The sequence below is a fragment of the Mirounga angustirostris genome, unplaced genomic scaffold (genome assembly GCF_029215605.1).
Source record: "Mirounga angustirostris isolate CCGP_5_RB_7025 unplaced genomic scaffold, mMirAng1.0.hap1 SCAF_2, whole genome shotgun sequence".
Lineage (NCBI taxonomy): Eukaryota > Metazoa > Chordata > Mammalia > Carnivora > Phocidae > Mirounga > Mirounga angustirostris.
Window position 1 is genome coordinate 101005904 of NW_026991710.1, and position 67580 is coordinate 101073483.

Sequence of the window (67580 nt, forward strand, 5' to 3'; positions counted from 1 at the left end):
AGACACCAAAATCTGGGTACTAACTGTACTCATTGCTACTGGAATGTCATAGCTTCTAGTACTTCTCAGTGACAGGGCTGAAGTAGATACAGAGATATATCCAACAAAATATGTGTAAGACAAATATACTAAAAACTACATTACTGGGAGAAATTTTAAAAGACTAGAATAAATGGATAAATCCACTATGTTCATGGATTATAAGACTCATCATTATTAAGTTGTCAATTATGAAAATGTCTTAGCATCTTACAAAGCTGCAAGTCTATATATTGGCTGGGATTGTGGTCACATCTGGGGCTCGAATGGGGAAATATCGACTTCTGCACTCACACAGGTTGTTAGCAGAATTTGGTTCCTTGTATTTGTAAGACTGAGGGATCCATTCTCTTGCTGACAGGAACTCCTTGTAGGCTGTCAGCTGGAGGGTACCCACAGCACTTAGAAACTGCCTGCATTTCTTCATCATGTGGGATTTCTCCCCGTGATACAACTCACACCCACACACAAACCCACATATTTAATTTTTAACCTCCAATTCCATTTCAACACCACAATGTACCTTCTAGTCTTCCCCCTTCAATAGTGAGGAAACTGGATCCCATTATAAGTGCAAATATATTAATTTTCTCAAGCCTGGAATACACTGGAAGGTTGCAAAGGGGACAGAATATACTGTATGGGATTTGAATGAAAAAAAAAGCAGGCCAGTCACTGATATGAGGAATTCTTAATCGCAGGACACAAACTGAGGGTTGCTGGAGTGGGGGGTGGGGTGGGAGGGATGGGGTGACTGGGTAATAGACACTGGGGAGGGTATGTGCTCTGGTAAGCGCTGTGAATTGTGCAAGACTGTTGAATCTCAGATCTGTACCTCTGAAACAAATAATGCAATATATGTTAAGAAAAAAAAAAAAAAGGAAGAAGAAGAAGGTAGCAGGAGGGGAAGAATGAAGGGGGGGAAATCGGAGGGGTAGACGAACCAGACGATGGACTCTGAAAAACAAACTGAGGGTTCTAGAGGGGAGAGGGGTGGGAGGATGGGTTAGCCTGGTGATGGGTATTGAGGAGGGCACATTCTGCATGGAGCACTGGGTGTTATGCACAAACGATGAATCATGGAACACTGCGTCTAAAACTAATGATGTAATGTATGGGGATTAACATAAGAATAAAAAAATTAAAAAAAAAAAAGCAGGTCAGGAAAGATTTCATGACTCCTGTAATTCACATTCCTTTTTTTGAGAATTTGATCATCATTGATTTATTTTTTTCTAGTTGTATGATCAAAACCTCAACAGTAGAGGTAGGTAGAAGTCAAATCATGCAGAACTTTGTAAGCCACATTAGAGAGTTTGGGTTTTATTCTACTACGATGGGAATTGGAGGCCTTTCTGTTAGGCCTCCATTGTGCATTTGTTTGTTGTAAATAGCATTAACAGCATTTTTAAAGTTATTTCCTGATAATGTTTATTATTTACTCAATCTTCAACTCATTCTAAAACAAGATTGGGGATGCTTAGGGCAATCCATACCAGTAAGTTAAAACATTAAAAAATCTATCAGATAGGGATAAAAAATAAAATGGAGCTGGGAAACAAGAGGTCAGGGTGAGGTCACCTTTAAGAACTTTAAAGTTACAGAGATTTGTTACAAATTTTATCTGAGATCTCTGGAGACTAGAACAGTTTGAAATAACTCATCCCCCAAACCACTGTGATATGCTCACTTCAAGTAACCAGCCTTCACAAGAACCCCCAATCTGCCATGTATACCACACAGAATTCAGACTCGCTAATGGCAGAATCCACGGATTGTTTTTCTTGTAGTAACTTTTCAGAAAACTCTCTGGTTTCTGATAATTTAACCCTTTCAGGTTAAGAGAAAAATGGACAGTTAGATAGTGCTTGTTTATTTAATCAAGGCAGCCAGCTGAAGCAAACAATTCAAGCCAAAAATTCACTTCATTTTTTGTAGGAAAGTATAGTTTTAAATTATAACTGACCCTCTGTTAGGAGAAAGGCATGGATTTCCACAGGGAAAAACTGAGCACTGAGGACAAAGTCTCGAGTTCACGAGCACTGTAATCACACATCAGGATCACAGAACTCGCATTTTAAAATCTGATATAATTTATTGCACATTATTTCACATTCTACTGCTTTGCTTACTTTTTGTTGGTTTGTGGTTACTTGCATACATCAGTGAAGTTTCAGAAAAACTATAATTATAGAAGGACAATTATTTAATGCAGGAAGGATAAACCATTGCATTGGCGGGTTGGAAGACATTTTTTAAAGTTCTTATATTATCAATTTAATTATGCATTTCTATGTAGTAATACTCATTCTATGAGTAATGTCTAACATTCTTGCCAAGAATAGTTTGAAAGGACTTTGTTAAAAGTATGTCAGCTAAATCACTATGGGTGTATCACTGCTAATGGTGTCGTTCACACGTTGTGAAACATACAACTCCATATTTCATTCTGCCCCCAAATTAGGTCATTGCAAAATACCGTTATTAAAACTGCAAATTGCGGGACAAGGAGATGGAGATGAGAACAAAGCAAAAGGAAGACACCCATTCCTTTTTGGAAAGCATGATTGGGATAGGACAAAATAGAGTAGGAAAGCTGAGCCCTTTGAAACGGATACTTTTTTGTGGGGTGTGTGTTAATTCCATTTAAATATAAATGACTAATAAAACTTGGGCTAACCAGTCTGCTCTGTACTATCCCCGGGTAGCGTCTATGCTCTCTAACCTAATTGTACAGAGGTTCCCTTGTCTTCTGACTTCATACACAAACCATGATGATTATTTCAGTTTTACCTTTTCCTTTTCCCAGAAAATCTTGTTGCAGTCATAAAAAGGGAATGTTTGATGCAAAGACGCCTAATTTATAATTATTTGTGGTTATTAACAACATAGTAATTACGGAAATGCCTTTGTTGGAAGTTACCCACCAGGAGCCGCAAATCCGTGGCACACACCCCCGGGCTGCCTGGGCTCGGAGGAAGGTCGATCCCTGCACCTTCCAGACCCCAGCCCTGGGGAGGAAAGCGAGGCCGGTCGGTCACTGTTCACTCAGACCTGAGAAAAGTCGCCAGGGTAGCCGCACCTCTTACTTTTGGTGGAAGGTTCCCCTAACTCCAGCTTTCAGGACTTGGGATGGGCGCACACATCGCGACTCTCCCTTTCGTACTGCGGGGCACTCTGCGAACACACCCCCAGTCACCTCTGCGCGCTCCCCGGAACCCGCTCAGCCCACAGCGCACCCCAGCGGCCGAGCGGCCTCCTTCCAGCGGCGGCCACGTAGCTGCCGGCGAGCTCGCCAGTTGCCTCCGCCGCCGCCTTGGAATCTGGGGCCCCGACGGCCGGCGAGACCCCGCCTCCGCCCGACCCCGGGGAGGCCGCGCGGCTGCTGCGCCTGCCCCAGCCGCCGCACCTGGGAGCGGTGATCACCAGGAGAGGTGGGGCGTGGCAAGAGGCTGGCCGGGCGCCGGAGCAGCTTCGCCAAAAGCCAGCCGGACCGGCGCAAGGCGGAGGGGGAGGGTCTCGGGGCAGAGGCCGGCTCCTCCGAGGGAGAGACCCCAGCTGGGGTGGAAAAGGGCACAAAGCAGCTGCACAGACGCTGGGCGCGGATCATGGAGCGGGCCAGCCCCGGCTCCGGGGAGTCGAAGCTGCAGCGGGACCAGGATTCCGTGGAAGCGTGGCTGGATGATCACTGGGACTTTACCTTCTCTTACTTTGTTAGGAAAGCCACCAGGTAAGAAGAGGGCCCCTGGAAGACCCACCCGGGGCGCTGAGAGTGACCTGGGGGCTCATCTCTCTCCCTTACTGAATTTTCCTCTTCCTTTACCATTAAACGACCTCGGTTCCCAGGCCCTTTGCTTTTGAAGTAGGTCTTTGGTCCTGCTAGGGTGTAGACACCTCGACTTTATGGCTAGTACAGTCGAAAAGCCCACGCGTGGGATTGGATCCAACTTGCTCAAAAAGTTCAATGCAAAAATGTACATGCGGACCCCCCCCCCCCCCACACACACACACACAGCCCGGCTGCCCCGGTATTCCCTGAGAGCAAGATTATTTACATACATCCGCGCTCACGGGCCTTCCCCCAGCCCTTCTTTAGCCTCCCAGTCCCCCTAAATCTCCTCAGCGAAACCAAAACAGTTTTGAGCCCCTTCCCTGCGGCTCCGGAAGCACCATTTCCAACTCGGTCCCAGCAGCTCCGCTCCTCCCCCGTCCCCCCTCGCCCTGGCCCTTGGCGGGGCGGGGAAGTCGGGGTAGGGGCGAGACCACGAGGAGCCCAAAGGCAGCAACATGCCGGAATCTTCCCAGAGTAAGCGCTGTCGCCTTTTGCCCCTTTCCAGTCCCTTGCTTGGCCCGGCGCTTCCTTTCACTCTCTCTTGCTCCCAAGGCGGCGCCGCTGGAAGGGCTCCGCAGAGGGGTTCGCGGCGCGCACACAAAGGGCGCTGGGGAGGCGCGGCGGGAGCCGACAGCGGGGCGCTGACGGGTCCCGCGCAGCCCCAGCCGACCCCAGAGGCCAGCTCTTCCCGGTCGAGAGCCAAGCGCCGGGGCGGCCGCTGCCGAGGGCGGGGCGGAGGGTGCCTGTCCTTTGGGAGGTGGCTGCCCGGGGGGCAGTTGGGGCGCGCGTGGGAAACGCTCCCGGAGAGTTGGGGAGGAATTGAGGTGGAAGCCGAGGAAGGAGGGGCCGGAGCGGAGAGTGGAGGCGGGCGGATGCCCTGAAGCCTGAGGAGTTGGTGGGAAGCCGCTGGCGCGGGCAAAGGCTTCTGCACGCGGACTCCGACTGCCTCCAGGACGCGCCTCTTTGGAGAAGAGTCCCGAACCCGCCGCCGCCGCCGCCGCCGCCGCCGCCTCCAGGCAGCGGCCGTCGGGCAGCTGGCGCGGGCTGCCTTGGCCGCCAGGAAAGCGCTCTCAAGGCGGTGATGGTGGAGCGGCCGGCCGAGGCCCGGCGCTGGGCTCCCCCCCGCCGGCGGTCGGCCTCCGCTCTGCCGGGCGCTCCCCGCCAGGGGGCGGCGCAGCGCGGAGCGAGCGGGCTGCGGCGGGCGGCGGCCCGGTGGCGGGGTCGGTAAGGGAGCAGGCGTCGAGTCACCGCCTCCCCTGGGCACGTCGTCGCCCCCCGGCGCCTCCCGGAGTCCAGAGTCTGCGGAGGCCGCGTGGTCTGCACGTGGACCTTCCTATGTTTGCTGTGTTGCCCTTTGGAGACAAAACAAGGTAGTCCCTTCAGCCTCCCCCCACTTGCCACTTTACCTTGGGGGCGCCCAGCGGGGGGCGGGGGGGCAGAGGGATGCTTCATTGAAAATGGACTGTCTGATATTTTTGTCTTCCTTTATTCTCTTACGGTGTATTCCTTTGGGATTTTAGAAGGGGCTCTTTTTAAGGCAGTTTCTCCTAAACGAGTTTGTGTCGATTTCATCCCTTTCGGGGGTTTTGGACCGAGGCGATAGCTTAGGGCAAATCTTATCTCTTCTGTTTAATTACTCCGCCCTCCTTTTAAAGTCCTCTTTCCCCGCTTTGGCTGTCTTCCTTCAAAATCTGAATCTGGAGCAACCAGAGGATAAACCCTGAAAAGAAAAGTGGTTTCTTTTCAAAGGACAGTTTCCTGCGAGTTCGGGGTGAGGCACGAAGGCCATCTAGATCTGGAACTATTGATTGTTGTGGGCCCCCAGTTTTCAAAGGTCACCTGCTACTCCGAGGCCATCTGTCCCTAGTTTCCTTTCACCCTTGCGCACTTCCACTTTTCTGCCCCCATTGAATGGGGAGCGGGCAGGAGAGCTGGGCTGATTTTTTTCAGTGTGTCAGGCTGTTCTTTGGAGATGTTCTGTAGGCAGATTATTAGTAGTTGAAAGAAAAAAGTGATTTGTCTTACAAGTCAACATCAGTGTCCTCTTCTTTTTTTCCTTCTCTCCCTTTAAAGACAGAAACTTAGGATAGTTTGGTGATCTTTTTAAGTAGTCATACATAAGAACACTTCACTCAGAGCCTGCCAAATCTTTGAAAGTAACATTTTATTGGAAGTTAAATGGAAGGGGTTACATTTAATTTTCTTTTCACATTACTTTTTCTCCCAAGTAGCACAGGATTACAGTCCTCATTTCTCAAAGTTACACTTTTCTGTGTAAAATTCAGATCATCTGAAACTCTGTATAAAGACTTTTTTAGTTACGGTTTTTATATTATAGTTGATGTTGACAATAGGCTGACCACTTTCTATGACATGTATGTGTATATATATTCTTATATATTTCTAAGAGTTTATGTTGAGTAAAACGTGGAAAACGAAAGTGTAAAATATTTAAGAGTAGTACAGGCCCTCCTTAAGTATAAAGTGCTGAAAGTTGTCAGTTTAAAGAATACGACCTAAGAGCTTGTGTGTAGTCAGAGGTTCCTGTTTGGGCTTATATTTGGTGGCATTAACTAGAGATTTAAGATTGAGAGATTAGACAGTAGTTGATTATAAAAATTCCAAACTTCTAAACCCAGTGTGATTCATATGGTTGTGGTAAAAACTTATTGCAGACATTTTAACTTTATAGCTAGGATTTTTTTTTTTTTTCTCTTTTAACTAGAAGCTGTTACTCTGCTTTTATCCTTTTTGTTACACTCTGTAAGTGTAAAATGAGTACTGTGTGTGATTCAGGACCCCATGAGACAGTTCTGTAGAAACATTTAACATGTTTTTAAATTTAAAATAAATTTGGATTCACTTAGATTGGCCATCTGTGCCGGTAAACAGGCATGTTGATGGAACTACTTCCATGCATGACATTCATGCATGCTTTTTTATCCTATTCCCAAACTGAATGATCTGTACTCAGTAGTAGTCACTGGACAGAATGAAGGTTTCTGGCATCCCTAAATTCTCATTTAAATACCCGTGAATTTTGGTTGACCTTGAAAGCAGTTCGGCTGCTATATTACATTGTTTCCTATAACTATCTTCAAATACAGAGCTAAGCACCTAGTTCAAAGCTACAAGCTTGGAGCATAGATGCTTTTTAGTAATCACAGCCTGTTGATGTGAATTTGAGTGTCAGTTAAACAATTCATAACATAATCTATTGGCATAAAAATTAACTGGAGACTAGTAAACTACAACATACGGAAACTCCCACCCTCACCATTCTAGACAACTTTGCAGTTCTACCCGCCTGAGATACTACTGTGTTAATTAAGGGCTCTAATCTTCATGCTTTTGCAAATGAAGGCTTCCGGGTGCTAATGCCACTTTAACAGCTGTTGTTATTCTTGACAGCATATTAAAATAATGTTACCTTTCATTAGTTACTAATCATTTCTGCCATTGTGGGTTATGTTTTAGATCATTTAGTATTGTAGGGGTAACGTGATTGACTTCTTATTGCTTTGTTTTGTACTAGGCAAAAGCTTGAGAATATTTGACATACAATGGAAATAGGAGTTACTAATGAGGACCAGTTTTTATGACCGCTTGGATCAAAGTCCAGAAACCGAAGTTTTACACTTCCATGTAACTTTCTATGAGAGACTTTTTACTTGACACTGCAAAACTGTGCTGAATTAGTTGACATTCTGGGTCCTGTGTTTGAGACTTTTTTCTTTTCTCTTTTCTTTCATATTTTTTTCTTATCTCTAAAAGCTGTAACATTTTTATTGGCAAGATATATTAAAATCAGATGATGGATATAAAATAAATATTGCCATCCACTTTTTAAAAACACTGTTTCTGTAATTACATAGGAATATAGTTTTCAATTTTCAAACAAATGATTTGTTAAGCATATTTTATTAAGCTGTCAGTAGTGTTGAAGATAATAAAACCCTGTGGTTATTGACTCAGTGTGACTTTAATATTATTTATAATATTTTTTATGATGGTAATTCTGATGCAGGAATGACCTTTTCTTTTTGTATTGTTTAGAAACAGGGTTCATATGGTCAGCTTTAAGCTGCTTTTTTAGTGCCCTGAAAGTACTCATGTGTATCAGATTCTTTCCTCCTAAAAGAAGCTGTAGGAGCCCTTATAATGATGTTTCCCATTGCCCTTCTATCGCTAGTGTTCTCAGGGTTTCAAATTCAGATCCATTTTAGAGTCTGCAATGCAAGGTCATGATTCCTAACAATGTGGTAGAATTAATGCAGTGGCAATTATTCATAGTTGCATATCTCAAAATAAATCTATTTGCTTAGCTAACAAAAACTTAAGTAGGCATATAGTACAATTCAGTAGCTTTTTTTCAGATCTGTGAAAATGGCTGATATTTTCATAAGATCATGTTTTCAACACCTCAAGGTGTACAATTTTTAGCATTTTGAATATGGTGTGCAACAAAATTTTCTTTTAAAGTAATTCCACCTAAATATTTAAATATTTAAAATATCTGAAACTGACCCTCCCCCCTCTCATGTGCTCTCTCTCATTCTCTCTCTCTCAAATAAATAAATTCTTTTTTTTTTTTTTTAAGATTTTTATCCATTTATTTGACAGAGAGAGACAATGAGAGAGGAAACACAAGCAGGGGGAGTGGGACAGGGAGAAGCAGGCCCCCCGCGGAGCAGGGAGCCCGATGCGGGGCTCGATCCCAAGACCCTGGGACCACGACCTGAGCTGAAGGCAGACGCCCAACGACTGAGCCACCCAGGCGCCCCAATAAATAAAATCTTAAAAAAAAAACCCAAACCAGGTTTTGGCGTCTTCTTCCCTCAGGCCGGTCTAGTAGACCACAACTACACACGCCCAGCCGGGACCCTGCGGAGCTTGACCACCCAGAACTGGGCGACCACGCCTACCCCCTGCGCCTGCGGACAGGCCAGCTCCGAAAAGCGCCCAGAGGACCTGCAGGCCCCGCCCCACGGGGCGGGGCCTAGAGGCTCATCGCGCCTGCGCGGAGGCCCGAGGGCGTGCTGCGCCGTTACTTTTGAAACGAGTGGCGGGGAACTGCTGTGGGCGTCTCTGCTGTCGCTCTCTGCCGGGGGAAGCGCACTCCTTCGTCTGTAGGACTGGCCATGGCGCTGCAGCTCTCCCGGGAGCAAGGCATCACCCTGCGCGGGAGCGCCGAAATCGTGGCCGAGTTCTTCTGTAAGTCGTCCTCGCGCAGGCCGGAGGGCGGGGTGAACTGAGGCCAGGCCGCCCGGTAGGCCCGGGGCTCAGCCGCGGAGGCGGGGGAAGCGGGAGGGGGTGGAGGGGAGGCCGCGAGGCCGCGAATTAAGCTCTCTCTGCCCCAGCCTCCTGCCCGGCGGGAGAATCTAGGAAGAAGCGGATGCAGACGCCGCCTCCGGGCTCCTTGCTAATGGTGGAGCTTGAGGCCTAGGTGCTGCTGAGGCCTGCGGCGCGATGTAGCCCCTCCACCTGCAGCGTTGCTTTCAACTACAGAGCCAGGCACTTTCCGCCCGCCCCCAGCCTCCGCGACTTCAGACGGAGTAGGACCGGGGTGGGGGCCACGTATATTTTTAACAACCCCTCGGCCCCTCTTTGATTCTGGTATTGGCGGTGATGGACTAGAGTTAGGAAACGCCATTCCGGACCAGGACAGTTGTGCCTTCTGATAGGATCTGGCAGGACTTGTGAGGAGAAAAGGAGGAAAAAGAGGGAAAGGTTTGCTGAGAGCATTGCAGAGAACAGTTAATCAGTTGCTAACTGAGATGCAAAAGCCTATTTTGACACCCTCTAACCACATAATCTGAATTGGGACTTGGATTACAGTGAGTTGTAGTACTACTTTGACAGTAGATTAATGCAGTTTGGCGTTTTTCTCTTTTTTTGCCACAGAAATGCAGGTATCGTGTTCTCTCTTAATTAGAAGCAAGGTTTTAAGAATGTTTAATGCCACTTTTTAGGAATACTTTTATTACAGCCCATCAGGGGCTGTAACTTTAACCTACGAATTGGTGTGGGAGGGAGACACAATTCAATCTGTGGCAAGCAGCAATAGTTCAGCTCTCCCCACCGCGGCGTGCACTCACGCACGCACGCACGCACGCATTCTCGCGCACTCCCGCACGCATTCTCGCGCAGGCACGCACGCATTCCCGCGCACGCACGCACGCATTCTCGCGCACGCACGCACGCATTCTCGCGCACGCACGCACTCACAAGGCGCGGCCCCGGGAAAGGGGACTAGAGTTTATGTGTCCTACCGTCAGCAGCTGGGAAGCTGTGTAGGCCCCTCTCTTCCTTCTCCAGGCCTTACAGGGGTCCTAGCCTGCTGCAAGGGGTAAGTTAAAGGGGTTTATGGAAGATCTTGCGGCACACTGGGCAACACTCCATCTGGTCAGCCATCAAAAGAGTTCTAAAGATCATTGAGTAAAAAATATATTCACTGGACATAGATTGGAAAAACAGCCAGTCTGCTTAGTCCCTGGGCCCAAGACATGGACAGTATTTGGAGGCAAGGGTACAACATAAGGAAATCATCAGAAGCACAGGCAAAGAATTATGTACCAGGATGTTCATAGAAGCATTATTTAAAGTTGCAGAACAACCAAAAAAAAAAACCTGGACTCAAACCAAATAGCCCAAAATATGGGATAGTTAAATAAGATGGACTATTAAACAGACATTAAATATTATGTTTTCAAAATATATTTAATTAAATGGAAAAATACCAGATACTGTAAAGTTAAAAAACATGCACAGCCGTATATATAGTATGTTTTAAATCAGTGTCAAAAGTGCTACGTTCAAAATGAGCCGAGACTTGTGAAAAATACTTAGGACAATATAAAATACTCTTCCATCATATTTTAGGCAATGAGAAAAGACAAGGCAGGAAAAGAACCGTACTGCTTGGGGAAGAGAGCAATTTGCTAACAAACATTAGAATTTCTTTTTCTCCAGCCAGGAAAATGATCTTCAAATTCTACAAATAGAATATGCAAAGAAAACGTAAATTTCAACACCAAATGGTGAAGAAAGCTAGTAGTCCATAGTTTAGATAAAGATAAAAATCCTGTGTTTGTGTACCATCACATCTATGACACTGGGCACATTGGCACATAATACCATCTCAGTTAAACTTGTGACAAACAACTAAGTATAAGAATGAATACAATGAATACACACTGAGAAGTATTCAAAATGGTGGTTATCAGTAGCTTAGAAGTGGGAGATATGCAAAGATAATTGATTAAAGGGTATAAACTTCCAGTTACAGGATTAGCAAGTTCAGGGGCACCTGAGTGGCTCAGTGGGTTAAGCATTTGCCTTTGGCTCAGGTCATGATCCCGGGGTCCCGGCATTGGGCTCCCTGCTCAGTGGGGAGCCTGCCAGGGAGCCTGCTTCTCCCTCTCTCCTCGCTCTTGCTCTCTCTCGCTATCTCTGTCTCTCTCAAATAAAAAAATAAAATTTTGAAAAAAACTAAGATTAACAAGTTCTGGGGCTCTAATGTATAACATGGTGATTACAGCTAATAATACTTTGTATTATATATGTTTATTTATATTTATATTATTATAGCTAATAATACACTTTAAAGTTGGTAAAAGAGTAACTCTTAAATGTTCTCACTACAAAAAAGAAATGGTAATTATGTGACAGGACAGAGGAGTTAGCCATAGGATTATGACTTAGTCATAATCATTTTGTAATACACAAGTTTATTAAATCAACACCCTGTATACCTTAAACTTACACAATGTTATATGTCAATTCCCTCTCAATAAAGTGGGGTAAAATTTTTTAAATATATATTTTTTAAAGTATCAAGGACTTCAAAAAAATTCAGTGATATATCGAGTTGCTCAAAAAATGTCCAGGTATGTCCTCAGTATTTGTAGATAAATTTCAAAACATCAACGAATCTCTTGAACGGTTTCAGAAGAGTGTGTAGAGATTTTCCAATAATTTATCCTGGAAATGAAAATTGATGTATTCGATACATTCAATCCTAAAGACCAAGGAGATGTTAGAGCAGATTGCCATACAGGTGATTGATCAGAAGGGATTGTCGTGCTTAATGTCAAAACAATTATATATCCTTTTATCCATATGTGACCCAACAGAACTCAGCCTCTGCTGGTAATTGTCTTTCATTATTTGGTTAAAAATTTTTTTTTTAACAAAAATAGGGAACCACTGGAGATTTTTGAACAGGGAAACACCTCTCATTGATAAAGATCAGTCAGTTCTGTACCTAATACACTGGAAATTGAAGAGACTGGAGGCCTAAAGATCAAGCATATGACAAACTAGAATATTCTAGGTAAAAGCAGTAATAGGGTAAGAAATACAAAGTAAAAGTCAAAAGGGTGTTAATAGTAGAGACATAAAGAGAAAAGCAGCAGTACAACTGACCTAGCTGGAAGATGGAAACAGAAAAAATCAGAGACTATGCCAAGATTTCAAAATTGGATGGCTAAGTGAATAGTTGTGCCATGACTAGAAAGAAGAAAGTCGTGTTTCCTAACTTAGAGTGAGGTGATGCTTAATTCGATTATTACTCATTATACGTTGGAACTCTCAAATAGCGCATTGAGATTATGGACCCGGCCCTCTGGAGAAAAGTATATGCAGTCCTGCGCCTACACCGTGACCGAACCCGGGAGGTGGGGGTGTGGGGGTGGGGGGGCGCCGAAGTTGTGCACATAGCCTGCTGGGCCAGGTGGAGCACGCCATCTGCTGTAACTGATATTCGCAAAAATGAGTCCCCGTGTTCTACGAAAAAGAAGTTCATTGAGTTTTGAGTGTAGTCCACGTCCACTAACTGCTTCCTCTTATTCCATTCTTTACTGTGTGCTGAAGACCCATCAACGAATAAAGCAGTCTCTTGAGATTGCCACGAAGCACAAAATTTTAGAGATTTTTTTCAGTATTCTCTATATAAGAATAACAGTGTGTTGTAGAAATATTTCTATCAGAAATAGTAAAAAAAAAAAAAATAGGCTTGTCATTTAAATGCATATTCTTCGGATATCTGGGAAGTGTACTGGCATGGAACAAACTTTTCTTGAGCAATGCTGGGAAAATGAGGTGTTGCTGTATTGGGTTAGTGATATTAAATCAGAGATTATATGTAGACAGTGAAGGGATTGAGAAGTAATTTTGGTTTCCTTTTCAGAACGGGGGGATCAGAGAGATTTTTTTTTTTAATAATAATCATCAAGTACGGTAATGGCAAACACTCTGAAAATATTAAGTGTTGCAAGCAATTTATTATGTCTATTACATTCTCAGAAAGACGATCAGTCAATATTGTAATCTTAAATATAAACTTGCAGAGTGCTAAATCCTCTTCCAAACTAAACTTCAAAACCCTCAACGATGATTGTCTATAATAAACAAGGCAGAGTAGTTTACTTATGGCCCAAAGTTAGACTTTGAAGTTCACTTTTAAAGAACGTATTTGATAGTAATTCTCCAAAAGAATGTTAATTATGAAAATGAAAGGATGGATTAAGTCCTGTAAAATTTTATTTTTCAAAGAAATGCTTCAATGCCTCCTTTGATATATGACTCATTTCACCACTTTAAAAGACATAGCAACAGTAAAAACTTCTTTAAAATTAGCAAATCAAAAATTCTAAAATCTCATGATCTGTGTTCACCTCAAAATCATAATACCATAATGATTGCAAGGATGACATTATTGTATGTACCACAAAGAAAGGAATAAAAACAAAGCTACACAAGTTATAACACGTGTTTTTTGTAGCTCAGAACTTTCACTACATACTTACTGAAAGAGCTTTATAATACCTACTGAGGTATAGGTTTTTATCTTATGCCCTGCTTGAATCTATATAAAAATGAAACTGTAAGAGGGGCACCTGGGTGGCTCAGTCAGTTAAGCATCCGGAGGACTCTTGGTTTGGGCTCAGGTCATGGTCTGGGGCTCATGGGATCCAGCCCCAGATTGAGCTCCAGGCTCAGGCAGGAGTCTGCTTGTCCCTCTCCCTACCCTTGCCCCTCCCCCTGCTCCCTGTTCACGTGCATGTGTGCTCGAGCTCTCTCAAATAAATAAATAAAATCTTAGAAAAACAATAAAGTATAAGCAAAACAAATCGGTTAGGGTATTCCTAAAGCTTACTCCCATCCCAAATCCAGTATTTCCAAACATGTTCAACTCAGAGTCATGGATGACCATGTTTCCCACACAATACTATCATCTATGCTATCAAGAGTGCTGGTCATACAGTATCATCTCTGCAATTTTATTCCAAGTTGCTGATATTCATACTGTAAGTTTTTATGCACGTGGACTAGCAATGACAAGGACATCAGAACCACAAGACACAACCTGTTTCCAGAAATGTGAAAATGTAAAAAGAAATGTAAATGTTAGAATCTTTGAAATATGATGTATCTTAAGAGCTAAGATATAGTAAAGAAATTTGATTTACAGCTCTAATTTCTGACCCCCTCCCCTCATGGAAGTAGAGTTGACACACGGTTCCATTAGTTTCAGGTGTACGACCCAGTGATTCAGTGACTCTACACCTGGTGCTGTGCTCACCATTCAGCTCTAATTTCTTACAGGCTCTTGGACTTTCTTCGCTGTTCACCAGAAACTGTAAATCTGACATTTGCAAAGTGTTAACCTACTCTAAAGGGTGAATTTGGAACTTTAAAAAGGAAAGCAGTGGCCTTTCTACTGCTTCAGTGATGTCAGCACCAACAAAGGAAGCAGCCCCGGCATCCTCACCAGCTAAGGCAAAACCATCTATTTGGACTTATGTCTTCGGACCTGTTAAATTTATGTAGAACTGAACTCATCCTATCCCCACATTCCCAAGATTTTTAAAACAAACAAACAAGCAAAGTCCTTGCTTCTCGGAGGTTATAAGTAAATCTAAGGGAAATGGTGTTTTCTGTTGGGGTTGTTTGTTTGTTTGTTTGTTTTGAGAAAGCATTGTCATCTTATTTCAAGTTATAGACTGACTTCTAGAAATGAGATTCAAATTTTTTGAGGCTATAAACACCGAGCCAAGCAATACTCTTGAAGTAAACATCCTAGAAGTCAGACTAGTATGATATATATGATTAAGGCATTGCTGTGCTCACTTTTGCAAGTTTATACTTAAACCAGAGAAAATCAGCTACAAGATGAATCTAAACAAATAGTATGCCGGAATATATTATGTACACTGAAATTTTAGTTTTTTAGCGTTCATAGCGGTAATGACTCAGATCAGCTTTGATATTTTTTTTTCAAACTTACCAAATATCCCAGAAAGTAAAAACACAGAAATAGCAAAATATTTTTTAGAATTTAAATGTAAAATGTTTTTAAATGCTAAATTCTGATCTGTTTGCCACTGGGAAAATCACATACTTTGCAACTAGATTCTGAGAAAGGGGGATTAGGAAAAAAAGTAAAGAGCGAACGATATGTTTTACTAGACATTTACTTCATGTATGTTTATTACTTCTTTAAGAAACATAAGTTTTATCAATCTTTAGTTAAAAGCATGAAAGAAAAGCAATCTAAAATGGGTCAACTGAAAAAATATATATAGCAACGAAACGCTAAAAATGAAATTACATTAGCATGTACCTGTATTTCAAATAGGAAAGTAGATTTAGCTTGAGATGATATTCAAAATCTGTAAGTGCTGGGCACAGACACCAATCAATGAGAATGGCACTGCTCTCAATGGCCGGAACAACCATATATATTATCAACTGGATACCAAGCCAGCAAGTCAGCCTGTGATGTGCTCCACCAATTGCTCAACATCCCAATATATGGGAGAAATAAATGCAAGATGTCTACTACTTTTTGTTTGTTTTACTTACTAGAAGATTTTTGCATTTTCTTGGATCAGTTAATGTGGGGGAAAATGTTTAGAAAACAATGTGCACATTTTCCATTGATAGGCAAGAGATGATAGAGATATGGTGGCCAGTTACTCGAATTACTAGAGATGACAGGACCATCCAACAGAGGGAGGGAATAAAAGGAATTCAGAAAAATGACAACAGAGAAGAAAGATGGCTAATGAGAAATTTCTAGTAGCCAACATGGCGAGAGGACTTTTAGGAACTACTGTCCTGATTTAATTTGCTTTTTAAATTCTTTCTGTGTTTAATCCTCCTGTATTAACCATGAAACCTATGCTACTTACATAAATACCCTTGTTGTAGTATAGCTTGGGGAAACTAAAAACCCAAGGCTGAGTCCTATACTTGAAAGAAAGAAAGAAAGAAAGAGAGAGAGAGAGAGAGAGAGAAGGAAAGAAAGAAAAGAAAGAGAAAGAAAGAAAGAAAGAAAGAAAGAAAGAAAGAAAGAAAGAAAGAAAGAAAAAGGAAAGAAGCAGAGTAGGAAAAGGACAGAACCTAAGGAAAATTACAAATAGGAATTGAGAAATATACAAGAGTAGTAATTTAGAGCAGGCTGGAAATCATCCCACCCTAACCAAGAATTAATAGAAATACCGAGTAAGGCAATAGGCCTCTCACAATACTTAAAATGGGAGTTCATCTATTACATTTGGACATAGAAAAAAACTGTAGGTAATATCAAAAAGCTGGAGTACATGGGACATCTTTGCTTCACTATATAACACTTTACCATATAATAATGGTTGTCATTAGTTTCTTACTTCCCATGTGTCAAAGAACCTAAAAAGCTATTTTAGAATAAGTAGATTTATGGCTTATTTTGTATTTATATCTTTGACTCAATGTTTTCTACTATGTTTCATCATTTCACAATATGAAATATTTCCATCAAAAAAAAAAACCAAAAAAACCCCCCAAAAAGCCCTCCTCTCTCATCCTAAAAATACACCCAAATCAATCAGTGTTATTCTCACTCAAATGCATAGATAGGCTGTCACGTACTTACGGACCGCTTGGATGGAAATACAAAAAAGGAACATTTTTAATGTCAGTTAAGAATAATCACTCGTATGGACCATAACTGACACTGAAACCAGTTTCTTCGTCAATGTTTGTGTAGGAGATGGCTTGGAAATGGACCAACTTTTTAAGGCCCACCTGTGTCAAATTGGTCTAGAGGTAAGGATCATGCGATGCAGATAACATGTTTATTTACTTCTTGGAATTCTATTCTACGTCTAAATACTTGACATAAAAAATCCTAGAATATTGCAATTTAGAATATTTGAGTGAAGTAAGCAAGTTAGACAAAACAAAAGGTTGAAGAACATTATGAATCCCCACATCAGATAAGATCCTTGATTTTTGTGAGGTGATATACTTGCCAGTAAAATAGCATTAGGTAGAACAAATAAAGAACAGAACAAATAAATGGAACAAAGTTGAAGAGTTGAAGAATCCTAAGTTTAACTCCAATCACTGCTGTTTCAGAGGACGAGCAATAAACTTCTCAAGAGAGAAAATAAAGTAGATTTTGGTTTCTATGTGGGTATTAACAACTTGGCATCCACGAAAAAGTGATATATACTCATAGGGAGGCACTTGATTTTCAACTAATCCTAAAACAATTCAATTTAGCAAAACTCTACTGGTAAAGGCCATTTTACAATTGATTTTTTGTGTGTTGATTTTGTGTCTTACAAACTTGCAAAATTCACTTATTAGTTTGAATAAGTTTTTGCAGATTCAATTGGATTTTCTACAGAGACAATCTTGCCATCTGTCAATAAAGATAGTTGTACTTCTTCCTTTCCAATCTGTAGGCCTTTGGATTTTGAGGGAGTACAATATTGAATATAAGTGGTGAAAGCATACAACCTTCACTTGTTCCTGGTCTTAGAGAGGAAAATACTCAGTCTTTCATCATGGAGTATAATTTTAAATAAGGTTTTTTATAATTCTTTAGCAGGCTCAGGAAGTTCTCTTTTAATCCTAGCTTTCTGAAAGATTTTAACAAGGAATGGATGTTGGATTTTGTCAAATGCTTTTTCTGCATATATTTGAGCTTATCATTGGGTATTAAATTGATAGATTTTTCAAATATTAAACTAACCTTGCATTCCTGGGTTTATCTTGGTCATGACATATTATCACTTCTGTATACTGCTGTAATTGATTTTTTTATTATGTTAATCACCATACATTACATCATTAGTTTTTGATGTAGTGTTCCATGATTCATTGTTTGCTGTAATTGATTTTTAAAAATTTTCTTTGATAGTTTATGTCTTTCAAGAAATTTGTCTATACCAATTAAGTTACCTTAATTATTAACATGAAATTATACATAATATTCCCCTATTATCTTTCTTTTTTTAGATCAAAATGACATATAACATTGTATTAGTTCTAAGTATACAACATAATGAAAAAAAAAATTAAAAAAAAAATAAATAAGTATACAACATAATGATTTGATATATGTATATATTGTAAAATGATCACCACAATAAGTTTAATTAACATTCATCACTGTACCTAGGTACAATTTTTCTCTTAGGATGAAAACTTTTAAGATTTACTCTCTTAGCAACTTTCAAATATACAGTATAATATTGTTAACTATAGTAACCGTCCTGTACATTACATCCCCAGGGCTTATTTATCTTATAACTGGAAGTTTAGATCTTTTGACCTCTTTCAACCATTTTTTCTATACCCCACCTGCACCCTCAACATCTGACAACCACCAATCTGTTCTATGTACTTATGGATTTCATTTTTTTATTTTTTTAATTCCCCATCTAAGTGAAATCATACAGTATATGTCTTTCTCTGTTGGACTTATTTCATTTAGCATAATGCCCTCATGGTCATCTATGTTGTTGCAGATGGCAAGATTTCATTCTTTTATATAGTTCAGTAATATTCCATTATATATATAGTGTGTGTGTGTAATATAATGAATGTAAAGTACATATATATACCACATCTTCTTTATTCACCCATCGATAGATACTTAGGAAATGTTCATGTCTTAGCTATTGTAAATAATGCTGCAATGAACATGGAGGTACATCAATCTTTTCAAGTTAGTGTTTCATTTCCTTTCAATATATACCCAGAAGTAGAATTGCTGGATCATAGAGTAGTTCTATTTTCAATATTTTGAAGAACTTCCACACTGTTTTCCAGAATGGCTGCACTAATTTATATTCCCACCAAGAGCGCATGAGGGTTCCCTTTCTCCACATCCTTGCTAGCACTTGTTATTTCATGTCCTTTTGATAACAGCCATTCTAACAAGTGTGAGGTCATTGTGGTTTTGGTTCACATCCCTCATTATTAATGATGTTGAACACCTTTGCATGTATCTGTTGGCCATTTGTATGTCTTCTTCCCTAATTATCTTTTTAAATATTTGTATAATCTGTGGTGATGGCACCTCTCTTTTTCCTGACACTTGCAATATGTGTCTCCTCTCTTTTTTTTCCTGACCAGTCTGACAAGACTGCCCCATAGCAGTTTGAAACCTCAATACCGCGACCAGACTGGCCTCTCCAGATCTAATGATCTATCACTGACAGCTGAATTTCCTCAACCTACAGCCTCCTTCATCACCAACCAAACCCAGGGCCCAGTGAGTGAGGAATAAGTCTGGGGTGTTCATGTAGCCAGATCCTGTTGGCCTAATCCATTAGACTGAGTGTCTGGCTCTATCTGCCTCTCTACATTCTGCCAAAATAACTGGCCTAGAATTCCAGCCCCCATGTTTACCCTATTTCATACCACCCCACACACAAACTGTAGAATTGGGATTCTGCCTTGAACCTCAAAAAATAACAAGAGGTCCCTAGTCTTTTGCCTCAATTATGATAAGCCCTTTTCTTTACCTGATTAGTATACTCTGAATTTGTCCACCAATGGCAGGGGATCTGGAGATTTGGAGACATGCACCCTGTTTTTCCTGACTTCCAAAATTGCTATTTATTATTCTTTATTGCTGTTCTCCAGCAGAAAGAATGATTCCTGTTACTATAATTTCCCATTTGTTACTTAGGCTTATGCCTTTCCATGGACCAAACTATATACATGGGAGTCAGCTTGCCAAGGCTGTTTCATCTACACTATTTCCTCCTTTTCCTTTCTGATGGAACATCACTCTCATCCCAGGATATCTCAAACTTAACGCCCATCCAAATTTAATATGACGATCATCCTGCCATTTAGGAATACTTTTTATTAACATCAATACCTACTGAATAAAGTCCAAACAACTTGCTCCAAATTGAAGTTTCTCAGCAATCTGGTCTCAAGTTTCCTTTTTCAGTTATCTATTACTATCCAACAAAGCTGGTCGTTGAGCTGTCCCTGAAATATTCTTGACTTCTCCCCACCTTTGGGGCTTCAGCTGACAATTTTTCCTTGAGCAAGCATAACCAACTACCTTCCTTCCTTGTATTAAAATTATATTCCTATTTCAAGGCCAAATTTAAATCCTACCTTCCCTCCCAAATGATTGGTTTAAGGGTATCCTCCCAGGCTGAGATAGAAGAACAGAATGATAAGTAATAGAAGCTACACTAGAAGAAAGTTTCCCAAGGAAGGGACCTCAAACATCATAGACTATAGGCCTTTTGAGAGCCAAGCCATAAAGAACATATCCTTATCCTTTGTCCAAGAGGCCTTGTGGACTTTTCTTCTTTATCAGACAAGAAATAGCTTCTAGTATGGCCAAAAAGCATTGTTTATATTACCCTAAACTCCCTTTTTAATGAGTGATGGCAAGATCAGAAGCAGCGCAAATGAAAATGGCATAAAGACACAGCCTGTCACTTTTAGAAGTGTTAATGAATGCCCTGTGGATTTTTTTTTTTTTTTAACTTCATGAGAACAGACAAGGAAATGTCTCCATAAAACTGTCGATTCTCAGGGAAACGTGTTAATGTTATGTAAATTAAAATTTGAAAGTCTACTTAACTGAAATCAGTAACTCAGTAACACCAAGAGTTGTGCATATGGAAAACACAATTCCTCAGTCCCAAGAACAGAGCTGTCCAATCTGCTGAGAGCTCTACATTATCTCCAGCTTGGCCATTTTAGGAATTGCTCCCATTCTATGTTACAGTGTAAGCGAGGAGTTCTAATTGACTCCAAAGAGATTTTCCCTGGTTGGTAACTGGTGGTGTGAGGGTGTATCTGTCCAGAAGCAGAAGACAAACCTGATTTCTCTCTTTGAGAAAATTTCATAAAGGCTAAAGTATTCTCGAGAAATGGAAGTAATTACACATGTATGCCCTGAAGACACTTTTCATCCGTGTGATTCCTAAATTTTTCCATTAGACAAATAGGATTTTTTTAAAAGTTTGAAATGAGCTTTTTGTGGGGATTTGGCTATAGATACTAAAATATAAATTAAGTAGCATTCCCATTCTTTATTTTATTTAAATGTTAAAAAGGCAGTTATATTTCCATTCTTTTTCTCATTCCTTACCAGCTTCAGGCAAAAAACTTTTTAACCATGCTACCCTCTGGTAGCACAGTTAAAAGAAATCATGAAATTATAAGTCACAGTATGTATAATATCTATAAATTTTTATCATGGCATTAGCTAAGAGAAAGCCTGAGGCTTTCCAACCTGGCAAAGGTATATTGCTCTATTAATAATTAATAGATAGGTTATGGCTATATAGTTGTTGTGGGTGCCCAGCTACAACACTGAAGAAAATTTAAGAAGGGTAGGATTATTTTACGTAAAGAAATGTAAGGTCAATAGTTTAAGCCAAAAAAGCCCCACAACTTTTTTTTTTTTTAAAGAAACCCAAAATAACCTTGCCCGAACTTGATGTACTCTAGTGCTATGATTCTCAAAGTGTGATCCACAGACCAGCAAAAAAGCATCCCTGGGAGTTTATTAGAAATGCCAAACCTCAAGCCTCACCCAGATCCCCAGAATCAGGGTTTGCATTTTAATAAGATCCCCTGGAAAGCTGTAAGCACATGAAAACTTGAGAAGTACTACTCTAGAGCCAAGCGTAACTGGGAGAAGAATGATGTGAGAAATGACTATGCAAAGACAAATAATGTCCTTCATATGTGCCATGAAGTTTGTACCGATGAGAAGGACTGGAGGGTTTTCTTAAGCAAAGGACTGATGTGATGTGTGTCTTATAAAGATAGTTCTAGTGGCCATGTGGAGATACATGTTTGTGAAGAGAGCATGGGACATGGAAAGTTCAGTGATGGGCTACAGTAACATGATAAGAATGATAACTCCTATTTATTGAGTGCCCAGTACATGCCGGACATCATGGTATTTATATTTTATATTTATATTTATATTTTATATGTGTTGTGTATAGTCTTCCCATAATCCCCAACGTGGGCCTCAAACTTACAACTCTGAGATCAAGAGTCACAAGTTCTACTGACTGAGCCAGCCAAGCGTCCCCCAAATGATCTTTTAAAAATAGAAATCCTCTGTTTAGCATCCAAATTAGAATAAAATGTAAATTTTGTAACCCAAGTCCACAGGCCCATAATAATTTGGCCCCTGCCTCTATCTGAGATCTCATTTTGTGACACACTCCCCCATCACTGTATTCATCACACTGTACATTGAATAACACCAAGCTTTTTTCCCCTTTCAGGACTTTGCACTTATGCTTTGCTTAGATCACTCTCATCCCAAGTGTTTAAACTTGTTACTTAAATATTTTAAAAATATAATCAACTATTGAAAGTAAAAATGATAACAAGGTCCAAGGGGCTTAATAACATGTATAAGTGAAAGGAAAAAAAAAAGGATGTATAAGTAAAATGCATGACAGCAATACCACAAAGACAGAGAGGGAAATAAAGGAAGAACACTTTAAAGTTCTTATTCTATATGTAAAGTATTAGAATATCACTAAAATAACCTAAATATATACCCTAAAATACCCTAAAATATATATATATATATACCCTAAAATAACCACTAAAATAATATAGCAGAGAGTTATAACTAATAAACTCACAAAGGAAGTAAAATGGAATCCCATTAAGTTAAACTAGCATATTAGCAATCTATTAAATAACACAAATTTAAAAGAGGGGGAAGGAATATTGTATATATCTGATATGGCAAATTAATTTTGGAATTTTATGATATTTCTTGCTCTTAATGCACTGGGTTATAGTCACAATAATATAATTTTCTCTCTACCTCCTATATTACAATCACTTCAAATCCCACAGTCAGTTATTTAAAAATGTAAATCAATACATCTTATCATGTACCACACTGTATTTTAAATTGCAACATTTATTTCCAAATATAATCAGTTATTCTTCTTTTTGTCATATTTCTCATTCTTCAACACTTCTCAAATTATCTCTATAGAAAATAAAAATAATAGAAGACAGATATCTTGATGTCTCATAAAACAAAACAAGAACATTTTCCCCAAGTTATACCTAGCTTCCACAGAATTTGGCAGGAAGCTTCCTGGTGGCATGAGGAATGCTAACTGGTCATTCCCATTTCTTTTTCAGTAATTCAAACTGGAGAAGACAAAATGAAAGTCAAACAACAATAAATTTGATTGGTCCTTTCTAACTAAACCTTCTGTTATTTAAATTTGAACCTTTCCACTGACTAGTAGGTTATCTTCATCATCTATTATCATTTCTGTTCAGGGATGAGACTAGATGTGTTCCTGGTACTTTCCTCTGCGGACTGCTTAATCTACTGAATTAGCTGCTTTTTTGCTAATTACCCAGAGTTAAGATTGGGGGATGGGTGCTGAAATTACCTCTCACATATGGATAGAGAATATATCTACTGGGAGGGGAGCTCCACTTACCTGGTTTCAGGTTCCACATGGAAGTTTATCCACTGCAGTAACCTTTCTGACTTCTGTTCCAACCAGGTAAGGAGTGACTTACCGGATTGGAAATTTTAGAACAAACCGGGTGGTTCAATATGGGCCATTCCTCTCTCAGTGGCAACCTGACCTTGGAAAGTCTGCCTTGGGGTCAGCTCTCTGTGATGGAGAAAGGGATCTGCCCTGAGAGGGAGGCTTGTGCCAGTGGCAAAAGGGTAACCCTGTCTAAATTGGAGGTGCACATACCTATTTGGCCATGGATTGTAAGAAATCCAAATTGTCATTGTATCCAGGTAAAAGTGGATTAATGAATAAATAACAATTTATTAATGAATAAATAACAATTAGTGAAGGCTTATATTATGAGAAGAACACATTGAATTTGGGGGTTAAGAAAAGTAAAAATACTACTCAATGAACATATGGAATCCAGAGGCTAAGAGTTCAATTTAAAAGGACTATGCTAGAATACTCTGATTCTAGAAAGCAGCTTTCTCTTTAATAAAAGTGATGTATTAAGTGATTATTTTCTTCTCTCAAAATCCTGCATCTGTCTCTGGATTGGTTCCAGACTTAGGGTAGGGACAAAAGAGTAGTACTTAGTGATCCAGTCAAACTCCAACACCTTGGTAAATGGGCAGGAGACCTTGAGAAATAAATAAGAGATGGATGAGGGAGGGGACAAAATTGCCCCGGAAATCACAGTGTTTTGATCAGGGCTGGAGATTTAGTGTGTTGGGCTATGTGGGCTTTCGGTCCTGGGTGGGGCATGGAGTCTGGCAGGTAACTTGAGACTCTTGACAGTTCTGGCTGACCCTGCAGGTGTGGCTGAGGCAGGGATTAGGTGTTTTCAGGCATTTTGGGGTGTAATAATATTTGCAGCTTTTGTAGTGTTTTTGAGTCAAGTCTTCAGGCCTTCATTTTAAGGTCCAAAGGCAGACATGTGGCATGGCCTTAACATGTGGCTGCTAACTGGGCCTGGTTTGGTTCTGAGATCTGTGTCACCAGCTCTGGGAACTCAAGTATATAGTCACTCTTCTTGGAATAAGAGCCATGTGGTTGCAGAATGCGTGGGGGTGGGGGAAGCTACATCTTTTCACAAGGTCCACTCCAGTCAAAGAGTCTTTAGCAGCAGATGCAAATGCATCCCGGAGCTTTCTGTTGCCTACACAGCAAATAAATGATGAAGAAGGTGAGCGAAACAGAGGGAAAAGTTATGGAGAGTTCTTTGATGATAATTATGACTACCTAGAGTGTCAGACTGAAAGGTTTTTTTTGTTTTTTTTTTTAAGATTTTATTTATTTATTTATTTATTTATTTGAGAGAAAGAGAGTGTGAGCAGTGGGGAGGAGCAGAGGGAGAAGCAGACTCCCCGCTGAGCAGGGAGCCCGACATGGGACTCGATCCCAGGACCCCAGGATCATGACCTGAGCCAAAGGCAGACACTTAACCGACAGAGCCATTCAGGCACCCCAGACTGAAAGTTTTTAAAAAGGAATTATTATGTGATTTAGAAAGACTACTCCCATACTAGTGTGCAGGATATATTAAAGCCCAGAAAACCAGCATGTAGAAGGAGGAGTGGAAAGGCTATCACAAGGACAGACATGAGATGGTCAAGGCGTGAGCTAGTGTGATGGTATTTGGGATGAAAACTTGGACCTGAGAGGACTCGGTGAGAGCACGGATGGAAGCAGCACAAAAGTTGGAAAAGCAGTGCTTCCCTGGTACACAAAGCGAGCACAAGAGATCACTGATATAGTATGGAAGATGTCCTAGGCCTGTGAGCTGCAAAAAGATGGACATCTGGTTGGAAATGTACAGAGAATACCTGGAAAATGCAGAAACACAGTCTGAGGGAGAGACTGGGATTGGACATTTAACTATGGGAATCACGGAGGTTATGGCTAATTGAGAGAAAGTAGGTAAAAAGAGAAAAATAGTAAGGAACAATACAGAACTTCCTGCTTACCTTAAGGAGCTAGAAATTAAAACAAAAAGCCATGCAAACCAAGGAACAGACTCTTGATAATAAAGAACAAACTGATGGTTCCCAGAGGGGCAGGGGGATGGGGGGAATAGGTGATGGGGAGAAAAGAGTGTACTCGTGCTGAGCACCGGGTGATGTATGGAATTGCTGAACCACTATATTGTACACCTGAAACTAATAATTCACGGAATGTTAGCTAACTGAAATTTAAGTAAAAACTTAAAAAATAAAGAGAATAAAATATATACATAAGGGGAATAAAACCATGAAAGAAGATAAGAAAGGAATAGTCAAGGAGGTGAGAAAGAAGCAACTGAGATTTATGACAAAATCTAATTCAAGAAGGATGGCTAATCTCAAAATATACAAGGTTCAAGAAAATATTCTGGGGAATCTAAAGTGCATCAAATGTTCAACAGCATTGATTTAGTCATATATTCAGCAGCTTTTCCAGAGTTCTTAACCTGTGCCCAACACTGTGCCCTTGTCCTGGGCAGAAAATAGAAAAGCCAGCTCAGACCCTTCTTTCTTGGAGCTTACAGTGTAGTGAAAGAAACAGTTATTAATCAACTGATTGCATATATACAATGGAATATTACTCAGCCATCAGAAAGGGTGAATACGTACCATTTGCCTCATGGATGGAACTGAGGGGATTATGCTAAGTGAAATAAGTCAAGCAGAGAAAGTCAATTATCATATGGTTTCACTCCTATGTGGAACATAAGGAATAGTGCAGAGGACCATAGGGGAAGGGAGGGAAAACTGAATGGGAAGAAATCAGAGAGAGAGACAAACCATGAAAGATTCTGGACTCCAGGAAACAAACTGAGGGTTACAGAAGGGAGGGGGGTGGGGAATGGGGTAACAGGGTGATGGGTATTAAGGGGGGCACGTGTTGTGATGAGCACTGGGTGTTATACACAACTCATGAATCTTTGCATACTACATCAAAAACTAATGATGTATTATATGTTGGCTAACTGAACATAATAAAAAATAAAAAATAAAAATAAATAAAAAAATAAAAACCTAGCTAAAATTAGGCATAAAAAAATCAACTGATTGTACAAATAAATAATTATCAACTACAATGAGCGCAGTGTGTGGAAATCCAAGGCTGTAGAAATGAGATTGCACAATAGGGGAACCTTATCTATTCTGGGAGAGTATGAAAGGTAAAAGATGGTTTCTTTGGATCTTGAATATATTGATAGCCACATCTGCAGAAATCCTCTAGCGTGGCTATTGGACTCACAAGCAAAGAGTGACATTACTGTTTTCATCATTGAAAAAAAAAACAAAACATGAAAATGTATCATCTGCATTTCCTAGTGGAAACAAACAGACATCAATTTTAAAAGAAAAGGGATTTTAAAGATTAAAGAAAAAAAAGATTTTTTTTTTTATAATTAGTTCATTGTTAGAACATTTTGTACCAATGTTTACAAGGAAAAGAGACATCATCAAAACAATGTGTGGGAACATTCTAAATTATTTTTAATAATATGTGACATATTATATGAGTGCCATAAAAGGAAATGTGTAGTTTGGCTTTGATTTCTGGAATACAAATTCACCACTGAAACAAATATTTTCTTTTGGAAATCAATATTTTGGTTCTCAGGGCGCAAGCAAAGGTTTTATTTGGAAATTATTTTCTTGTATACTGACTGTGAAGACAGAAATCTGGGAAAGTAGATCACCATGCCAACAACCATTGATCAAACATTTATTGATATTCCCATGCAGCTCATATCTGTTTAATACATAGAGATAAAGTTATCTCAAAAAAAGATAAAAAGCGAAGGCATTAAGACCTCATCCATGCAATAAAAGTAAACGTGAAAGTTGATTCACCTAAAGAATTAAGAAATCAGGTTCAGGGATGCCTGTGTGGCTCAGTTGGTCAAGTGTCTGCCTTTAGCTCTGGTCATGATCCCAAGGTCCTGGGATGGAGCCCTGAATCAGGTTCCTTGCTCAGCGGGGAGCCTGCTTCTCTGTGTCTGCTGCTCCCCCGGCTTGTGTGCTCACTCTCTCTCTCTGACAAATAAATAGAATCTAAAAAAAAAAAAAAAGAAAAGAAATCAGGTTCAGAAATGTGAGCAGTGTTTGTTAGGAAACAACTTTGGTGCATATTAAAATGTTACCCTCTTAACCTTGGGGTTGTGTTATTATTGTTGCAACATTACAATTTATTTTTTTAAAGCAAAAATTAGACTCCTTTTAGAAATCTTCTTGGGGCTAGTTTCAAAGGTATTAAAAGTTTGTTGATATAGTTTCAGATTTCACATTGCATGGGATCTTCAACAAACTAGTACTTGTGGAGATTTGGAGTAATATTAAAGAAGAATACCCACATTTATCTGAAAAAATTAGTAAAATGTCCCTCCCTTTTCCTCCTGTACATTTGTATGAAGCCGAGTTTTCTTCATATACTTCAATCAAAATACCACACTCTAAGAAATTGAATGTAGAAGCGGGTTAGAGAATCTAACGGTCTTCTGCTAAGACATACATAAAAGACATTTACAAAAATGGAAAATAGTGCTGTTCTTCTCAATATATTTTACTTTGTTTTCAAGAAACTATATTATGTGTGTTAACATGTAACGCGTATTCACTGTTATTTTTAAATGAATTAAATGGATATTTTAAATGAATTAATACATATTTCAAAAATAGCTCAGATTTAATATCTAATGTGATAAATACCCATAGATATAATATCAACAAAATGTCTTTGGGGGTCTTCAATAATAGAACTGCAAAGTGCTCCTGAGATCCTGAATAGGTACAATTCCTGTTTACCATGGTTACTAGTTGTTATTTTGGATCATTCCAGGGATGCTTTAAACACAACCTACTTCTTCCATTTTGGAATTAAACTGTAACTTTCACGGAGTGGTTTGCTTCAACATCACGGCCAAAGTGGTAGTGCCAAGGAAAGAACAGAGTACTTGCCCTTGCAGGTATTTGCCCTTGCAGAGATTTCAGAGGACCGGAGAAAATCATGGTCAAACTATACACTACCTATGCTGGGATCCTAATATGTCTGTTATTTGAAACTGAAAATAGTTACATTTCTTCCTAAGTATAAAAAAAGTCATTAAAAATGGAAGCCAATTCTATAAATAACCCCAAATTTATCCATCACCCAAAGATAGTGTTAACATTTTGGTATGTTTTCTTTCTGACGTTTTTTTTTTTATATTATAGTGTTTGCGTGTGCGCGTGAATGTGTGTGCATGTCTAAGGAAGAAATAATCCATGTATACACTTAGCTACGAAAGCTCTATGATCAGAAAAAGTTTCAGCTTGGAAATCTCTGGATTCTGAAAATCATTGGGGTCTAAGAAAGCTATCATATAAAGCTAAGTGTTAATTCCACTAAATCAAATGTAAACTGCTTTACATGCTACAGCAATAAAATGAAGTTTTAAATCTAAAATATAGCTGAGTTGAAATGACTGGGTGGCTCAGTTGGTTAAGCATCTGCTTTCGGCTAAAGTCATAATCCCAGGGTCCTGGTATCAAGCCCCACGTCAGGCTCCCTGCTCAGCGGGAGCCTGTTTCTCCCTCCAAGAACTCATTTTCTCTCTCTCTCTCTGACAAATAAATAAATAAAATCTTCTAAAAAATAAAAAAATAAAATATAGCTGAGTAACAGATTGGTCATTAAACTGTTTTCCAGTTAAAAACTTTAGGGATCTTAATACGCAGAAGCCATTCTACTAATCATATTAAAATGCTATTATGAGTTAGAATAAGCACAAGTAAATTGTCACAGTTCTGTTCTGGTATTTGGTATTATTAAGAAGGCCTGTATTTAAAAAAAAAAAAAAAAAAGAATGCCTGTATTTTAAAAATCTCATCTCACTGGATCTCTACCTTATCTACCAAATTTAGCCTTAAAACCTTTCTTAAAAAAAGTAATGTAATCCTATACACTCACCGACATTTAAGTCATGTGAAAGGTAGGAAGTAATTAGTATCAAATGTTTCTTAAATTAAAGGCCATCTGCTTTTAATTTTTCCTCAGATGTCCTATCCACCTTCACTATGGAAAATATTAACTTTCCACAGATTAGGCATGATTGAAGCAATTTTTAAGAGGGGAGAAAAACTGGTAGAACTGACCATTATACAATAAACCATTATACAATAAAGTTGAAATGAGAACATCCCAAATATGCAGGTGAATGCTTTTTTTTCTTAACTACCTTGCAAATGTTTCAACTCAATGCTTTTAATTATGTGACTACTCTCTTAAAAAAGGAAATACATACTCCTGTGGCCTTCTGAATTATTTTATGTATCACATTCAGGCCTTACTGATGAGTTCCAGCAATCAGATTTTGAACAATATTATCTGAAATAATTTACTGAAGTCTTAGAGATTTTTTTGTTATACCACAGTGAAAGGTATGTCACTATATTTCAGTCTATCATATATTAAATGAGTTGTTTTGAGCAAAATAAAGTCAATCTATAGTTTTGACTTAATATACAGTTTATAAACTTTACTGTTAAATGATTTCTTCTTGATTTCAAAGTTGGCTTGCACACTGCTCATTTACACATGGATGTGACTATGAACTGAAAAGGCATCAGACACGAAGAAAGGCATTTACAGACTAATGTAAATGTAGGCCAAACAATAAATGTAAGAATCGTGTTAACTTGCCATTGTATTTTCAGTTTAAAAAATGCTAACCTAATAATTAAGTTATACTAGTTAAGGAGTATATTTAATTAACATGAAGAGCACTTACTAAAAACATATTCACTAGTTTTAGATGTTATTGAAATCACAGTTTAATTCAAATGGCCATAAAAATGTTGGACTTCAAATAATTCCATTTATATGCATGTAGATGTTCTCACAGACTGTATAAAGTCCCCACCATGTTCATTTTAAGATGGAGATATACAACATTTACTTCAGTTCACAAAGTGTGGGCATAAAACAATCTACAGAAGCTTTTTATAGGGTTTAAAAGAGTTCTAATCACCCGTGCCAACTGCACTCCTCTCTCAACACAAAACTGCTTTTGAAACCAAGCATTCATTTGCTAAAACAAGGCATCTGCTGTTAAAGAGATTGATTATCCTGGGGCCTGACCTAATTGGGAGATTAGATATGCTTCTCTACTATGGATGGCATGGTTTATAAAGAAAAAAAAAATTAGACCGAAAAAGAGCAAACTTCTTTTAGACTCCAAGTGCACTTTTATTTATTTCTAATTTTCTTTAATAGAAACAAACAGTATTGCGAATGTCAGGTTGGTGAAATCAGTGTGTTATGAGTGAAAAATGCATTGAGTTCATGTCATTTCTTTGGTAACAGGTACACATTCACTTTCATCACATAAGCCAAATAGTACCAAAAAATGACATTTTTGTCCTATCCTACTGAGTTAAGATCATTATATAATAGACACACACACACACACACACACACACAATCTGGCCTTCTACTGATGTTATCATTTCAGTGTTTTCTATTGCCAGTTAGGTGTCAGTTTTTTCCCCCAAACACAGACATCACCTCATTGCTGTGGCTAATTGCATTTTTCTTTCTAGCCTTTGACAACCAGACCTTTCTTAATGCTATTCACCAATATATCAGACTCAGGTCATCCATCCAAAACATGACAAAAGACCCAGATGCTCATGTAAATTGCACTCCCCCAAAGTACTGCCCTGTTCCTCCATGCAGATACAGATCTGTGACCCCCTCCCATTTTTGTTCACTCCCTTTGTTTTCACTTAATCTTTCATGGTTAGAAAAAGTGGTTATTTGTAGGCTTTAAGAAACATTATACTTTGTTTACATAATAAATCAAATAATCAAGTTAATTATGAAGTTAGATAAATTTTCTATACAAAATTCAAAAATTGCTTCTTCCCATTGAACTTCAAAATGGATTCATTTTCCACAAAAAAGACTTCTTGCTACCCATTTTTTACCCTTTCTTGAGCTCTCAAGATAAAACCAAGTTTGATTGTCCTCTTCCACTAAAAAAAAAAAAAAAGAAGAAAAAAGGTTTCATGTGGAATTGTGCAAGCAGAAGTGTAGGACTGAATCATTTATAAAATATCTCATAATTAAAAAGTTGATCTTATAAATGCTTTCTTATTGCCTTTGGTACATTTGTATTAAGCATTAATTACTCAAAATTACTACTTTCCTAAAGCCTTAACTTAAAAATAATTTTGAGATACTTAGAAACTACTGCAATGATGCTTTTATTTTTTTTATTTTTATTTTTTAAAGATTTTATTTATTTATTTGAGAGTGAATGAGATAGAGAGCACATGAGAGGTGGGAGGATCAGAGGGAGAAGCAGACTCCCTGCCCAGCAGGGAGCCCGATGCGGGACTCCAGAATCATGACCTGAGCCGAAGGCAGTCGCTTAACCAACTGAGCCACCCAGGCGCCCCTGCAATGATGCTTTTAAAGGAAGGTTATTATGGATTCAAATGGCATAGGGACATATTGTGTATGTGTGTAGATATATCCATATTCTAGATTCAAGACTTCTTTCTATTCATTTTCATTCATTTTTTTTTTTAATATATTTTCACCTCATATAGTTAAATGTTCACTATGTTTTGGATACTAAGTCACTGTAAGAGAAGGCGGAAACTGATAATTTCTTAAATAGAAAAACAATGTAACCAATAGAAACCAATGGCAATATTTTAGTATTTTAAGGGGAACATCAAGTTAATGTATATGATTTTCTGTCTTTAATTTTAAAGACTTTCAAATTTGAATAAAATTATGTGAAAACTTAATAAAATGATAAGAAACATACAGGGTTACTAGAGCTACTATCCTTATCTTCTATTCACACAGTTTAACATGCTCCTCTGTTAGTCATAATCCCATGAAAAAAAGGCAGAAATATTTTACTGAATTTAAATAATAAAATGACATCAAACATTAGTAACCATTACAGCTAAGCAAATATTATGGGATATGGCAGTAACATAAGGAATGGAGTGAGTTAGGGCCTCAGTTGATTGAAATCTCTGTGGTGGGGCTGAAATGTGCAGGCCTACTCTCTGAATCGAGTCAGATCAGAGCAGAACAGCTCAGACACATAGAGCAGTGGAAGACAAGTTAACAAGGCCAAGAGGAAAGGGTAGGAGCTAAGAAGAAGAGTAAAAATTTGGAGGAATTAAAGAACCAGAAATCAAAGACACCAAAGATAGGGAGAAAAGGGGGGAAACTGATGAATCTATGATAATGAGGCCAAAGGAAGGATTCTCCTGATGATTACAGCACGTGCTGCAATTTAAACAGTGAAGAAACAGTCTTGAGTGCTTCTTGCCTGGACTGTTACATAGCTTTCCAACCTGTAATTCATGTCAGCTACCATCATGTTACTAAAACATCACTATAATTAAATTCTTCCAAAGTTCCCAAACTTCCAATGGCTTCCTCATGTCTCCTGGGAGAAGTCCCAACTTTTCAGCCTGCCACACAAAGGCTCTCTAGAAAAAGGACCCAGATGTGATCTAATTACATCAAGACTGTGTCGTGGGTAAAAGTGAGCTGGTTTGGTGCTTCCATACTTTTGGTCTATTGATGTTAAGTTCTGTGCCTGTAATGTCCTACCTTTATGTCTACATCCAAAAAGGTTATTGTCCTACCTTTTCTTTATGACCCACACCAGACTTAATTGTTCTCAATTTAACCTTCCCTAACAGCCACCCATCTTTGCCTGCTAAAGTTCTAAACACTCTTCAAGTACTGCAATGTCCTCCAAGACACATTCCCATAGTTATTTTTGAATTCATTTTGCATTTACTGCATACATTCACTTGGCTGTTATCTTATCCCTCCTTCTCTGCAGCTGTTTTGGTATATTGGGTCCCCAGCTACATTTGCCTGGAAAAGAAAGGCTCTTTTTTTGCATCCATATACCTCCACATCATGAGATAAATAGTACTCAGTAAACATCTATCGAGGAACAATGCTCTGTACTATTATTTCTTCTTGGTTGAATTCTCTTCCCATTCCGCACAATGGCTGCCCCCAGAATCTTTCCAACCCTTTTTTCTTGTCTGCCTATCTTTGCCCTCCCCCGCTCCCCTATCTTGCCTCCTCCTCCACTGAGAAACTGAAGGTAATTCCTCACTTCACTTAATATTTCACATCAAGAATGGAGGGAGGGACAGGACATAAGGACCCACTATGCATCACCTCATGATAGATTATCTAAAATATAGCCAGACCTTTCATACTTTCAGGATTCATATCCTGCTACCATCTGGATTGCTTGGACTTGACTTCAGTTCTCTGAGTTGGGTGATCTTGGATAAATGATTCAACTTCCTTCTATAAGTTAGTTTTCTTAGCTATAAAACACAGGTAATTAAAGTACGTAACTTGTGTGCTTGTGAAAGGATTAAGTCAGTAGATTCACATAAAGCACTTGGAAGAGTGTCTGGCAGAAAGGAAGTGCTCAATAAATGCTAGCTATTATAATTGTATTTTGTTTACCATAGTGGTAAGACAGGGTCTGTCCTCATCTTTTTCCTGAAGTTGCGTTACCTGAGGACTCCTCTAGTTATCCTAGACTACACATGTATCAGACTCAGGAAAGGTACTTGGGAAAGTGGAAGAAAAGCTATCTAAATAATAATAACAATAATTTATAATAACAAGAATAATATATTAACAATAAACCAAAGCTTCAGTTGTATTATCTCCTGTAATCCTCACAAAAATTTTGTCACAAGTATTATCGTTACCTCCATTTTACAGGTGAGGGAAAAAATATCCTTACAGAATTCTTCTTAAATTGTCCAGATATTCCACCTCTAAAATATTTCTCTAGAACATGCGAGGCTGACACCTTTTACTTGCACATGTGCCTGTGAACTCTGCTTCTGGTAGATTGGTTGGACATTGTTGCTTCCTTAGACAATGCCATGACCTTCCACCTCTATGCTACAAGTAGTAAAGTTTTTTCATGTGTTCCAAGTGGACTTTTACCATATAAGAATCTGTTGAAACTCCGAAGAGGGTTTTTATTCTGTGCCTTCAGCAGGTTTAAGTGGAAAATGAATGGTGTTCAAAAGTCTGGGGCACCTTTTCCCAATAAAAATCATGTCTTTTCCTCACAGGATTGATCTGGCAGAAGCTGGCATGGAGAATGAGAGCTCACATTCCACACAGGCAAGTCAGTCATCCAAGCTACATTTGTCTATTCCATGTGTACCTGAGAGGGGGGGCAAGGAGGGAACACTACTGTCCCCAACTCAGGGTACCTTATCCTTCCTGTAAACATACTTTTAACTAATGGTTTCCAAAGTGGAATATGTGCACAAAATAGTCCCTTGGGGGTATAAGAAGAACTGTTAGAATGTCTACTTATATTGATTTTTTAATCTAAGAAAATACACTAAACTGTACTAAAATGTAACAAATAGATTGACACCAGCACCCTATCAGAAAGTTACAGGTCACTGTTGGTAGATTGAGGAAATGAAGGTCAACTGTTTCAAATTTACTCACCCTTTCTCTATGTAGGCAACACTCGGTACTGTGCTATCTAAGAAGAATTTCAGAAAAATTAACACTCAATATGTTCTTAAAAAGGAAAAGTGACTTTTTTAAATGAATGAGCAAATGTTTTTCAAAAGACAGTCATGCTGCTGAGACAGCATGTTTGTATCGATTATTTTTTTAAAAAAAACTTCATCTGTACAATTGAAAACAAACCTTGGAAACAAATTTTTCTAATCCATTTGTAATTTTTCTAAATTACAAATTAGTTCCAAAGGCAATTAAAAGATGGGAACAATTAATTCCAAACTAATAGAAAGATGTGTTTTCATATTTTTAAGAAATGGGCGAAAACTGCTTAAATCTTTGGTTTTAGATCCATTTGTTAAAACTATAAAAATACAGATAAATATAAATAAATAAGTCATTAATGGACTTCTTCCATTTGTATCCTCCTAAAAACAAAAACTTCAAAAACAAACCAAAAAACTCCCAAGTATTAAAATAAACTGAACTCAGTATCAGACTTTTAAATCATTTACAAATAATTAAACCAAATTTTTTTTAAAATGAGGCATATTAACCACATAAATTTTAATAGTTATTAATACATTTAGTGAACATAAAAATAAATTATTTTCTAGTGATATAACAAGAATCATTTTTAAAGATTTTATTTATTTATTCTAGAGAGAAAGAGAGCGAGCCTGAGTGGGGGGGAGGAACAGAGTGGGAGAGACTGGAGAGGGAGAGAGAATCTGGAGCAGACTCAGAGCTGAGCTGAGCTCAGAGCCAGAGGTGGGGGCTCGATCTCACAACCCTGAGATCATGACCTGAACTGAAACCAAGAGTCAGACGCTTAGCCTACTGGGCCACCCAGGTGCTCCAACAAGTATCATTTTTAAAAGAAACATTCATCTCGGGCGCCTGGGTGGCTCAGTTGGTTGGGCGACTGCCTTCGGCTCAGGCCATGATCCTGGAGTCCCTGGATCGAGCCCCGCATCGGGCTCCCTGCTCGGCCGGGAGTCTGCTTCTCCCTCTGACCCTCCCCCCTTTCATGTGCTCTCTCTCATTCTCTCTCTCTCAAATAAATAAATTAAAAAAAAAAAAAAACGAAAGAAACATTCATCTCATCTTTCTTTAATTTCTAACTTGTGTATGTTTTAAATATATACATATTTATTATGTTTAAATATAACATATATAAAATATAACATTTGAAATACCTATATATTTTAAATATATATAAATATATAGTATATACTACATGTACCTAATAGTCTGGAAAAGTTTATAATTTAGAGATAAATAAACCTATATTGGTGTATATTCATCATTTTTTCTATTCCTAATGGGATACACTATTTTAAACAAGATCTTTGAGAAAGAAAAGAGGAAGGTGTATACACATTTCCAGGGTCCTTCAAATAACCTTCCGTCAAGGTCCAGGGGGACCTGAGGCATTAAGTAATGGCCTGCCCTTCCCACACTCCTGATCTTTTTCCTCAGGCAGGCAGCCATCTGAGAGCAGCACAGAACTTTTTAAGTCCCTAAGACGCTTAACAGTGTTACAGTAGTATATTCGGCTGCCTTTAGGAGTTAAATATTATAATTTCTTATTAATTCAATGGAAACTAAAGATAACTCAAATTTAATAAGAATCTTAATGTAAAATTCCAAACCCCAAAAGGAACCCATCTCATCAATAACTCTTAATTATACAAACTCATAACCACACCTCACTTTTAAGAATATCCAAATTCTGTGAATACATTTTGAATATCTGAATGCTACGGCCTGCTGTTTCTCAGACAAGGGTCTGCAAGAATATTCTTGGAGATAAACAAATTAATGAAACTTCATTTCAAGTCTCCTTTTGATATGAATGTAACACGGGCTTAAAAAGGTATATTCTGGATCATCCAAAAGACAGCCTTACAACAGATAATTGCCATCTATTTCAGTGTGAAAAGTTAGCATCTTTATTTACAACTATACCGAAACTAAGCAATAATAAAAAGATACCATTTATTTTTTAATCCACTTGATCTCCAACACTAAACCAAAAACTCTAGGGTTCAGTAAGACGTTTTGTTGTCAGTTGATGTTAAACAGACTATGTACATTACTCAAGAATAAAAACCACTGTCATCATCAATTTTTAAGTGGGAAATCCCAGCAGAAATAATAGAATTAACGTGCATGACTGATCTGTAACCTGATAAATATGGCTTGACTACTATATTGTTTGAATGAGCTATAAACACAAGGCAGCTTATAAGAGAACAGTTCCAGTTGACAGAACCAAGTTTATCTAAATAGAAAAATATAAATTTAAAGTAAAGTGATTTTCCATGTTTTCACAAAGCTTTGTCTTCTCATGAGTGTTTTATAAGTTGGTATTCACAAATATTTGAGAAAGACCCAAATTTATGGTTTATTTTATTTTGTCTGTAGAACTCCTCAAAAAATATCTTTCTATTCACTCAGATACAATTTTGGTCTAATTATTAGTTGACAGATTTAGCAGAACTAATTCACCTTTACTTACATATGGGCAATAATAAAAATAACCCTATATACAGAATATTCAGAAACAACAAACAAAAAATGTATGATAGGCATAGAATGTTTGATGAGATTTAATATATAATTATAAAATCATTTAAGAAATTCAATCTATTTTTATTAATTTCATAGCAACCATGGCTTTTTCATTCTTCATAGAGGCTTTGTGTTGATAGTTTCTGTACCTGAAACTGTTCTAAGTTGTTTTGAGCTTCAATTACATTTCAAAATACACCGTGCTGTCAAATCCAACTGATTGCAGAACCCATTCTTCATATATATGTTACACACACACACACACACATTCCATCAGTCTGGGGATTAACTATGCATAAGACTATCACCTGCCTTTAAAATTATACCTTTGACACCTAATCCTGGTTGAGCCATGAAAAGACTTCTAAGTGATTATATGCCATTATCATAAGAGAATTATAATATCAAAACAAAATCATAACAAAACACAGTAATACTTTCTGATAAGAAACAGCCCATATTTTTCATTATAAGAACTTATGGAATTATTACTATGTTCTCAATAATATTTGGTTCTCAATAATATTTTCTCAATTTTTACTAAAGAAAAGATTATAATATCCTGTATATCAACTGGATCATTAAAAATTATAAATTACACCAGTATGGGGTTATATTTGTTCACTCTATTAAGCCATTGCTTATTAATACAATGTCATGATTCAAATGTGTTGTGCTATCTTTTTGAACATGTGGACCAACAATCAAAGAAAGTCCTTAGCGGGAAAGTATGTGAGGAAAATAGGTCTTTATGACAACATCCTTTTTTTTAAAAGAAAAAAGCAAATTCTGCAAACTGACATAATTAATAATTAATTTATTACCTATGTGCACAGTAATTTTTTTCAAAATTTAGTAAATGCACCTTATTAAAATTATCATAAACTATCCCTCTGCTTTAACAGATTTAGAACAAACTGCTTTATGTCAAGATGTTGGCCTCAAGAATAAAATAACACCTAGTGATCTGAAGGAAAACTTTCGTAAGTCTGCAAGAATAATGATTCAACTACCTAAAATGTTTCCTTTTTCCATGTAAAAAACAATATGTAAATTAAGTGTAAATATAGTGAGCATCCATATACTAAATGTTTATAATATATGAATTCTGTAGTATATCATGAACAATCTTTCATTCTGATGTATTTCACATATACCGATACCTTAGAAGCCACTAAAGACATTTTCCCTTAATTTTACTTTGAACTGAAGCACAAATTGAAACATATGCACTGAATTTTTGAAAGGTATTATTTCACGTGTAAATAGCGCCATCTTCTGGCGCAGTTGAAACAATTTGTGTATTAACATAAAATGCATTATGGATTGTAACTGCCGTTTTCTTGACAAGTTATATGTACAGTTTATTGAATAAAAACCCTTAATCTTGGGGCACCTGGGTAGCTTAGTCAGTTAGGGGTCCAACACTTGGTTTTGGCTCAGATCATGATCTTAGGATCCTGGGACTGAGCCCCATGTGGGGCTCCTCGCTCAGCATAGAGTCTGCTTGAGATTCTCTGTCCCTCTCCCTCTTCCCTTCCCACTCATGCTCCTCTCTCTCTCTCTAAAATAAATAAATAAATCTTAAAAAAAAAAAAAAACCTTAATCTAAAATCAGTTGATTTTTTAAAAACAAGAGCATTAATTAGCATGTCTTCAAATTGATAAAATTCAACAAGAGACTAAGTCAGAAACTCTAGATTCTACTATTAAATCTTCTAACTAGATATTGAATCTTAGACTAACCATGTATCCACTCAGGACCTCAGTTTCCTCAACTATAAGATTGTTCTACTAAGTCATTAATTAAGTTACTTTCAGTCTAAAATTCCATTTGATTCTAGCTTTAGAAATTTTCATTTCTGGTTTTAGCATCCTAATATTGAATTTAAGCCTGTTTATGACACACTTTTTCATAGTTATCTCTTTTGGTGATATGGGTTTGTTTGGTTATGCTCTCTGCTTGAATTTTCTTCAGAAATAAATCTTAATTTATATTTATACTTCTCACTGTCCAAATAGCTTTCCCCCAAATATTAGAAGGACTTCACTGAATTATAAATAAATCTAAACTCAAGTAACTGAAAACAAGTTTCTAAAAAACATTCTATAAAGATAAGATGATTTAGATAAGATAGGTCAATGTCGAATGGAGCAATTAAAATTAATAGGAAAGACATCTCTCCAAAGCTTCTGGAAACTTAAGTGTTTATGTGATAAGTAAGAAATAAAATAGGCTGAGTTTGGGCAGTTCTTCCTAACATACCCATAGACTTCACCAACACTAGCCTGTAGTGCAGGCTTGCCACCTTGGATTTATCTGTACTACCAGTACATTCTTCTCCCTTTTAAGTCATCGATTCAATTCTTGCCTCCAAATAGCTTGCTCTCATATATATACATATGTATATGTATACCTTCTTTTTTTTTTTTTTTTAGTTTTTGATGTAGTGTTCCATGATTCATTATTCCAACTCTTTGGCATCCATCTAGTCCAGGTTCTCAACCTCCTAGGCCCTCCTGGGCCTGCAATACTAAAATATCCATTATGGTCTAATGCTTTTCTAAAAGTAATGTAAGGATCATTTGGGATGCTGGTTAAAACATGTCATCTCCTAGACCCCATAAAGTAGACCAGCACTGTCCAACAGAAATCTCACATGAGTCACACATGTAATTTTAAATGTTCTTGTAGTCAGATTAAAAAACTAAAATGAAACAAGTGAAATAAATCCAATACATGTGAAAATATCATTTCAATATGTAATCGATTGAAAGACATATCACTGTGATACTTTACATTCTTTTTTTTTTATACTAAGTCTTTGAAATCTGGTATTCTTATACTTGTAGCATATCTCAGTTCAGACAAGCACATTTCAAGTGCCTAAGAGCCACCTGTGGCTAGTGGCTATGGTACTGGACTGAATTAGATTTGGAGAAGGGAGAATAAAAGTCAGGAATCTACATATAGCAAAATACCCAAGTGATTCTTTCACACTCTCAAGTTTGAGGACCACCACTCGAGACCGTCCTATATACGATCCATTCTACAACCACTACTGAATTTACACTTGAAAAAAATACCCCTTTAATTATGTCAATTCTAAGAGCCTAGAAATCCCTGGTACGTCCAACTTATTTCAGATGGATATTCAAAGCTCCCAAAATGTGGCCTCACCTCATCCATCCAACCTGCTCTCCAATTTGAAAATGTCTTGGGTTCTTCCATGAAATTTTCCTAGGCAAGTATTCAAATGATCATTCATTCAACAAATATTGTTGGACTAGCCACTGTCATCATGGATCCTCCATGGTGACAAGGAAGATATAACACAAATCATGACGTAATTATTACAATGTCATTGTTTTCATTGTAAGAATGAAAACAATGCTCTGAAATAGTGTTCTGAGATGCTATGAGAATGCATAGGGCAGGATTTTATAGTCCGAGAGGTCAAAGAAAATTTCTAGAATACAGTTACATTTAAGTAAAAAAAAAAAGTATAAATATAATTAGCAATTTGAATGGATAGAAATTTCTAGGCAGAAAAAAGCACATTACGAAAAGCCCTGAGGTGGAAAAATGACTAAAGGAACGGGCAGATTAGGAAAGTAATCTGAAAGGCAGCCGAAGAGTTAGGCAGAAGCCAGATAAGGCCAAATTATGAGACTTCAATTTTTCTTTTTTTCAAGTATGCATATTTATTTATTTTTTTAAAGATTTTATTTATTTGACAGAGAGAGAGTGAGAGCAGGAACACAAGCAGGGGGAGTGGGAAAGGAAGAGGCAGGCCCCCCGCTGAGCAGGAAGCCCAATGGGGTTCCCATCCCAGGACCCTGGGATCATGACCTGAGCCGAAGGCAGACGCTGAAGACTGAGCAACCCAGGCGCCCCTCAAGTATGCATATTTAAACAAAACTAGATTACAAACTCCTCAAAAAGTACAGACTTGGTCTTCTAAACATAATTATTTCTTACATCTCACAGAGCACAAAAAAAATATTTAATACTTCTATATATGGAAAACATCTATTTTGCCAGCCTTTTAAGCTCTAGAATCTCCAAAATTATACTAACAATTATTTGTATCTTCAGGTAATTTCAAAACTATATTACCATGAAACTGAAGAAAGTCTTTCCTGAAGTGCTCTGTACTGACATAAAGTTCCTTAGAAAGAGAAACAATTTTTATTTGTAGTAAGGTGGGCATCATGCTCTACCAGTGTGATGCCAGAATTCTGATGCTAAGTTCCTGATGGAAGGAGTGAAAAGATGGTGATTCAAACACACAAACACACAGGTACAAGAGACTAAAGGATGTAAGGAAAATATTTTAGGATTACTCGGCCTATTACCTATGTTTTACTCTTCAAACTGATCAAAATCTGATATGTAACACTGTCATAAGCAGCATTCTAAGATGGCCACAAAATCCATGGCCTCTAAGGAGCACATCTTATATAAATAATCTCTGCTTGAGTGTGGCCAGAACCTGTGAATATGATGGGATATCACTTCCCGGATTAAATTCATCAAAGAGGAAATTATCTGACTAGGTCTAACCTAATCAGATGAATCCTTAAAAGGGATCTCCATCAAGTCTGAGAGACTGAAAGTATGAGAAGGCCTATGGAAGAACTACCTGGCAAAGGCACAAAATTTGCCTCTGGCCAACAACTAGCAAAACCACCTCAGTCCAAGAAACAAGGATATTAATTCTGCCAACAACCAAGGGGCTTGGAAGAGAACCCCAGATCTTCGATGAGATTCCACTTGCAGACACCTTTATTTCAACCATGGGAGACTCTTAAGCAGAGCATCCAGCTATATCATAGGAACTCCTGATCTACATGACTAAGATAATGAATGGGTGTTATTTTAAACCATTAATTTGTGGTAATTTGTTAATAGAAAAATAAAACACGAATGCATTTCTCATATAATTCAATAGTATAGCTGGTACATAGTTTTTGAGACTTCATTTTACAAATAATTTTTCTAGCTGCTTTAAGAATAAAGTTGTTCCGTAATTGACATGAACAGTAATTGTGCCCTTTAGTACTTCTCATCCTAACAGGAAGTCAATGAGTTTGTGAGTCAAAATTCCCTGAAAAGTTCTTCAGGGTACGTGGGCCTTTTTGATGAATGAGATCTTATTCCTCATCGGCGTCTGTGGGTGCAGCGTACGCGCGGGGTAGACCAGGCCTAAGTTCGACTGCAGTCCCTGCCGCTCCAGACTGCCTCACAGCGGAACTGGGTGGAAATAGGCTGAGCCCAGGATAGACAAAAACACAGGACAAAAAAGGCCGCGGCTCATCCCTTTAAGCCTAACCCAATTTCTCAAGAAAAGCCGCGATTCCATAGAGTAATCAGGCTCTCTCAAGCTGTGGCTTGGCTACCGCGCACGCGGTTTCTTTACTGACTCCCAAAGCATCTAGGAAAAGTTTCAATCGCTAGTTTCAATCTAGGGATCACTGGGGCCACTTAAGATGCAGCTGACGGACAGTTCATATCACCTTGAAGACAGCTCTGAAACTGACAAATTGTGCTCCTTGGTCGCTCACTCCGCACGCCTACGGAGCGGCCATTAAAACCAGGTTTTGGGGCGCCTGGGTGGCTCAGTTGGTTAAAGCGACTGCCTTCGGCTCAGGTCATGATCCTGGACTCCCTGGATCGAGTCCCTCATCGGGCTCCCTGCTGGGCGGGGAGTCTGCTTCTCCCTCTGACCCTCCCCCCTATCATGTGCTCTCTCTCAAATAAATAAATAAAATCTTTTTTTTTTTTTTTAAGATTTTTATCCATTTATTTGACAGAGAGAGACAATGAGAGAGGAAACACAAGCAGGGGGAGTGGGACAGGGAGAAGCAGGCCCCCCGCAGAGCAGGGAGCCCGATGCGGGGCTCGATCCCAAGACCCTGGGACCACGACCTGAGCTGAAGGCAGACGCCCAACGACTGAGCCACCCAGGCGCCCCAATAAATAAAATCTTTAAAAAAACAAAAAAACACACCAGGTTTTGGCGTCTTCTTCCCTCAGGCCGGTCTAGTAGACCACAACTACACAGGCCCAGCCGGGACCCTGCGGAGCTTGACCACCCAGAACTGGGCGACCACGCCTACCCCCTGCGCCTGCGGACAGGCCAGCTCCGAAAAGCGCCCAGAGGACCTGCAGGCCCCGCCCCACGGGGCGGGGCCTAGAGGCTCATCGCGCCTGCGCCGAGGCCCGAGCGCGTGCTGCGCCGTTACTTTTGAAACGAGTGGCGGGGAACTGCTGTGGGCGTCTCTGCTGTCGCTCTCTGCCGGGGGAAGCGCACTCCTTCGTCTGTAGGACTGGCCATGGCGCTGCAGCTCTCCCGGGAGCAAGGCATCACCCTGCGCGGGAGCGCCGAAATCGTGGCCGAGTTCTTCTGTAAGTCGTCCTCGCGCAGGCCGGAGGGCGGGGTGAACTGAGGCCAGGCCGCCCGGTAGGCCCGGGGCTCAGCCGCGGAGGCGGGGGAAGCGGGAGGGGGTGGAGGGGAGGCCGCGAGGCCGCGAGGCCGCGAATTAAGCTCTCTCTGCCCCAGCCTCCTGCCCGGCGGGAGAATCTAGGAAGAAGCGGATGCAGACGCCGCCTCCGGGCTCCTTGCTAATGGTGGGGCTTGAGGCCTAGGTGCTGCTGAGGCCTGCGGCGCGATGTAGCCCCTCCACCTGCAGCGTTGCTTTCAACTACAGAGCCAGGCACTTTCCGCCCGCCCCCAGCCTCCGCGACTTCAGACGGAGTAGGACCGGGGTGGGGGCCACGTATATTTTTAACAACCCCTCGGCCCCTCTTTGATTCTGGTATTGGCGGTGATGGACTAGATGTAGGAAACGCCATTCCGGACCAGGACAGTTGTGCCTTCTGATAGAATCTGGCAGGACTTGTGAGGAGAAAAGGAGGAAAAAGAGGGAAAGGTTTGCTGAGAGCATTGCAGAGAACAGTTAATCAGTTGCTAACTGAGATGCAAAAGCCTATTTTGACACCCTCTAACCACATAATCTGAATTGGGACTTGGATTACAGTGAGTTGTAGTACTACTTTGACAGTAGATTAATGCAGTTTGGCGTTTTTCTCTTTTTTTGCCACAGAAATGCAGGTATCGTGTTCTCTCTTAATTAGAAGCAAGGTTTTAAGAATGTTTAATGCCACTTTTTACCTACTCTGCTTTCAGCAAAACACCCACAAACACGTTAAGGCATTTATGGTTTTATGCCATTAATGAAACGTAGCCACATCTAAATATGTTTTATTTTCCAGAGTTACAAAGTGATAATGACTTTTCTTTAACATTCCTTTTGTTTCCAGCATTTGGCATCAACAGCATTTTATATCAGCGTGGCATATATCCATCTGAAACCTTTACTAGAGTGCAGAAATATGGACTCACCTTGCTTGTAACAACTGATCCTGAGCTCATAAAATACCTAAATGATGTGGTGGAACAGCTGAAAGGTATTTAATTGTTGCAAACCATTTTGAGTTTTGCAGGCCTTGTAGAACCCATATTTTCTGGCATCTTGGTGGTCATTTTTCAGCTCTGTACAAAAAGGTATAAAACACTACAACCTCAAATATAGTGATTCTTAATTGGAAGGAAGCAAATAATATATAAATTGAAAGAAAGTCCACCCTTCCCATACTGCAGTTTGAGTGGGTTGAATATTTTGATATTAGGAATCTGATATGGCTTCACAAAACTGTCTCCATCAACTTCCTTAGAAATGATTTTTGCAGTTCATGTAGCCAGATGGAACAAGTTGGAATTTTCTGTCCTTATGATGGTGTTCACTATTGGAGAAAAATCCACTGTATATTTTTAACATATATTTTCTGTAACTGCCTAGAGTTTAAAGCCATCATTACTTAAAGGAAAATAAAATTGGATCCAACCTGGAAACTAAACTTAAAGAAAAGAACTACTAAGTAATAGAGCACCCAGTAGAGTTTTATTTTTTATATATTTCCATTTGTCTTTTTTAAAATCCTGCCTTTAATCAGTAAGCCTTTTCTATCTGAGCACTCACTGTTTTTCTTTAGCTCAAGAAATTACTATATTGAATCAATACTTGTTCTCCATCTATTCCTTTTTCCCCTCATATTTTTCTCTACTTAGGATTCCCACTTCTAATTTTTCTGTTGTAGGATGTTTCTCCCTAGCTCCCCATTTGATCTTCCAAAACTAGTTCCAAAAAACACTAGTCATCTTTTTTTCTTAATTCATGAGTCATATATTTCTTTGTATCAAGTAGCTTTATTTTTAAAATTAGATTAATTGTTTTTTTTTTTTTTATTCAGGGCTAAAAAGTAAGATTATTAGTAAGCAACTAATAATCTATGTCATCTTAATTTGATGGAGAAGCAAGCCCCACCTAAGCTACTGGTTTTTGGGTTGTCTCCTTTAAGACTACACTGAGGATATTTCTTCACCTCGGATGTATGCAGACCTTCCTATTTAATTTCTCCCTTTTATTTTAGTTAAAATGGAGGAATTGCTCTTCTTAGAGGCAAATTGTTCAATCTGAATCCCCATTCCTCTAGCCTTAAGGATTTTATCCTAGTTCTTCTCTGGTATTTTTGATTTCTTTGTTTTGATCTCTCTTCAGTTTTAAAAGAAAAAAATTTCCACCCACCCCAAATCCTTAAGTTACTACCCAATTTCTTCCTTTTCAGAGCTAAATTGACAAAAATCGATATATGTCAAGAAAAAGTTGATACATACGACAGCCCGTGTCTAGCAAGTGGCTATTTTTGTACTGCCTGCAAACTAAGAATGTTTTCAGATTTTTTTTTTTTTTTTAAGATTTTATTTATTTGAGAGAGAGAATGAGATAGAGCATGAGAGGGGGGAGGGTCAGAGGGAGAAGCAGACTCCCTGCTGAGCAGGGAGCCCGATGCGGGACTCGATCCCGGGACTCCAGGATCATGACCTGAGCCGAAGGCAGTCGCTTAACCAACTGAGCCACCCAGGTGCCCTGTTTTCAGATTTTTAAAGGGCTGTTTTTTAAAGACTATGCAACAGAGACCTAGGTGGCCCACAAGCCCTAAATATTACAAAATTGTTTTGTCTCTTAAAAAAAGAAAAAAAACCACTACAGATTCCTGAGTATACTATCCCAATTTCCAAGATTAATTCAGGGCTTGTCCTGAGGCCCTCTTCTCACTATAATCTCTCTCTAGGATGATCTCTGACATGTACATAGCTTCACTAACAACCTTGGTGTAGTTGACTCACAACTGTACATCCAACCCAATTCTCCTAATTGTGCTCATATATTTCGTGGCTCCGTTGATATCTTCATCTGGCTATCGCAGTGATACCTGAAAACTAAACTTAAGGCGCTCCTGGCTGGCTCAGTCAATGGAGCATGCAACTCTTGATCTCGAGATATGAAGTTGCAGCCCCATGTTGGGTGTGGAGATTACTTAAAAATAAAATCTTAAAACTTAAGCATCATCTCCCATTTGCATTCTTTTTCTCAGTGAATGGATCAGCCATCCAACTAGTGATATAAACTAGGAAGTTGGGAGCTATCTCAGTCTTTCTTCTTGCTTACTCATAAGTAGTCAATAAATCCTAACAGTTTGAACCATGAAATCTCTTGAATCTATCTACTGATCCATCTCTACCAGCTTATCCTTCTCTAAGCCTTCATTACCTCTTGCTTGAATTGCTAATTAATTGGTGTCTCTAGATCCCCTCTTTACCTCTACTCTACTTTCCACATCACAGCCAGAAGGATAGTTCTGAAATACAAATTTAATTACATCATACCATACTTCAAATACAGTAATGACTTCCCTGGTTCTTGAAGTGTAACTTCTTTAATTTGGCCCATATGGCCTTGCATGGTCTGACCCCTGTGTATCGTACACAAACTGACCTTGTTCATTCTCCCCTTTCTTTACTGCAGTTGTATTACCCTTCTTTCAATCCTCTGGTCAGATGCTCTTCCCTTTTCAATATTTAAGACCTGTACCCTTTTCTGTATCATTTTGCATATTTAATGATAATTTATTTGTAGAACTGAAGTCAAGTGAGAACTCCCTGAGTGAGTCCAGTTTTCCTCTATTATGCTCTCATTGCGTCACATACTGCACCTTCATAGCGTTTATCACAATTATAATCTTATATTTATCGGTGCAGTGATTAGATTAATGGCCATCTCCTGCATCTTACTTGGATTAGGGTGTACTTCATGTTTTCTACTCTGTCTTCAGCACTCAGTACTATATCTGGTACAAATACTGAGAATTTGAAAACAGGAGCTAGGTTATTGTGGGGCAGGTTTTCTGTACAGGTTGGCAGAGTTCCGAAATACTAGCGGTAGGAATTTGCTGAGGATAGAAAGTGAGACCTGGGAAGAGAGTTGTTTTGTAATGCAGTGAAACAAAAAAGATTCCTTGTTATGTATTGCAGATTGGTTATACAAGTGTTCAGTTCAGAAACTGGTGGTTGTCATCTCAAATATTGAAAGTGGTGAGGTCCTTGAAAGGTGGCAATTTGATATCGAGTGTGACAAGACTGCAAAAGATGACAGGTAAGTATGAAGTAAATTGCTTCCATTTTTACAGATCTTTTTCCAAAACTGTTTTCTTTTACTAGATGAGTTCTACTTATATTGAACTAGTTTCACATAAAGTAGTTTGTTTCTAAGTATGTTAGATGTGATCTTTAATCTCCTGTGGAGAAGGATTGGGCTCACAAATTGTGCTCACGAAAGAATTTTGCCTATCACGGACTTTTAACAATTGCGCTTAGGCTAAATCCATAAATTTCAAACTTTAGTGTTTATGATGCTATATGTAAAGCTACCATGGTGTCCGTCCTAGGTGGGCCATTTCATGAATTGTAGAAAGGTACTTTTAACCATGAAGTATTATCCTAGACTTTCTCCCAGCTTACTGTGCAGCTCTACTGTATTTCATTTAATGCTACAGACTTCTTAGACATTCCCTTTTTTTTTTTTTTTAGGATTTTATTTATTTATTTAATAGAGCATGCGAGAGAGGGAACATAAACGGGGAGTGGGAGAGGGAGAAGCAGGCTTCCCGCCAAGCAGGGAGCCCGATGTGGGGCTCAATCCCAGGACCCGGGAATCATGACCTGAGCCAAAGGCAGTCGCTTAACTAACTGAGCCACCCAGGCGCCCCTCCTTAGACATTAAACTGAAGTTTTTAGATTATCCGGATGGGAGATGCCCATCATTATATGCTAATTTCTAGCATTGTCCTAGGCATGCTTACCTGTAAACTCTGAACTATCTCTCATAATGAAATGATGGAGTTTGCTCCTGAAGCCTTTGGTCTGTTTTAGAAAATGTTTAATTATTAACGCCATACACGAGTAACATCTTATTTGAGGCAATAGGAAATTAGACATTTAGGCATTACTAAAAATGCCAAAATGATTATACCGATTCAATATTTTAGATACTGCTTGTTATCTTTATTTTAAGACATGCTGAAGCTTTCCTGACTTGAAGTACTTGGCAGGTTTTCTAGTCATCTGTTATTTAATGACCTGATACTAAGAACAACCCTAAAAAATGATTGGAAGGATAAATGAAATAATAGAGATACATATTGTGCCTACTAAGTTTCTTAAGGACATATATTTATTTTCATTTAAAAAAAACCTCCTTTTGAATGCATTACTTATTTGATTTTGGAAGCATTTAATCAGATAAATAATCTTACCTGTGTTTCAAATAACTTGTTAAAACTTAAAATGAATTAATTGGTTTCTTTGATAGTGCACCCAGAGAAAAGTCTCAGAAAGCTATCCAAGATGAAATCCGTTCAGTGATCAGACAGATCACAGCTACGGTGACATTTCTGCCACTATTGGAAGTTTCTTGTAAGTATTATACAACTTCACACTGGCTTAAATTTGTTGTGGAAAAGACTAAGCTACTACTTTAAGAATTAATGCGCTCATTAAGTTTTTTCTTAATTATAAATGTCATGTTATATGAATGAGAAAACTGTGATAAAGCTAAAGTAATGCTATTTGCATTTTATTTACAAGTGCTGAAAAGGAAAGGAATGAAAGTATTCTACAGTACTCACTCTTGAATCTTTTGATGTAATTTCTGTCATTATTTTTATTTTCTACACATTTCTATGTATATAATTAAGATTTATAGCTATAATTGTGTCTTTGTTTTCTTAGTTACTCCTTCATTCATCAGATATATCCTAAATACCTACTACATGCCAGATGCTGTTCTGGGCACTGGGATACAGCTGTCACAGAACCAAGGTATTATCTTTTCTATGGCTTAGATTCATGCTGTCTCATGATTAATTGTATACTTTCTGCAAATATTTTTAGTGGTTTTCTCTTTAAAAAAAAAAACTTGAGTTTTTCATAAAGTAAAAGGAGTACAGTATTTTCTGTACTAAAATTTCCATTGAGGAAAAGCAATTAGTTAATATAATTGATTAGAGATCAAGGTAAACTAGCTTTTCTGACACTATAGATGGTTCAAATGTGAAAGACACAGGAAGGGTGGTTGTACTTTAGAAAAAAATAATTGTACTTTAATGATCTTATCCCCAATTTAGGTTCATTTGATCTACTGATACATACAGACAAAGATTTGGTTGTACCTGAAAAATGGGAAGAGTCGGGACCACAGTTTATTACCAATTCTAAGGAAGTCCGTCCCTTCGTTCATTTACTACTACAATCCACAAAGTCAATAGCATGGTGGCCTACAAAATTCCTGTCAATGACTGAGGATAAGATAAGGACAGTGATGTACTTATAACTCTCAGATGTGGTTTTCCTGAAACCAAGTCAACTATAGTTGATACATTTTGTTTCACTGGTTAATTTTTAGATGGGGAAAACTTAACATTATACTTCTATTGAACTGTGCATAATTGTTCCATTTTTTGGTACCCGTATGACTTTATACAGGGTTGGTATAAATTATTGCACATTGTTCAGAAGGGAACTAGCAGATTACATCAGCATTGTTAATGTCAATTCCTTTAAAGGTGGTAACTGTAGATGGAAAGCTTTTGCCATAAAGCTAAATGCCTTCTTAAACCTTCTGGTCAAGTACCTTGATTCGGAATATAGGTAGGGAGATATTTAAATATAAAATACAGCAAAAGAAGTCCGAAAATTCAGAGTCTTTGTTTAGATCCTGAAATTATCTAATGATAATCTGTAAGTAATGAAATACTGCTCCTGTTAGGTCCTTTTGCCATTTATTTTATTTGTATATTTTCCGTATTAAAAGCATTTCCAATTATTTGATTTTAATTTATATAACTTGAACTTACAAAGCTATGTATATTGCCACTGTTTAAATTCCTGTGATACAGAACACTTAAACATTTTTTTTATGTTTTATAAAATCAAGCTTTAAATGATGTAATAAAGTTAAGTATGTATATTTTAATTTGTCTTAACATATTTTTATATTGGTGTGGTATTAACACAGTTAAATAGCAGGATGGATTCAGTATAGCAAATAATATCTTGTACCTACCAGGGCCTAAGAATACAAACTTGAGTCAGTCTGGAGGTGCTTTCAATTTAATGGACAAGCTTTGATTATACCCCTTTAATCTTATAACTGTGGACTTAAAATAAGCATCATTCTTTGTATAAAATAATACATGTCATTTGGAATTAATTCATTTTAGCATATGTTGGGCTGTAGAACTTTTCTATACTCCTAGCCTTATTGCTAGCCTAGTCTTCCTTATTTTGCCAAGGTCAGTTGAAGGCAGACTTCTAAAAAGTCTCTTCTAATCTCTGTTCTAAATCTTATCTCATTTTGTAATAATTAAGTGCTTAGTATCAGACACTGTTCTAAGCTCTTTATATGTATTAACTCGTTAATCTTCACTATAAAGTAAAAACACATAGCCTGTATCCATTCCTTCAAAAATTACAAAGTGAACACCTGTTAACGTGCCAAGTATTGGGATGAATGAAACAGGGTCCTGGCCTTTCTGAAGTTTGAGATATGAAGGAGAGGAAAATACATGGCAAGCTTCCAAGAAGTAACTACACGGATTTATCACATATGTATTTGTCTTTGTTATTTCACCTGAATGATCTGTTTGATCCTGTTGCCTGCTTGTTAAGAATAAAGGGCAATTCTCTCACTACAAGACAAGTGTAGGTCCCCGTATTTGATGATGGGTGTAGTGAATGCTGTTGCGAAAGCCCATTCCCTTGAGAGTTGAAGCTATCTAATTTTAGAGGTCCACCCACAACTCTTGCCTGAATAAGAAAAGTAGTTATGCAGAAATGGAAATGATTTTGAATTAGGTATGGTCAAGAGTCTGGTTTTCCAACATGAGATATAGTACAAAGTGGTCACTAGTAAGATTAAAACATTTGAATTCTTGGCTGTACATAACCTTCATAACATGACACATTAGGTTGAGAAAGAAAGCAGAAATGGAAGCTCAGTAAAAATATGGAGAGAGTTGAAAATTCTGGAACTACTTTTGGGACAAAAGTTTGAAATTCTTTTCAGAAAGCAGTAACTGCTTTAGGAAACACAATGCCTCTGCTAAATGGCCGGAAATAATGTGGTTCTTCCCCCACAAAAGCTCACTGGTAGCAACTTTCTTAATATATCATTGGTAATACTTAAATTTCTGTCATTTGTGTTTTTATTTACCAAATTAAATGACCCTAATATTATCACTTTTAATTTGTGATTTCTAACATTGCTAATTTCCCCCCCTTATAGATTATGTATCATTTAAGAAATACAAATACAAAGCTATGAGCTTTGTTGGTAAAGCTCAATTGGAAAAGCTTTGGCCTATGGCTCCAACTAAACTTGTCCTGCCTTCTTTCCTATACCTGAAGCTCACCTTAGGAGGGAGCTATTTAAACCAACAGGTTCAAGAATTGTGAATGACCGATGAGTACTGGGTGTTACGTGTAAGTGATGAATCACTAAATTCTCCTGAAACTAATATTACAGTATATGTTAATGAAGTAGAATTTAAATAAAGATTTGGAAGGAAAACAAAAAACAAAAACAAAACGTGCGTGACTTCCATACCATGTTAAACAGAGAAGCCAAGATTCCAAGAGAGTCTGATAGGCCTCTGATAGGCCTGGCCTGGACTCTGACTCGGTTTTGCTTACCGTAGGTACAGGAATGAAAACAACATGTTCCGATTGGGCCTGTCGAGGTCTGAAACAGAGCCCCAGATGGGACTGAACCACACCCGGTCTTCAGGACTCTTCTCCCAGTGTCATCAATTGGACAGAGAAGTCAAGCCTTGATGGGAATTTTACACAGAGGTATAACGATCTCATGTTTTAGTTGGCTTTTGCTTCATAGCAAACAACCATAGAATAACCGTAAGCATTTTTTTTTTTTTCCTGTAAGTCTGTGGATTATCTGGGGTGCTTGTTTTATTCTCATGCAAATCTGCAGGTCACATGTTTCATTCTACCATTGAAGGGGCAATAGCTAGCCAGGACTTTTAAAGCTTAGTTTCCAAACTTTGACACTGACATTTTTGCCCACATTCCACTGATTTTGGCCAAGTCTTGTGGCTGAGCCAAACTTCAGTGGGGCAGGGAAGTATACTCCTCCCATGGAGTTGGGGAAAGGGGTATGTGAAAATGTGATGAAAGTGATAATATTATTATTAGACAGGAAAGATCAGAATAGCTATAATGCCGCATTGTAACTCATTTTCCACCAGATGTCACTAATGCTGCAATATTCAAATTAAGGTGAACTTTTGACTTTAAAGGCTGTAATATTCAGCTTTTCTTATTGGAAATCAACAGTGGGATTTCTGGCTACAAAAATATAGACATCCAAGGAAGGAAATACAGCATCTGTAATTGGCTAAGCACTTCACATGAATTATTTAATTTAATTCTCATGCTTTAGTGCACAAGTAGAATTGCGGAATCAGCGGGCATGCAAACTGCACTACATTTTTTAGAGTTTAGATGGTCTCTTCTGTCCATGACCAAGGAAGCTCATCTGGCTCCTCAGCAAGCACATCAAAAGGAGTGTTTCTTCACCCGTTTCCTAATGGCTCTTACCTTTGACATCCTCTTAGCAATTGAGTGTCCAGAGCAAACTGGTTTTCATTTACTCCGCTTTACAAAACTCTACGTTTCTTTGGGTGCATTTGTATTTACACTTTCCTCAGATGACTTCCTGTAACTTATCCATATTGTGCAAAGAATAAATCAAGTGTGCATTTGTGAGCAGTTGTGAGACACTTGACCCACTAGTCAAAAGAATTGTTCGTTAAGTAACCTCAGTTACTCTTTAGGGAATTAATTTTTGGCTAAAGTTGTAAATAATAATTTCTTATTCTTTTTTTAATTAAATATGTGAAATTAGATTTTAAGTTATTTTGTTCAGTGTAACCGTGATAAAAATTTGTGTTGGAATAACTATGGAATAGAAATGCTGCTAAATTCCAAATTTTATGAGCTACATTTTCTAAGAACAGATCTTTAAAGATCTTTCCATTCATCACGAACATGGCTTTGAAAGCCAGCAGTATTAACTGATGCTTATTAAAAAAAATCTAGTTGGGAAAGCTACTTAAGCTTCATTAGAGTGGACAATGCTGTTCCAATCTGGCAAAAACACTGTAGCCTTAGCAACAAAACTATTAGAAAAGGCCTAGAGAGAAAAATGTCAAGAGTTGACCCTCTGATTACACAAGTCAGTTTATGTTACCATTTCACCTATTTTTGTGCTCTTACCATTTGATCTATTTTTATACTAGAGAAACATAATTTCATTTATTTGTATAAAGTCCATTGTCATCTGCGTTTATCTGCACCATTTTGTTAGGTAAGCTTGTTTGCACAAAGGTACACATCCTATCAAAATCTTTATTGTTTTGGCATTTTATCTGTGCTGAAAAAGGCCTCTGAATATAAGCACGACCGCTCAGGCTCCACTTCCATGCAGGGGAAAGATGTCAAACCTCTTTAAAAGCTATCTAGATATGGACATGCCCAGTGGATACCTAGACATGGATGTGAATTTCTTTCTGAATGGCAGTCTCACTGACTCACACTCATTTCCTTTAATCCTCACAACAACCCTAGGAGGGTTATTGTTGCCATTTTACACACGTAAAGCCTGAGATTCAGGGAGCCTAGGTAATTTGCCCAACTTCAAACATCCAGAATCTGTCCCCAGGCCCGCCCCCAAGGCCAATATTCTTTCTAGTATATCTCATTGCTTCTCAGAGACTAGGGAACAAAGGAGGGTGCCCCTGCTCCAGTGTGCACAGACTCAGCCAAAAAGACTAGACTGCTACATGACTCTAACCCCAAGTTGGGGAAGGAGAACTCAACAGTATTTGAGTATCAAGTTTCATTAATTTTTTAAAAAACACTTTTTCATAACAAGCGATCATTAGATGTTTATATACACACAGTATTTTGCTGTACGATAGCTGCATGCATCTTCTTCCATCAACAGTTTCTTCTCTCATTCTTTCACTTGTTTTTGTAACTACATGCTGTGTTGGAATTTGAACGAGTGAGAAAGAGGAGACAGAAGGCGATTGAGATGTATGTTATCATCCAAATCATGGGGTTCCCTAGCAAAGCTGGGTAGAGTGAGGCTTAGATCTCAAGCAGAAACAGGGTTTGCTACTACACCTCCAGAAATGAGCCGGGAATGGCCAGGCAACTGCAGGCATCCTCGCGCAAGCCCACTCCAACGTGGGAGCAAGAAGCCCTGCGTCCTGAACGCCAAGGGCACAATAAGAAAGCACTTGACTCGAACTCCTATAAGTCTTAGAAAGGTCTTTTCTCTGTTGCTTGGGATGGTGTGAGAGAGAAAGTGGAGAGAGGGGCCCCAAATCTCTGCCCAACACCACCTTCTGTCATCAGGATTGGAGTGGAGACCCGGAGAGTGGAGTAGCATGCATCCCTCTCGTTGAATATTTGCCAGCTTTTTAAGCTTTTTAGTGTATTACACTGTGCGTTCCACAGGCGTCCTGTGAGTTGCTTTAGGTAGCATGCTCACGGGCATTTTTTTTTTAATTTTAGTAGCTATGTATTTTAATCTGTATTCAGAAAAACGTATAACATGTTCTAACACGTTACCATGAGCGAAGATTCTACAGTCCACTCTGAATATTTAAAGAAAAACCGATCAGTATTTTGTATGGATGATGCAAATGTAGACAAGGGAAGAAGGCCGCGCACTCATGATGGAAGGCTGCGAAGCAGTGTCGTAGCCCATGGTGCTCCAGCCTCCGAAGGGAGCCAGGGCAGCAGTCCCCTTAGCGGAGCCGCGCCTGCTCCCGCTACTGCTGCGCTCACACACGCCTGAACTCGCCTCCTCCCCACAGAGTCCTTCGGGAACTGCTGAAGGGCATCTTGCTTTCTGCCCACAAAAGACTCCGGCCCCATGAGTCCGGTAGAACGCCATGCAGCGCCCTAGGCTGAAAGTTAACTCGCCGTTCCATTTCGTATCACTAATTACGTCCAGTCATGTTGTCCAAAGGGGCTCACCAGCCTTTGATGAAATGAGCACAGAGACTGTATCCACATGAAAATGTCCCAGATTTGAACACTAGGACACTCTTTGTTTATGACTCCACTTCCCCCCAAACTAAATCCCCTCACAAAAGCCCATAGAAATTAAAGTCCAAGTGCCTTCATTCTCAATCGTATACAGTTGGCTCAGTGTCAGCCAGAGGCTTTTACGCAGAGCCTGGGTTCCGGTAGCTGTAGCGGTGTCCGGGGATTTCACAGGAATGGGCGTAGCTTCTTCAGCCTCTTCAAAGTTGGTTCGAACCTCGAATTAGTTCTAGTCTCCAAGGGGTCAGCAGTCACCAAAGAAACTGCATCTCCCCTATAGAAGTTGTCACAAACAGGGGCGCCTGGGTGGCTCAGTTGGTTAAGCGACTGCCTTCGGCTCAGGTCATGATCCTGGAGTCCCGGGATCGAGTCCCGCATTGGGCTCCCTGCTCGGCAGGGAGTCTGCTTCTCCCTCTGACCCTCCCCCCTCTCATGTTCTCTCTCTCTTTCATTCTCTCTCTCAAATAAATAAATGAAATCTTTAAAAAAAAAAAAAAGTTGTCACAAACAAAACTGTGGTCCCCCAATTAAGTGACTAGGTAATGGCGTGGCAGGTAACTTAGTGCTCCCTCTATTGGAGACAGCGAGGACCTGGGAACTGTTGGGTTTCAGTCCCACGGCAAGCCAGCCAGAGGCACCCGCCTTGAGTCCACAGCCTGTGAATCCGTATTCACTGAGCACACAGCGCCCAGCAACTGTTGTGCTTCCACAACGGCTTATGTTTAATATGTGTGTGTATTTCTTTGTGTTTGTTGTTGTTACTGTTTTGTTTTGGTGACTCGTGTGTAGTTATCTCCCATATATATTGCCTACTTTCAGGGAGTGACCTTTTCTTTTTTTTTTTTTTTCTTTCTATTAACATATAACGTATTGTTTGTTTCAGGGGTACAGGTCTGTGATTCATCAGTCTTCCACAATTCACAGCGCTCACCATAGCACATACCCGCCCCAATGTCTATCACCCAGCCACGTCATCCCTCCCACCCCCCCACCACTCCAGCAACCCTCAGTTTATTTCCTGAGATTGAGAGTCTCTTATGGTTTGTCTCCGTCTGGTTTCATCTTGTTTCATTTTTCTCTCCCTTCCCCTATGATCCTCTGCCTTGTTTCTCAAATTTAGAGAGTGACCCTGAGACATTATTGCCTTCTTCGAAAATTTAGATATTCTGGTTTCATTTCCTTGTGTCTCGTGTCCCATGCTTTTGGCACTTTGGTGCAAGATTGTGGTCTAGAGAAAACGTCTACTCCCAAATTCCTCCGAGTGTGTTCTCTCCAGAACAGTGGAGTGAAACACATTCTCCTCTGTCAGTGCATGAGGAATGGGGTAATGAACGTCACCCTGCTCCCTTAGCACTATGTTTAACTTACCTAATATGCCACGTCTTACTTGTTCTGATAGTAGTAATTGTCATCACTCTTCCATAGACTTTTCATTCCTACCTAGGCAGGCTGAGTTGGACCTGGCTAGGAAGTAGTTGACCAGAACCAAGATTCTAAGAAAATAAAATACCACGGTCACAGTAAGAGCCAATGAGTCAGGATTACTCTTTGTCAAGAAGGAACAGAAGGATACCAAAGTTTAGCAAGACTTTAAGAAGATTCTAGATATCACAGATGAAAGTAGTCAAAAGTTAGTATTCCAAAAAGTGGCACCATTTGAAAAGACAGAACACAAGCACAAACAAATAAAAAAGATTCCAAGACACTCAAATTAAGGGCAGAAACTTTTCTTTTCTCTCTTACTCCTTCCTGTCTCAGTAGGATCTGACCACTGGTGTAAGGAAAGAGACTGCAGCTGGGAAGGAAATGATGCCAAGAGCTGCAGCTGCAAAGAGGGTTTTTTTTTTTTTTTTAACTTTTATAGTGTAAAATTAATACATACACACATTTTAAAAAACAAGCAGTACAGAGTGGTACCAAATGAAAAGTAAATTCCCTGCCTGAACCTGTTCCCCAACTCCTCATTTCCAGCTCCCTATTTTTAAATATTTTCTGTTCTGCTGGTGGTTATCACAATACCTCTGAAACCTATGTTAATACTTTCATTTCTTGTTTTATGAACTTGAAATAGCATCTATTGAAAGATGAGAAACTTATTTCTTTTATCCATCTGCTTCTACATTTTCCAGTTACATTGTTTTGGTTTTTCTGGTTATTACCATTTTAAAGAGTATGCTTACGTCTGTATTTTGTTACATCAATTTTAGACAGTGTATCTTGATTTTTTGCTATATAAATAAATAGGTGAAAAAGATCTGTGACATTATCTCTTCCACGTCTCTGCTGCCTTAATATTCAGACTTCCATTTTTTTTATATTATCAATGTTAGTATTAGTCAGATTCTTTTACAGTTGTTGTCTTCCAAGTTTTGTTTATACGTTGATTCTACAAATTCAAATAGCATTTCCATTATTCCAATGATTAAATTACTCCTTACCGAAGGACCAAATAGCTCTACTTACTGAGAAAGAAAGGGTAATCTTATGTCATTAAAACTGAAAGATGAATGTTCCAAGTGTCAAAGTCAAGTGGGATTCCTTAAACTCAATCTTCAAGACTTTCTAGTACATTTAATTTGGTCGATGATATCTTTAATTTCCAAAAAATTTTTTTCTTTGTTCTTATTTTATAGCCACCCATTCTTTGGCTTCTTGACTCTGAAGATGTTAGTTGGTTTTGTTTTCTTAATCAGTTTTTTTTTTTTTTTCCCTGTTCTCTTACTTGTTTTCTTTAGGATTCGACTGTTACAATATCTGTTCCACTTAGACCTTCTCATTTTTGTTTTTCACTTACTCTAAATTTTCTGGGTTTTTTCCCCCCATATATGTGAGTGATGAAAAAGGTTGACCAGTATTGATAGCATGATTTGCCACTGCAGTATTAGACCTCTTTCTTGAATGAAAAGATGGATGGCAGGTTCTGTGTACATATAAGCTAGTAGTACTGTTTTAGGGTACATTTAGATATTTTGTTCACCATGTATTTTTTGCAAATTGACTTTTTAAAATACTATATTAAAATTAAAATATCATATCTTATTTACTTAGTTTTTTGGTGCACCTCAAATTTTGTGTGCCTGGTTTCACTCACTGTAGTATCTATTTGGGCCAAGGGCCTGAAAGGTTAAATGTACTTTCCAGGTATGGTCAGTAGAGGGCAGCAAAGGGTAGTGGAGTGAGCACTCGCAGCCAAGGCCTGGGCATCCCTTTTTTCCCCTCTATAGAGATAAAAACCCATCAGTGGTAGTAGAAAGTCCAGAGTGCCAGAATCAGGAGAGAAATTACTCATAGGGATACTGATCCAGAATGGGGATCAGCTGAGGAGGCACAATTCACAGCCTGGTATCTATCTTAGCGATGTGAACCACTAGACATCAGGAGGGGAATCATTCGACTTTCCCAGTCCTGACTCCTCCTACTCCCTGCCTGTCTAAAACCTCAGATCTGGCTCCGTAAAATAACAGGAGTCTCCTGTCCATCTTGGGAGCTGATGCAAACTTCCTGACTGAGAGTTAGGACATGGTACCAGCAGTGGCTAAGTGTTCCTCAACCAGCCATTTCAGGGAGGAGAGACTGAGTGGGATAGGGGCACCATAGGCAAACACTGACAGCTGATGAAAACACTCACATATGTGTCAGTTAAATAATTTGGGAGCCGACCTAAATGGGATGTGGCTTAAAATATATTTTCTTTCCTCCTCCAGAAGGAAAACATTGTTTAGGTGAGGAAAAACTATATGACTTTGAAATTAGACAAACTTGACTCTGCAGATTATTTGGTATGTGGTTCTCAGTTACTTCACTTTATTGAGCTTCAGTTTCTCCATCTATAAAATGGAAATAATGATTCTTACCTCACAAATCTGCTGCAAGCAAATGAGATGATGTCCATAAACTGCCTGGCAAAGAACTTGGCAATTTGTAGTTACTCAATTGGCATTACTACCTGTTCTCTCTCCCTGTCTTTATTCATGGGGGGAATACCCATTATATTGTTGCTATTTTTGAATAAAAAGTCTCATTGTCTCCTGTAAGCATAACTAAATTATTTGAAGGATTAATCTGTTAGGTACCATACTAACATTTCTGCAGTATGATCTCATTTAATTCTCACAACAACCCTATGAAGCAGATGCTTTTATCATCATTTTGATTTTGCAGATAAGGACATTGAGGCTTTAGAAGTATAACTGGTTTACCCAGTGTCATGTAGGTAGTAAATCATAAGGAAGGATTAAAACTAGGTAATTGGATTCCAGAGCTCATGCTCTCGACACTACATAATGTTTTCCAATATACACATTTAATCAAAGATTTAAAATTGTAAGGGAATAAATCAGAGAAGAAACTAAAAAATACATGGAGACAAATGAAAATGAAAACACCATGGTCCAAAAACTTTGGAATCCAGCAAAAGCTGTTCTATGAGGCAAGTTTATAGCAATCAAGGCCTACCTCAAGAAGCAAGAAAAACATTGAAGAAACAACCTAAACTTACACCTACAGAAGCTAGAAAAAGAACAAACAAAACCCAAAACCTAAAGAAGGAAGAAAATAATAAAGATTAGAGCAGAAATAAATGAAATAGAAACTAAAAAAAAAACCCAATAGAGCAGATCAATGAAACCAGGAGCTGGTTCTTTGAAAAGATCAACCAAATTGATAAACCTTTAGCCAGACTCATAAAGGAGAGAGAGAGAGAGAGAGGACTCAAATAAACAAAATCAGAAGGGAAAGAGGAGAAAGGACAACCAACACCACAGAAATATGAAGGATTATAAGAATATTATGAAAAATTGTATGCAAACAAATTGAACAACCTAGAAGAAATGATAAATCCCTAGAAACATATAACCTCCCAAAACTGAATCAGGAAGAAATAGAAAACTTGAACAGACTGATTACCAGGAATGAAATTGAATCAGTAATCAGAAAACTCCCAACAAACAAAAGTCCAGGAGCAGATGGCTTCACAGGTGGATTTTACCGAACATTTAAAGAAGAGTTAGAAGGAAAGCTTCCAAAATCACAAATTCATTCTGTGAGGCCAGCATTACCCTGATACCAAAACCAGGTAAAGACACTTAAAAAAAAAAAAAAAAGAGGACGGCTGGGTGGCTCAGTCAGTTAAGCGTCTGCCTTCAGCTCTGGTCATGATCCCAGAGTCCTGGGATCGAGTCCCCCATCGGGCTCCTGGCTCAGCGGGGAGCCTGCTTCTCCCTCTCCCACTCCCCCTGCTTGTGCGCTCTCGCTCTCTCACTCTTGCTCTATCGCAAATAAATAAAATCTTTTTTAAAAAAGAGAGAACTACAGGCCAATATCTCTGATGAACACAGATGCAAAAATCCTCAACAAAATAATAGCCAACCCAATCCAACAATACATTAAAAAATTATTCACCGTGATCAAGTGGGATTTATTCCTAGGATGCAAACGTGATTCAATATTCACAAATCAATTAACATCATACATCACGTCAACAAGAGAAAGGATAAAAAGCACATGATTATTTTAATAGATGCAGAAAAGCATTTGACAAAGTACAATATCCATTCATGATAAAAACTCTCAACGAAGTAGATTTAGAGGGAACATATTTCAATATAATAAAGACCATATAAAAACCTACAGCTAAAATCATACTCAATGGTGAAAAACTAAAAGCTTTTCCCCAAGATCAAGAGCAAGACAGGGGTGTTCATTCTCACTACTTGTATTCAACATAGTACTGGAAGTCCTAGCCCCGGGAATAAGACAAGAAAAAGAAATAAGTGGCATCCAAATGGGTAAGGAAGAAGTAAAACTTTGACTATTTGCAAGTGACATGATACTATATATACAGAAAACCCTCCAGACTCCACCAAAAATAGACTAGAACTGGTAAATGCGTTCAGGAAAATCACAGGATACAAAATCAATATACAGAAATCTGCATTTTTATACACTAATAATGAAGAAGCAGAAAGAGAAATTAAGAAACAGTCCCATTCACAATTATACCAAAAATAATAAACTACCTAGGAATAAACTTAAACAAGGAAGTGAAAGACCTATATTCTGAAAACTATAAAACACTGATGAAAAAAAATTGAAGACAACATGAATGGAAAAATATTCTATTCTTATTGATGGAAGAACAAATATTTTAAAATGTCCCATACCCAAAATGATCTACAGATTTAATGCAATCCCTATCAAAACACCAATAGCATTTTTCACAGAACTAGAACAAATAATTCTAAAATATGTATGGTACCACAAAAGGCCCCAAATAGCCAAAGCAATCTTGAGAAAGAACAAAATTGGAGGTATCACAATCCCAGATTTCAGGGTATATCACAAAGCTGTAATAATCCAAACAGTATGGTACTGACGGAAAAGTAGACAATAGATCAACGGAACAGAATAGAGAATCCAGAAATAAACCCATGATTTTATGTACAAGCAGGGAGGCAAGAATATACAATGGGGAAAAGATAGTCTCTTCAAAAACTGGTGTTGGGAAAACTGGACAGGTACATCCAAAAGAATGAAACTGGACCACTCTCTTACACTATACACAAAAATAAAATTCAAAATGGATTAAAGACCTAAATGTAAGACTTGAAACCAAAAAAGTCCGAGCAGAGAGCACAGATAGTAATTTCTCAGACACTGGTTGTAACAACATCTTCCTAGATATGTCCCCTGAGGCAAGGGAGACAAAAGCAAAAATAAATTATTGGGACTACATCAAAATAAAAGGCTTCTGCACAGCAAAGAAAACCACCAATAAAACGAGAGGACAAGTTACTGAATGGGAGAAGATATTTGCAAATGATATAAAAGGTTAGTATCCAAAATATATAAAGAGCTTATACAACTCAACACCAAAAAACCAAATGATCCAATTTAAAAATAGGCGGAAGACATCAACAGACATTTCTCCAAAGAAGACACAGATGGCCAACAGACACGAAAAGATGCTCAAATCACTCATCATCAGGGAAATGCAAATGAAAACCACAATGAGCTATCACCTCATACCTGTCCAAATGGCTAAAATCAACAACACAAGAAACAACAGGTTTTGGCAAGATTGTGGAGAAAAAGGAACTCTTGTGCACTGTTGGTGGGAACGCCAACTGGTGCAGCCCCCTGTGGAAAACAATATGGAGGTTCCTCAAAAAATTAAAGATAGAGTTGCTATATGATCCATAACTGAGTATTTACCCCCCAAATAGAAAAACACTAATTTGTGGGGTGTCTGGGTGGCTCAGTCGGTTAAGCATCTAGCACATGGTTTCAGCTCAGGTCATAATCTCGGGATCATGGGGTCGAACCCCACATTGGGTTCTGCGCTCAGCACAGAGTCTGCTTGAGATTCCCTCTCCCTCTTCCTCTGCCCCTGCCCCCACCTGTCTGCTCACCCTCTCTCATTCTCAAATAAATAAATAAAGAAAGAAAGAAAGAAAGAAAGAAAGAAAGAAAGAAAGAAAGAAAGAAAGAAAGAAATAAAATCTTTAAAAAGAGAAAAACACTAATTTAAAAACATATATGCACCCCTATGTTTGTTGCAACATTATTTACAGTAGCCAAATTATGGAGCAAGCCCAAGTGTCCACTGATAGATGAATGGATGAAGAAGATGTGATATACACACACACACACACACACACACAATGGAATATTATTCAGCAATAAAAAAGATGAAATCTTGCCATTTGCAACAACATGGATGGATTTAGAGGGTATAATGCTAAGTGAAATAAGTCAGAGAAAGACAAATACCATATGATTTCACTTATATGTGGAATTTAAGAAACAAAACAAATAAAAAAGAGATAAACCAAAAGACAGACTCTTAGCTATAGAAAACAAACTGATAGTTATCAGAAGGAAGGTGGGTGGGGGGATGGATGGTAGGTGATGGGGATTAAGAGTACACTTATCATGATGAGCACTGAGTAATGTATAGAATTATCGAATCACTATATTGTACACCTGAAACTAATAATAACACTTAATTATACTGGAATTGAAATAAAATAAATATAAAAAAATTAAAAGAAAGAAATTGAATTAAGAAAATAGTCTAGGGGCACCTGCATGGCTCATTCAGTTAAGCGTCTGCCTTCGGCTCAGGTCGTGATCTCAGGGTCCTGGGATCAAGCCCCACATCGGGCTCCCTGCTCATAGGGGAGTCTGCTTCTCCCCCTCCCCCCGACCCCCCTCCCTGCTCATGCTCTCTCTCTCTCTCTCACTTCTCTCTCAAATAAATAAAATCTTCAAAAAAAATTTTTAAATAGTCTTGTCTTTGCAACATGCTTAAAAATATTGGTATTATGGGCATAGGATTACCTTATACTATCTCTTCTATTTGATATTTAGGGTGAAAAGTTAAGTGTTCAATGAAATAGATGAAAACAAACCCTATCACTGTGATTCTATTTAGAGCTCATTCATCAAATTAAAATAAGTAGCAATGGTATTTTAGAAGAAATTAAGCTTTAGCTATTACTGTAAATGTAACTATTACATGACTAAGGAAAGCTCCCTTTATCTTTCTAAGAAAACTTTTCTCTCCTTGGCTTTACTACAAGGGGAAGATAGAATCAGAACACTACATCTTTCTCAATTAATTCCTGAAGATTAGTAACTCACAATCCTGGTTACATACAAGAATCACTCAAAAAATTTTTCAAAATACAGGTTTTCTGGATCTGATGAATCAGAACCTCTGGGGGTTAGAGAGGGAGTGCCTGAAAACTCCCCCAAGTGAGACTGATGCATATCAGTATTGATAAGCAGATACTAGATTCTAGAAGGAGAGTTTTCCTGGTCTCTAAATCTCTAACCTCTCTGAAGGGAGAGGCAGAGAAATGGGACATAATCTGGGAGTTGGGGAAGGTGCAGAGATAAGTTTGCCTACATTTTTACATTAAATAACTGTTGACAGATGCTTGATGGGAGGCCAGAAAGTGTTGCCCCATGAGCCTCCATGGTTCTAATACAATCAAACATGTCCAGACTAGCACTTGTCCCTTTAAAAGTGGTGAGAAGGGGCATCTGGGTGGCTCAGTCGGTTAAGCTTCTGACTCTTGATCTCGGCTCAGGTCGTGATCTTGGTTCAGGTCATGATCTCAGGGCTGTGAGATCGAGCCCCAGGTCAGGCTCCACTCTCAGCACTGTTTGTGCTTGTCCCTCTCCCTCTGCTACCCCCCACCCAAATAAATAAATAAAATCTTAAAAAAAATAAAAGTGGTGAAAAGTCTGAAGGCCACTATCTACATGTCACTTCTGTGCTAGTTTGGTTTTAAGATGAGAGGCCTCAGTAAAGTCTAAAAGGTCTACCAGGACTTGTGCTCTTGCCTCTACCTACTTTTTCAGGCATATTTCATGCTCCTGTACCTTCTGCCTGTATCTCCAAACTAGCAAACTCTTCCATGTCTCTGAAACGTCACATATTCGCATTCTGTCCCTTCAGCTGAAAAATGTATCTTCCCTTCCAATACACTTCTCTTCTTGTCCCTTCCCTCTGCCTTCCTCTTTTCTCTCCTCTCTCTAATCAATCCCTAATTATTCTTTAAAGCTCATTTTAAAGGAGCTCTTCAAAGGAGACTTCTTCACAACTGAAATCAGGTGTCAGGTCCCTCTTTTAATTTCTCATCTCTTTAATTTTTCTCTGCAGTACTTTCCAGAGTCTGGTGTTACACAGTTATTGATGACACTCTTTGTTTAATTTCTGCCCCCCACCCCCCCATTTAAATCCTGGTTTTGTGAGAGTTGGGCCTGGCTCTCTGTTGCCCAGACCTAGCAAGTGTCTTTCTCCTAGTACAGGTTCAAACACTATCTGTTGAATGAATGAAGTAAATGAGAGAGAGACTAGTTTAGGTCATGCCTTTTCCCCATCCATCCATGCCAGAAAACTATTTCACTCACCCATTCAAGAGAATTTTTGAATTCCTCCAATGTGCCAATGTTTGTGAGAATTAAAATGATAAATCAGACATAGACTCTTTCCTTGAGGCCCATAGAGTCGAGTGGGGAATAAAAGAGAGGGATTCACATACCTGTTCGAGGTGCCTATAAGGGAAACCATGAACTTTGTTAGTAGGATCAAATTTCAGTCCTCCACTGTTGTCAAAGGAAAGACACTGTCCGTGTGAGAAGAGTGGGGGGCCCTCACAGGAAGCTGAGTGACCTCCTGAGTCAGCTGGATTTGAATCCTTCATGTTATGTCGCAGCTGCTTGAATTGAAAGCGTCTAACCTGTCCGTGAAGCACCTCCTCATCTGTAAAATGGTCAGTTTTCTAGTGGACAGGGAACACCGTCTCCACGGAAAATGTTTTTAACAGACTACTGTAGGTTCCGTCACACTGAAGAAGATGTCCGCACGGCAAATAGATGTTTAGCATCACTAACCATTGGGGAAATGCACGTTAAATCCACAGTGAGATATCATGACACAGCTATCAGAACAGCTAAAATAAAAAATGACAACACTAGTTGCCAGTGTGGATGCTAGTGTGGATGTGGGGAAACTGAATCACTCCCACAGTACTGGTGAGAATGTGAAATGGCAGAGCCATTCTGGAAAACAGTTAGTGTCTTAAAAAACAAAACAGAGCAGCTACCCTAGGACCTGGCAATTGGACTCCTGGGCATTTAGCCCAGAGGAGAGAAGACCGACGCTGACACAAAAACCTGTACACAGATGTTTACAGCAGCTTTATTAGTGAACGCCCAAGCCTGCAGACAATCCAGAATTCCTTCAGCAGGTGGTGAAGCAAACTGTGATACAGCCATATCCTGGCATACTACTAAGAGACACAGAGAAATGAACTGTGAGCACCTGTGGCAATCCGGATGACTCTCCCGTTATGTTGAGTGGAAAAAAGCAAATCACAAAAATGTTACATACTATATGATCCCCTCTGTATACCATTCTTGAAATGTCAAAATTATACACATGGAGAACAGATTCGTGATTGCCAGGGATTAAAGAGGTGGGGGAGGTGGAAGGAAGTTTGTGTGGTTGTAAAAGGGTAATAGGAAGGATCCTTGTGGTGATGGAAGTGTCTGGAAGTCTCTATCTGTAGAAAATTGATGTAATCTCTCTGTATTATTTCTTACAGATACATATGAATCTATAGTTATCTCAAAATAAAAAAGATTACTTTTAAAAAATCAAAACGTGCAGGCCAAATCAGGGAAACAAGTATGTCAGTT

The 67580-nt window shown here is 38.8% G+C and overlaps 1 pseudogene; it reads left to right on the top strand.

Annotated features, from left to right (window-relative positions):
- The first annotated feature begins 3301 nt into the window (after positions 1–3301).
- Positions 3302–54330, top strand: LOC135363647 (mitotic spindle assembly checkpoint protein MAD2A-like; annotated as a pseudogene).
- The last annotated feature ends 13250 nt before the right edge of the window (positions 54331–67580 follow it).